This window comes from Hemibagrus wyckioides, linkage group LG25 (genome assembly GCF_019097595.1).
Source record: "Hemibagrus wyckioides isolate EC202008001 linkage group LG25, SWU_Hwy_1.0, whole genome shotgun sequence".
NCBI classification, from domain to species: domain Eukaryota; kingdom Metazoa; phylum Chordata; class Actinopteri; order Siluriformes; family Bagridae; genus Hemibagrus; species Hemibagrus wyckioides.
In genome coordinates, this window is record NC_080734.1 from 10,163,216 (window position 1) to 10,229,535 (window position 66,320).

The 66,320-nt window shown below is 38.3% G+C and overlaps 3 protein-coding genes across 4 annotated transcripts; all 3 read left to right on the forward strand.

Annotated features, from left to right (window-relative positions):
* Positions 1–6,462: 6,462 nt before the first annotated feature.
* On the forward strand, positions 6,463–11,132 carry hsp90aa1.1 (heat shock protein 90, alpha (cytosolic), class A member 1, tandem duplicate 1). Its single transcript, XM_058379257.1, has 11 exons — positions 6,463–6,692; positions 7,720–7,872; positions 7,997–8,363; positions 8,462–8,595; positions 8,707–9,006; positions 9,112–9,277; positions 9,383–9,573; positions 9,665–9,812; positions 9,979–10,247; positions 10,345–10,678; positions 10,791–11,132. The coding sequence occupies exons 2-11, from the start codon at positions 7,720–7,722 to the stop codon at positions 10,898–10,900; spliced, it is 2,172 nt and encodes a 723-aa protein (XP_058235240.1). The 5' UTR covers positions 6,463–6,692; the 3' UTR covers positions 10,901–11,132.
* A 213-nt stretch (positions 11,133–11,345) lies between these two features.
* hsp90aa1.2 (heat shock protein 90, alpha (cytosolic), class A member 1, tandem duplicate 2) lies at positions 11,346–17,038 on the forward strand. Its single transcript, XM_058379256.1, has 11 exons — positions 11,346–11,531; positions 12,715–12,864; positions 13,054–13,420; positions 13,625–13,758; positions 13,886–14,203; positions 14,330–14,495; positions 14,636–14,826; positions 15,255–15,402; positions 15,496–15,764; positions 15,857–16,190; positions 16,297–17,038. The coding sequence occupies exons 2-11, from the start codon at positions 12,715–12,717 to the stop codon at positions 16,404–16,406; spliced, it is 2,187 nt and encodes a 728-aa protein (XP_058235239.1). The 5' UTR covers positions 11,346–11,531; the 3' UTR covers positions 16,407–17,038.
* A 2,200-nt stretch (positions 17,039–19,238) lies between these two features.
* Positions 19,239–48,065, forward strand: ppp2r5cb (protein phosphatase 2, regulatory subunit B', gamma b). Of its 2 annotated transcripts, XM_058378887.1 has the most exons (16): positions 19,239–19,418; positions 20,158–20,217; positions 23,277–23,439; positions 34,986–35,185; positions 40,551–40,661; positions 40,830–40,922; positions 41,006–41,136; positions 41,784–41,843; positions 42,024–42,132; positions 42,587–42,640; positions 43,019–43,189; positions 43,639–43,766; positions 44,198–44,299; positions 44,373–44,445; positions 45,159–45,275; positions 45,518–48,065. In XM_058378887.1, exons 1-16 carry the CDS (start codon positions 19,383–19,385, stop codon positions 45,650–45,652), a joined length of 1,743 nt encoding a protein of 580 aa, XP_058234870.1. In that variant the 5' UTR covers positions 19,239–19,382; the 3' UTR covers positions 45,653–48,065. The 2 variants fall into 2 exon arrangements, with proteins under 2 accessions (XP_058234870.1, XP_058234871.1); XM_058378888.1 differs by lacking the exons at positions 19,239–19,418; positions 20,158–20,217; positions 23,277–23,439 and adding an exon at positions 32,501–32,732.
* Positions 48,066–66,320: the final 18,255 nt, after the last annotated feature.

The window sequence follows — 66,320 nt, forward strand, 5'->3', positions numbered from 1 at the left end:
CTATCTATCTATCTATCTATCTATATATGAGAGAGAGAGAACTAGCAAATTTACATACACAGTGATTTATTTTGTTTATATTATTTCTATTTATTTTATACTATTACTTTATTTTACCCATTTCTTGACGTATACGTTTTTCTATCAGCGTGAATTAGATTAGTAAAGCTACATCTCTCATTTCACCTCAGTAAATAATTAGTATGTATACTGTCGGGTGCTACAAAAAAAGTGCTGGATTCAAGCTGTTGGGAAATTTATGGACTTACTTTGCCCTCTGTCATGAAGAAAGAAGAAACGAAATGCAGAGATTTTGTATTCGCTACTCTGTTTTATTTAAGATAGCCAAGAAAGTGGCCAAGAGACTCCGAACCTACAACACAAAGTCTATGATGCGAATGCTACGTGCACATAGGTCTTAAATCTGGCCTTTGTCTTGTTTTTCCAGTTTTCAGGTTTGTTTTTTAGAGATCTTCTGAAGCCAGAGATCAATTTTCTCAAGTGAAATGCAATTTACTTCAACTGCTATCGAATGGAAAATAGTACAATTAGTGTTGCTGTAGTTAAGGCTTAAATTATAACATTTTGTTTAAGTTTTTTTTTTTTTGACATAATTTTTTTTCAATTACTTCTGTCATAGACAACTGCTCCAGACCACCAGAGGGCACCCTTAACTAATGTTTCAACGTCTTCTGTTGTTTGCTCTATATCCTCCTTTGATTATTGCACATCTGATTTGTATTATCCAATTTTTTACCTTACTTAAGTTCTGTGTTTCTTTCCTTTGTTTGCTGGAGCTTTACGTTTATGTACATGGATGGGTTCATGTTTGTTACAAGCTTTTGTCATGTCTTTGCTTTGTTTTCATACTTAAGTATTAAAATATACACCAACCAGGCATAACTTTATGACCACCTGCCTAATATTGTGTCCCTCCCCCTTTTGCTGCCAAAACTCCACTAGATCCCTGAAGGTGTGCTGTGGTATCTGGCACCAAGATGTTAGCAGTCCTCCAAAGTTACGAAGTGGGGCCTCCATGGTTCAGACTTTGTTTGGTTTGTCCAACACATCCCACAGATGCTCAGCTGGATTGAGATCTGGGGGATTTGGAGGCCAAATCAACACCTCAAACTCATTGTTGTGCTCATCAAACCATTCCTGAACCATTTTTGCTTTGCGGCACGGCTGCTGAGGCCACAGCCATCAGGGAGTACTGTTTCCATGAAAGGGTGTACATGGTCTATGACAATGCTTAGGCAGGACCCAAGGTTACCCAGCATTGCCCAAAACATGACACTGCCTCTGCCTTCTAGCACATCAACTTTGAAGATAAAATGTTCACTTGCTGCCTAATATATCCCACCAACTAACAGATGAGAAGATGATCAGTGTTATTCACTTCACCTCTCAGTGCTTAACTTCAGGCAACTTGTCTAATCAGGAGTTTATCTAAATTCTTAGCGAACAGAAGTGACAGAAAAATGAGACTTAATACTAACAGTAATCCATCTGCTGCCACATACAGTATGTAGAGTATTTATATATGGCAGTTTATGTCAGCTAGGTCTGTTCTATTTTCAGAGTTACTAATATACTAGCTTTCATTTGAGAGATTATAAATTAAGTTAATGTCAGCAAACTGTCCAGAAAAGTTGTTTCATAGTTGATGGTTTGCCAGGATATTAGAAGCGAGGGCTAGAATTTACTATAAACAGCTTGACAATGAAACTATTAGGGCTGTGCAATCCATTATATCATTGGTTCTTATCAATAGTGTAATAAGAATGATATAGAGCAAACTGTAAAAGGCAACCTCATTCATGATTTAACTGCTTCCCCGGGCTTTTGTCGTGTTTCTGACATAGCAAAAACAAAAAGATGCTAAATTAAATGCACTTAGCATTAACAACTAACAAATACTGATATACCTGTATGTTTTAAATGTTCAGGCGTTTTGAAAAGTATGATCTGCAGTAACACCTGCTGTTATATCCTTTCATTCTGCACCAGTGTAGTCTCACCTGTTCCTGACTGGGTCTGTATGTCTGATCAGCAACACCTGCTGAGTGAACTGACACTGGGCAAGCTGCTTGAGTGAAGCGGTCAAGAAGAGATGTACAGTCAGAGTGGCATCCATATAAAGAGTAAGGAAATGTAGTGTCTGTTGGAAATAATGGGATTTCATCCAATTGTGATATCAATCCAAACACCCTGAGGTTCTGCCTCCCATGGTGTAAAGTTGGAAATTCGTTGCAGCAATTTCCCTATTCATCATAGATCATTATCCTTACATTCAGTTTTCCCATGTATGTGACAAAGGTATGAAAATCATAGTTCATAAAAATGTTTTACATACGCGTGTTAACTTAAGATCATAAGTTTATATACCTCTTGCAAAATCTGAGGGATCATAAATATTGCATATTGTTTTTTTTTCTATTTTGTACTACCATGAGTAAACTATTTCACATGACAGATGACTACGTATAGCCCACAAGACAATATAATAACCAAATTTACGCAAATGACTATTTTTGTACCAATCATCCTGTCAAAAAGTTTACACCCCCATGTTTCCACCTTTTGTAATAGTTCAAGGACAAGTCCCTTGGTTGTCCTATGGGTCTTAAAATCGTATAGCTGCTGCTTGAAAGAGGTTAAATATGCCAAAGATGCTAAAAAAAAAAACAAATAATGTGCAGAATCTGCAGGATGTTTCTGACGAACAGTGGGTAGACTGTTAAAGTCTAAACTAAAAGTCTAAAAGTCACTGATCATCAAGGTTCTACACACAGTATTAAGATTGAAGGGTAGGTAAACAACCTTTGTGTCAATTTAATTATTATTTTCTCTATTGGACTATAGGTAAACAGATGTTTAGTGGAATAGCTTGTTAACCACCAGCATCATTTTCCCAGAAGGTTCAAACATCCACAGTGGAGATCCCAGTGTTTCCTGGTCCTGGAGTATTTCAGTATTTTCTGTGTGATTCAACTCATCAGCTAGTTTAGTAAAGCTGAAACTGGGTTGAACTGATTAAGGGCAGGGATGATGCTAACCTATAGGACTAAATTCACTGTCTACTGCCTTTTAGACATACTTTATGTATATGCTGAATCAAATATGGAGAGAATGTGCCTTGTATTCGCTCTGACCAATTAAATAAATAAATAAATAAATAAATTCTGAAGCTACTTTCCACTAGTCTGAGCTATTAATGTAAGAAAGAAAAGGCAATTAAATGACCAGATATTTATGTAGTATATTATTGCTGCTTCTTTTTCCCAAGCTTACTCTTAAGGAGTATTGCTGCCATCTACTGTGCACATTTGTATTTTGCACGGATGATAAATCCAACAGGTTTCTCCAGACTGTCCATAAAGCTAAGGGTTTCCCGAGATGGACAACATGAACATACCCTTAACGGTTCTGGATTGTAGTCTTCTGTTTATTTTATCTGTGTAATGCTTCAAAAACATAACAGAGGCTATACAGCAAAAAGGATTCACAATTAACACAAAAGGCAATTTAACAAAAGCAAGGCATTAAATGAAGAAAAATTATGACAGATGAAAAACATCTGCATTTTCACCTTGCTTAAACATTGACCAACATGATTTCTGAAATCTAAAATGTTGACTAATATACATGTAAAAGAAAAACGTTTATATTAGGTGCCAGTATATTTTGTTCGTAAAAGAGAGCAAAAGTTGATCAGATTAGTGTTACTGTGTTTATATATTGGAAAGCCCTTTTAAGGCTGTCCTGATTAACAAAAGCCTTTAAAATAATATAATTTAACCCTAACCCTATTTTGTTACAGTACTACATCATATTCATATATGCAGCATGTATAAAATATTAGCTATCAAAAAAAATCAAGCATCCCATGCTGTTAAGGTAAACTGTCTTAATTCACCAGATGAATTCATATCTATATACACACTGATCAGGTATAACATTATGAGCATTATGAACATTATCAGCACTGATTATCTCCTCATCATGGCACCTGTTAGTGGGTGGGATATATTAGGCAGCAAGTGAACATTTTGTCCTCAAAGTTGATGTGTTAGAAGCAGGAAAAATGGACAAGCATAAGGATTTGAGCGAGTTTGACAAGGGACAAATTGTGATGGCTAGATGACTGGATCAGAGCATCTCCAAAACTGCAGCTCTTGTGGGGTGTTCCCGGTCTGCAGTGGTCAGTATCTATCAAAAGTGGTCCAAGGAAGGAACAGTGGTGAACCGGTGACAGGGTCATGAGCGGCCAAGGCTCACTGATGTACGTGGGGAGTGAAGGCTGGTCTGTATGGCCCAATCCAATAGATGAGCTACTGTTGCTGAAATTGCTGAAAAAGTTAATGCTGCTTCTGATAGAAAGGTGTCAGAATACACAGTGCATGATGGGTCAGGGCTGTTTTGGTAGCAAAAAAGGGGACCAACACAATATTAGGCAGGTGGTCATAATGTTATTCCTGTTCGGTGTACAGTGAAGGTTTTGACTGTATATTTTCCATGTTCTCTTTTACACTTACATAAATTAACACACACATAAACGCTGAATTTCCATATCATGTGTATGTCTCTCAAGCCAATATCAGTTTTTAGACATTCGCCCAGCAAACGTCTTTAATTGCTTTAAAGAGTAATGGAGAACGTATGGATCTATCTAGAAAGGATCTATCTAGCAATAGCAATTTCTGGATATTATTTTCGTTCACTCCTCCTTCCTCCTCCAGCTTCCACGTGCCTGCTGGTCAGCGCATGCGCTGTTTTTCCGCAGTTGACACAGTAAACTTTCCTGTCTAATAAATGTAATATTATTACTGGTTCTTTATATTTATCTGTAAGCCATACTAAACAACGATTTTGTACAACAAAAAATATCACATGTACAGTCAATGTAAAAAATCTTGAGTTTTTCCTCTCACGTGCGCCTCCGTTTCCTTCGAGTATTCATTAAAAAACAGAGACACCATTCCCAGTTAAACATAATAAAGAGACACACTGTATACTGCTTCAGTCACTGAGCTTGAAGCCGGTGCACAGGTCATTAGATAACAGAAGATACACCTCAGAATAGTGGAGGATCTTCACCGAGATTTCCAGAAACGCCGCTTCAGCTTCCGTTCTGGAAAAGCCTGTATCTGGTTTACATAATTAGAGCGAACTGTCCTCCGGCTAAGTCATTCTGCGCATGCGTGAACTAGAAACCTCCTCCACTGAACAAGCCGGTATCGAAGGTTCCCCGTTGTTCTGGAACCTTAAGCAATAACGTGTAGCGTGAATAATTGTTTAATAACAGCCGTTATAACAGTCTTATGTTCCTCTTACACTGAAGCAAATTTACAAATATGACCTTTTAAAACAATCCACTGGGGAAACATATCAGTAGTAGTGACATTTAATGTTGTAAAGACCCAAGTTCCCATCACACTTACATTATAACAGCTATAAACATGCAGTTATAACAGCTATAATCATTAGCTATAAACATTCAGCTATAATCATTAGCTATAAACATTCAGATATAACAGCTATAATTATTAGCTATAAACATTAAACATTGGGGATAACCCCTTCCTGTTCCAACATGACTGCACACCAGTGCACAAAGCAAGGTCTATAAAGACATGGATGAGTGAGTTTGATGTGGAGGAACTTGCCTGGCCTGCACAGAGTCCTGACCTCAAACCGACAAAACACCTTTAAAATGAATTAGAACGGAGACTGCGAGCCAGGTTTTCCCGTCCAACATCGGTGCCTGACCTCACAAATACGCTTCTAGGAATGGTCAAAAATAAACCCAAAAGCTAACCCATAAACACACTCCTAAACCTTGTGGAAAGCCTTCCCAGAAGAGCTGAAGCTGTTATAGCTGCAAAGGGTGGGCCAACTCCATAATGAATTCATGTGTATGTAATGGCAGACGTCCCAAAACTTTTGGCAATATAGTGTATATTGTCAATTATAGTGTACCTTATAAAATCACTTAATAAACAAATACATATCTGTTATTCATTATATTATGTGATGTCGATAGATTTGGGGTTTTCAAAATAACTGAGATCCATTTAATTGTAGATGAACATCATTTTGCATTTCACTAACACACCATTTCAAAAAGCTTTCTGTTGTATCTTGTCTAGAGGAAAAAAGAATGAAAATCCATTCTTCTAAAATGTTTTCTCATTGTTGGCCGAATGAATAAAGATAGTAAAAAGATTTTTTCTAAGTTGTCACTGATAACAAGATTGACATAGCAATTTAGCCAATAATGTGGTCACTCTATGGTTGTGAAGTAAGCTCTGCCTACAGCTGTGACTCTAACAGGTCCATGTGCCACCAACTGTCATGAAAGTGCTTGCTGTGACTGACAGACACCCCCTGCAACTGCTTGACCCTAAATGGACACATGGTGTATGGGCAGAGACCTCCCTCAAACCTAAACGCTTCAGTGCCTTCCCTATCTACTACGAGAGTATTCCTTCTGGAACTTTCGGGATGGGAGTTTCGAGAAACTTTTCCGTCAAGTATAAAAAGACCGAAGCAGGCCTACGGACTGGCAGATAGCACTCAAGAGAGAGAGCGCACAACAGACAAGACACTAGAAGATACACTACGAGCCGAGTGTACCTCCATACACAAGAAGATTCATATACCAATTCATATAGAAGACATTTACAAAGGTAAGTAGCTAAAGCAAGCTAAACTGCAGACTTTGGCTTGGGTTTTGAAGTTACAGTAGACATTATCTAATTATTACACTAATGAGCTATAGACCATTTATGGATTTATCGTAATAAATAAAAATGTATCATGAAATCCATTTAAATTATGTTCTTACAATAGTTAGAATTGAACTTATAATTTATTAATTTATAACTTGTAATTTTTAAGATCAAACATTATACTTGATATTTAGGATTTAAAATTTTTTATTAATAGTACTGAAAAAACTATAGACTTTGGCATTAATACAATGCTCTCTATTTTTCAATGCAATGGTAAGGCAATGTTTCTAACCTGTTATTAGAAATTTTTAATAATTAAAGGTCAGTCAGAGAGCACATGGCCAGACCATATGGCAAGATGGCTGCCTGGCAGCTGCAGCCAGTACTGAAAGTCCACAAACTATAAAATGTGGATAAGACAAAAGAGATGGTAATTCACCATAATTGACACGAATGGTAATTCACATCATTTATAACTTTATCAGTGTGTAAGGAACTTTAGGCACTTATCTCCTATTCACAGGTGTAACATGCTAGTTGGTGTCAGATTTCTAGAAGAAATATAACAGCTGCTGCTTTAGGTCTCATTAGCCTGTTCTTTCAACTTCTTTAAATAGAAATTTAAATCCGAGTTTTTGTTACTGAAAGAAGAAAGTCTTTCCTTAAACTATATTTTTATGAATAAAAAAAGATTTTTTAAAATTCCATATGAAAAGAACAAAGACTTGCAACTGATATTGCAAAACATCATTAAAAAAATACATTACATTATCTATAATATTTATATTACTGTCATTTGAAATATTATAACATAATATAATTTATTATTATTATTATAATTTAAAAAAAGTGAAAGCTTATGTCAAAAATACAAATACTTTAAAACAATAACTGAATTACACAAATGATTAATAGATTATTAATGGTTATTTATATTGTATATAATTTCATTATTATAATTTTTTTCCATGTATTAACATAGATGCCTGAGAACGCTGCCCAGCCCGTGATGGAGGAAGATGTGGAGACTTTTGCCTTTCAGGCAGAAATTGCTCAGCTGATGTCTCTGATCATTAACACCTTCTATTCTAACAAGGAAATCTTCCTCAGGGAACTTATCTCTAACTCCTCTGATGTAAGTCTAACACTCGTACCAAATTTCAGGAGAGGTGGTAGATGAAACAGATCAAATTTAGTGGGGACACTTGTCTGATTGTCTGAAGTGATTACAATTCTATTGGTTTGTGCTTTATTTACAGGCTTTGGACAAGATCAGATATGAGAGCTTGACAGATCCAAGCAAACTTGATTCCTGCAAGGATCTGAAGATTGAAATCATTCCTGACCTGAAGGAGCGTACACTGACCATCATTGACACTGGCATCGGTATGACCAAGGCTGATCTCATCAACAACTTGGGAACAATCGCCAAGTCTGGAACCAAGGCATTCATGGAGGCTCTGCAGGCTGGAGCTGACATCTCTATGATTGGTCAGTTTGGTGTGGGTTTCTACTCAGCCTACCTGGTAGCTGAGAAAGTCACTGTTATCACCAAACACAATGATGATGAGCAGTATGTCTGGGAGTCAGCAGCAGGGGGTTCCTTTACAGTGAAGCCTGATAATGGTATGGCTTCATAAAATATCACACACAGTATATACATCAACTCTGCAATGTGAAAACAGTCCATTAATTTATATGCGATTTTTTAAAAACATTTATAGGCGAGTCTCTCGGCCGTGGCACTAAGGTGATTCTTCATCTGAAGGAGGACCAGTCAGAATACACTGAGGAGAAACGAATCAAGGAAGTTGTTAAGAAGCACTCTCAGTTCATTGGCTACCCAATCACTCTCTTCGTAAGTGCTTCTACATACTATAATGCTGTTGTAGAAAAGTTTTGTTACTCTTCTTGTGACCATCCTTTCACATTTTACATGGATTTGATCGTTCTAATCATCCTTTGGTAGATTGAGAAGCAGAGAGAAAAGGAAGTTGATCTTGAAGAAGGAGAGAAGGAGGAGGAGGTTCCAGTTGGCGATGACAAAGATAAGCCAAAGATCGAGGATGTAGGATCTGATGAGGATGAAGACAGCAAAGATGGCAAAAACAAAAGGAAGAAGAAGGTCAAGGAAAAGTACATTGATGCTCAAGAGCTGAACAAGACCAAGCCCATCTGGACCCGTAACCCTGATGATATCACCAACGAGGAATATGGAGAGTTCTACAAAAGCCTTACTAATGACTGGGAAGATCACCTTGCAGTCAAGGTGATATAAGTTAACATAAATAAATAACAAGGAATATAATTGGGTATATTCTTTATATTGACTGTTTATAGTGACCATTCGACCAATTCTTGTTTTGTTATATAGCACTTCTCAGTAGAGGGCCAACTGGAGTTCCGTGCTTTACTGTTTGTGCCAAGAAGAGCAGCTTTTGACCTTTTCGAGAACAAGAAGAAGAGAAACAACATCAAGCTCTATGTGCGCAGAGTCTTCATTATGGATAACTGCGAAGAGCTAATGCCTGAATATCTTAGTAAGTGTGCCAAAGTATCATATTTCATTATGTCACAATCAGCACTAAATAAAACTTTGAGGTGGGAGCATGGCCCATTTAATGACTTCTCTCTTTTTAAATTAGATTTTATGAAGGGTGTGGTGGACTCTGAAGATCTGCCACTAAACATTTCAAGAGAGATGCTACAACAGAGCAAGATCCTCAAAGTCATCCGAAAGAACCTGGTCAAGAAGTGTCTTGAGCTTTTCACCGAAATCTCTGAGGACAAAGACAACTACAAGAAGTTCTACGAGCAGTTCTCTAAAAATATCAAGGTAGATTTACATTACATTTATGATTGCAAGAGATTTTCTTAACACATATGACACGTTTTACAAAATTACGACATTTTCTGTTCTATTTCAGCTCGGTATCCATGAAGATTCCCAGAACCGAAAAAAGCTCTCAGAGCTTCTGCGCTACTATACGTCCAACTCTGCAGATGAAATGGTGTCTCTCAAGGATTATGTCTCTCGCATGAAGGACAACCAGAAGCACATCTACTACATCACTGGTTAGTATCATACGCTGATGTATATAGTATATACGCTGTTATATATATATATATATATATATATATATATATATATATATATATATAGTATATATAGCATATATAGTACATAAACACTCCATCAGAAATATAACGTATTTAAAACATATTTTCCCACTTCCCTAAGGTGAGACAAAAGAACAGGTGGCCAACTCTGCCTTTGTGGAGCGCCTACGCAAAGCTGGCTTGGAGGTGATCTACATGATTGAGCCCATTGATGAGTACTGTGTTCAGCAGCTAAAGGAATATGATGGCAAAACCCTGGTGTCAGTGACCAAGGAGGGTCTGGAGCTGCCTGAGGATGAAGAGGAAAAGAAGAAGCAGGAAGAGCTTAAAACCAAATTTGAGAACCTTTGCAAAATCATGAAGGACATATTAGACAAAAAGATTGAAAAGGTAAAAAAAAAAAAAACATGATGCGATTTCATAACATTCCATTATAGTGTTCATTATACAGCTTTTCTCATGATGGATCTTTTCCCCTCCTAACAAGGTTGTCGTATCCAACCGCCTGGTCGCCTCGCCCTGCTGCATTGTGACCAGTACATATGGCTGGACGGCCAACATGGAGAGGATCATGAAGTCTCAGGCTCTGAGAGACAACTCCACCATGGGCTACATGACAGCCAAGAAGCACCTGGAGATCAATCCCCTGCACCCAATTATCGAGACCCTTAGAGAGAAGGCAGAGGCTGACAAGAACGATAAAGCTGTGAAAGACCTCGTGATTCTGCTATTTGAGACTGCCTTGCTGTCTTCAGGATTCACCCTGGAGGACCCACAGACACATGCTAACCGTATCTACAGGATGATCAAACTTGGCCTTGGTGAGTTTATAGCACTTGATTTTTGACGATATCCTTTTTTTTTTTTAAAAAAAAAAAAAAACATTCTACAAAAAGTACATTTTCTAACATGTCTCTTCCTGCTCTTTGAAAGGCATTGATGATGATGATTCGGCTGTGGAGGATATCGTCCAGCCAAGTGAGGAGGACATGCCAGTTCTGGAGGGCGATGATGATACATCCAGAATGGAGGAAGTGGACTAAGGTTTCGTAGCACAAAATGTATTTAGCTGGAAACACATTCTTAGGCTTTGTAACTTAGGGATAATAATGAGTTTGTAACTAGCCTATTTATTCTCTTTTTGTTATTGTAATATTTTGTGCTTGTTTGACTTTGGTCATTGGAAATTTGGATCTTTGTTTTTTTTCCTGCTGTTTTTAACTTTTTAACCACTTTTTTTAAAGATACGTGGAACTGAATATTTCTAAATAAAAGATGTTTTATGAAGGAATAAAGTGGCTGTCTAAAGTGAAATGATTTCTTGAAGAAAGAAAGAAAGAAAGAAAGAAAGAAAGAAAGACAGAAAGAAAGAAAGAAAGAAAGAAAGAAAGAAAGAAAGAAAGAAAAAGAAAGAAAGAAAGAAACCATTAGCTTTCCTAAACGCCTGCTGACTGACAGACCCTGTGAAGTCCCGCCTCGCGCACACAGCGAAGCGCGGCGGAAAGCTTCGAGATGTTTCCCGAGCAGGCCCGTTTTTCTCGAACACTCTCTGGAAGCGCTGTATATAAAGGCGCCTCGCGCTCTCCCTCCATCACACACGCGCGCGTCCATAGCGGGAGGCTGTTGTTATAAACTCTTCGGCTATTTCATATTAAGATACTCCCAACAGTCAAGGTAAGGCTTTAACCTTAGTGAGAAAAATACACATATTAACACGGTTTGTATCGTATCTTGCTGTGTGTGTATATATATATATATATATATATATATATATATATATATATATATATATATATATATATATATATATATATATATATACATACACACACACACACACACTAATGGGCTCAGTACGGCATTTTTAATCCCATATCCAACTATTAGCATATACGGTTACAGCTGTATTGCTGAGGCAATGTGGTTTATGACATGTAAATTTAGCATTAGCTTTCCTACTTCGCTAGCCAGATGATTTGCTTAGCTTGAGAGAATATCCTTGGGATATGAATGAATATAGCTGACTTTTATCTACGACAGGAATGTGAACCAGACCCTGAGAGCAGTGTTACTGTGGGCAAGTTGCATTTTAATGGAGAGAGAGAGAGAGAGAGAGAGAGAGAGAGAACAAACTGGTTGTAATATATCGTGTATTTACGTTTCAGAAGTGGATTTGATGTCGGCATCTCCAAAGGGAAGATAACTTTAAGGAAGACAATAAGCTCGAGCGCTTTGACAGGCTACACATTGCACCCGATTGTGTGGATTAAGGTGTTTTATCGTGCAATATAGTCGGCTGAAGTTAAATAGCCGTGCTGTTATACAGCTACTTTTTTGGGGGCTGATGGAGTGTGGTCCTTGTTGAGATCCTGGGTCACCATGTGCTCGGTGCAGCTCATAGGGTTGTTGGTGGATGACGTGAGTCAGTGGAGCTTTCTAGAAGGCTGCAGTTAATCGCGGTATCCGGTTGGTGGCGCATGCGCACCGGTGCATTGCTCAATCATGTAGACTATCCCATGCATTGGAAAAGCAAACACAACACATCGAAATTGAAACATTAACTCGAAGTTAGACGAATAAAAACCAGCTGACAGGTTCAAGCACGTGCCCCCGAGCCTTGTGATTAAGTAAATGAAGATTTATGGAAGTACAGAGACTTAACTTCATCTGTACCCTACATTCGGTCACAAGATGGCTTTACACTTTAGAAAATAATATGTTGTGTTAAAATCTTAATGGACGCATCATGGCACAAAAGTGCAGAAAGGTTTTCCCTCCCTGATGGACAAGTTGCAGAAATGCTGAGTTTTGGGTTCAGTAATGTATTGCATCTCAGTTGTCATCCTGTCTCATACAGATGCCAGAAGCACATGACCAGCCGATGGAGGAGGAGGCAGAGACCTTTGCCTTCCAGGCAGAAATTGCCCAGCTGATGTCTCTGATCATCAACACCTTCTACTCAAACAAAGAAATCTTCCTCAGGGAGCTCATCTCTAACTCCTCAGATGTAAGTAATGTCACCTTATTATAAGATGTATGAATATAATAAGTTACGTAGAAGCTGAGATGTAGATATGGGAGAAACGTTACATTTACCGTTATTAATGGTAATGTTGACACCAGATGTAATACTCGTTATTTTGTAGGAAACTGATTTCTCATTGCGTCTTTTATTTTTCAATTATTATTAATTTAGGCGTTGGACAAAATTAGATACGAAAGTCTGACTGACCCAACTAAGCTAGAGTCTGGAAAAGACCTGAAGATTGAAATAATTCCCAACAAAGCGGATCGCACACTGACCATCATTGACACTGGCATCGGTATGACCAAGGCTGATCTCATCAACAACTTGGGAACAATCGCCAAGTCTGGAACCAAGGCATTCATGGAGGCTCTGCAGGCTGGAGCTGACATCTCTATGATTGGTCAGTTTGGTGTGGGTTTCTACTCGGCGTACCTGGTAGCTGAGAAAGTCACGGTTATCACCAAACACAATGATGATGAGCAGTATGCCTGGGAGTCATCTGCTGGGGGCTCATTCACAGTGAAGGTGGATAGCTGTAAGTATTTAACAGTGTCTCATAATTATATACAGTTTATATTAAGTATTTGTCTTATAACTGAGCTGAAAAACAGTGATAGGGTGTTATTTCTCAAAACTTGAGGATTTAAGGGAAAATTAATATTTTGCATTTTTATTGTAGTAATAATATTATAAATCTTATTTTTTTAAATATCACTAACTTAATTTTCATTTTTCTTAGCTGAACCAATTAAGCGTGGCACAAAGGTTATTCTGCATTTGAAGGAGGATCAGACAGAATACATTGAGGAGAGGCGTATTAAGGAGATTGTGAAAAAGCACTCACAGTTCATTGGCTATCCCATCACATTATATGTAAGCAGCTGGTGAATTAAAAAAAAATTATTCGGAAATGTAATTTTATTGCCTTTCTTGTATTTTGACTTTTGACTCTACTCTACTAGTTTTGTGCGCAATCCTTACTTATTTTCATTTTGTGAAGGTGGAGAAAGAACGTGACAAGGAGGTGAGTGATGATGAAGCTGAGGAGGAAAAAGAGAAGGAAAAAAGTGAGGAGGAAGGAGAGAAAGACGAGGATAAGCCAGAGATTGAGGATGTTGGCTCAGACGACGAGGACCATGACAAGAGCACAGATAAGAAGAAGAAGAAGAAGAAAATCAAGGAGAAGTACATTGACCAGGAAGAGCTCAATAAGACCAAGCCTTTGTGGACCCGCAACCCTGATGACATCACTAATGAGGAGTATGGAGAGTTCTACAAGAGCCTGACAAATGATTGGGAGGATCACCTTGCTGTTAAAGTGAGTCTAGAAAACAGATCTTTACCCTAAGAGGAGTACGATGGTCATCAGACACAAGGTTCTTTCTTAAATGAATAACTGTTCATACAAAGGAACACCACTAACTTCTGCTTGCTCTTCTTGTAGCATTTCTCAGTGGAAGGCCAGCTGGAGTTCCGTGCCCTGCTCTTTGTACCCCGCAGAGCTCCCTTTGACCTTTTTGAGAACAAGAAAAAGAAGAACAACATTAAGCTTTATGTGCGCAGAGTCTTTATCATGGACAACTGTGATGAACTCATTCCAGAATATCTCAGTAAGTGAATCAGTAATCTAACAAGTTGTACAAACATTCTATTAAATGCCCCTTACAAAAAAGGGATATGTTACAAAAGTAGGAATAGATGCACTTTTTGTTTAACTTTATTTATTTATTTTTAACTTTGTGTCTTTCAGACTTCATCAAGGGTGTGGTGGACTCTGAGGACTTACCTCTGAACATCTCCAGAGAGATGCTGCAACAAAGTAAGATCCTCAAAGTCATCCGAAAGAACCTGGTCAAGAAGTGCCTTGAGCTCTTCACTGAACTTGCTGAAGACAAGGACAACTACAAGAAGTATTATGAACAGTTCTCCAAGAATATCAAGGTATGTTGCTGGGTTAATCAGTTGGATTTCTTTTCTTATATGATTACAAAATGTGAAACAACGAATGTGTTGAATTCAAAATATTGTTTTCGACTATGGGAAATACTTGCTATTGCATCATTGGGGCCCATACTAAAAATTCAATATGAAACCATCAACATATGAAGTTTTTCATTAGGTGTGATAGAAAGAGATTCTGAACCGTGCTGGTATTCTTTACAACTGTAACTGGAGAAGGCTACCATATGCCCCACTCATTGCATGTCATCTGATTGCCATCTGTTTCCTGGTTTGAGCCTGTAAACCTGCCCAAAGCTGATTAGTGTTCATGCACTCTTCTAATACACTGTGCAAAGTGCTTGTGGCATTTCTGAAACATCTTATTGTAATTTAAAATCTTTAATGTTTGTGTAACTTCTATCCAACAGCTTGGTATCCATGAGGACTCCCAGAATAGGAAAAAACTATCTGAGCTGCTACGCTACTACACTTCTGCCTCCGGGGATGAGATGGTGTCCCTTAAAGATTATGTCACCCGCATGAAGGACACGCAGAAGCATATCTACTACATTACTGGTAAGGACTTTTGTTGGCAACACTATAAAGAAAATTTAGCATGCTGGATTGTTTAGAGCTTTATTTAAAAGCTTGGTATAAAATTTGTTGCAGGTGAGACCAAAGAACAAGTGGCCAACTCTGCTTTCGTGGAACGGCTGCGCAAAGCTGGTCTGGAGGTGATCTACATGATTGAACCCATTGATGAATACTGTGTGCAGCAACTGAAAGAATTTGAGGGCAAGAACCTGGTGTCAGTGACCAAGGAGGGTCTGGAGCTGCCTGAGGATGAAGAGGAGAAGAAGAAGCAGGAGGAGAAGAAAGCACAGTTTGAGAACCTGTGCAAGATCATGAAGGACATCCTTGAAAAGAAGGTTGAGAAGGTAAGACAAAAAATTGCAAAAATAATTCATATTTATTTTTAGAACTAAAATAGTAGACCTCTCTTAATGCACTCTAATTTTTGCTCTTCCAGGTTACTGTATCCAACCGCCTGGTTGCCTCGCCCTGCTGCATTGTGACCAGTACATATGGTTGGACAGCCAACATGGAAAGGATCATGAAGGCCCAGGCTCTGAGGGACAACTCCACCATGGGCTACATGGCTGCCAAGAAGCACCTAGAGATCAATCCTGATCACCCAATTATTGAAACCCTGCGGCAAAAAGCAGAAGCTGACAAGAATGACAAGTCAGTAAAGGATCTGGTAATCTTGCTGTTCGAGACTGCACTGCTCTCATCGGGTTTCACCCTTGATGATCCTCAGACACACTCAAACCGCATCTACAGAATGATCAAGCTGGGCTTGGGTAAGAGTACAGCACATGTCATAAACACCAGTTCCAGAGAACATGACCTAACCAGCATTTAATGGAAAGGTAGTATATAAAGGTTTTGTTTTCTATCTATTTTTAGGCATTGATGAGGATGACCTGTCAACTGAAGAGCCTAGCTCTGCTCCCACTGAGGACATGCCCCCCTTGGAAGAGGATGACGACACATCCCGCATGGAGGAGGTTGATTAAACCTGCTGTATGTTTGCATCGTTTCATAGATCTGTAAATAGTACAGGTTGTAAATGAGTGGGCTTGAGATGTACCTGGGTGGCTGCAGATGTGTAAGGAGTGACTGCCACCAGGAATACAACTGCATGTGTAAAACGATGCATGTATTTATCTAAACATAAAGATAAAGATTTCCAGATACACTTGTTCTGTCACTGTTCTCAATGTTAAACTTTAGGACTGTGCTAGACATACCCTGTGTCTGGAAACCTAGATCAGCGTATGTAGAATGAGCCTAGTGATGGTTACATGCAAAACTAATACCTGGAAAACAAAGCTATGTTGGACGCTGCATCGAAGTTGTGCAGCTGTACCTGGCTAGGTGCCTGGGTGCTAATTGAGCCCACTTGGTATTGATTCTGGTTCTGGTTATTGATGTTCTTGCCCTTTCAGGAGTTCACAGATCAGGCTTGCTGATCAAGTGCACCTGTTCCCTTTTTTCCAGTTTTGCTTTTTTGTATTTTGTGTTATATATGCATTTGTTTGTCTTTATTTACATTTCACAAAACTTTATTTTGACAAGTGGAATAAATACAACTGTCTCAACTACTGTAAGTTAATAAGATTCCAAAAATAAATTTCAATTAAACTCATTAGTGACCGACTCTTGATTCACGTGAAATCATGGAGAGTTGTTTTTAACTGATGGAATAATTTAATACATTAAAATGATGTGAAGTGAAATGAAGTGCAGCTCACCATCACGACGGTCCTTTTCCATTAATAGACAGGGTAGAGTGAGGATTTAGTCTTGTGAGCCATGCTAGAGGTGCGCTCTGGGCAGAGCATCTGAGGCTGAGACTGGAGGGGGCTGACTCATGCTGCCTAACAGATGGGCTACATTCAGTTCATTGTATATAACCAAGTCTACTGATGTGGTATGTGGACGTGATTACAGAACAGAATGAGGGATGTAGGTATAAAACTACACTGCTAAAACTAATAAACAGCTGAGTGTATGTCCCGTGTCTAAAGAATAGACAGCACAGCCATGTCAGGGCTCCAATCACTTACTCAGTTCTTGTTTTAAGCAGCAGATGGCACCAGAACACACAATTTTATTTTTTTTCTATCATAGAAACATTTTATGCACATCCTCATTGCAGACAGAGGGCCTTTTGTAAAACAAATCTCATGAGCCTGTCTACACTGTATTTTGTTTTAGTTCATGAACATCGTTATTAACTTGTGAGCATTACTCACATGGGCACAATATTTTGCATACGTACTGGTGCTGTAAATCTTTTTTCTTCCAAAAAATAAAAAAGAGAATGCGTTAGGCTAAAGTAGACGACGTACTTATGTTTTCATTTTGGAGTAAATCCATTCATTCAAGTAACCAGTGAAAATTCTATGAACAAAATAACACCAGTGTCGCTGCATTGAAAATATCATGGACCCCAATCACTGTCCAAAAATAGTTATGTTGAAGAAAATACTGTAAATCATATAGCTTCACCAGCTTCAGTAATTGATAAATGTGCGTCAAGCCATTTAAAATTTCAACTACAATTATAAAATTGCTAGCAACCAAAACATGGTAGGCTATATAGCCAAAAGTTTTGGGACACCCGTCCAAATCATTGAATTCAGGTGCTGTTCTTCAGGGGTTGTGCTTGATGTCTTAGTTCCAGTGAAAGGAACTCTTAATGCTTCAGCATACCAAGACATTTTGGACAATTTCATGCTCCCAACTTTGATGAATTAGAGCAGAGACCGTCCCGTCCAACATCAGTGCCTGACCTCACAAATGCACTTCTAGAGGAATGGTAAAAATTCCCATAAACACACTCCTGAACCTTGTGGAAAGCCTTCCCAGAAGAGTTGAAACTGTTATAGCTGCAAACGATTGGGCCAACTCCATATTACATTCAAGTGCATGTAAAGGCAGATGTCCCAGTTTTGGCTTGGCTCACAGTCTCCACTCTAATTTATCCCAAAGGACTTCTATCAGGTTGAGGTGCAGGCCGGTCAAGTTCCTCCACACCAAACTCGCTTATCCATGTCCATATGGACTCGGGTACAGTCATGTTGGAACAGGAAGGGACCATCCCCAAACTGTTCCCACAAAGTCGGGAGCATGAAATTGTCTGAAAAGTCTAAAAATCATTCTGTTATTCTTCTATTGGCTAATTAGGGGTACATTTCCAATTGGGATAAATAAAGAATCTATCTATCTATCTATCTATCTATCTATCTATCTATCTATCTATCAATGGTGTGCATAATCAGGCATGAGTGTACATAAGACATGGAGGTAATGTGACAGTGAATTCAATTTACTTTTATATTATTTACTTTGATATTTTACTCCTTTTTGTAATCAGTTTTAATCATAGCCCAGAGATTTTCAGTATTCTGTTGTATTCTGGTAAGGTCTGTGGTGGATCCAGTGGGGAACACACACACACACACACACACACACACTCTTAGGAGCAGGTCACCAGTCTACCTACTGGCATGTTTCAGGTGATGGAGAGAAGCAGAGAACCAGACAGAAAGCCACGCAGAACCAAAGAACCTGGAGCTGGGTCTGTTGTGTAATAGAGATATGAAACCGGGACGTTGCAGATGCACTGGAAGTGAATTTGTGTTTTTCAGTCTCAGTAGAGAAAATGAGAAAGATCGTTTCATGATGCAGGTACAGAAAAAAATGTACAATTCCTCTTTAAGCAAAAAGTTTCGAAACGCAAGGACTATCATCAAGGCAATCAAAAACTTGTAAGTCACAGGGAACAAAGCCATTGTCTCTCGTGCTCATGAAATAGTGTATTATTTGTAAGTGTGTGTGTGTGTGTGTGTGTGAGAGTGTGACAGCGGCGCACTGACAGTCTGAGGTGAGCGCGAGCCGCCTATCAGAGGAGATATGAGGGGGAAAGTGTGTGTGTAGCTCCAGTCGGGGAGTGGGCTCTGAGTCTGAGGCTTTGGGTTGGACATATGAGTGCGATGCCGAACAAAACAAAAAAAGACAAGGTAATACGCATTTCTCCTCACATGTTTCATGCTCGTTCCCAAGCGAGCTATCTTCTCATAAACATATCTTAGATGAGCTTGGGAAAAAACAAACAAAAAACACAAAGGCTCGCGCACTAGTAACTAAGCTTCCTCTTCTTAATTCGATGGAGTATGCTAATACTGGCTAAGCTAGACAACGCTAGCGAGATTTTTTTTATTTTAAATTAGCCTTCCGTTTACGTACTTTGACAAAATATATTAACTTATTTCGTTCAATGTGCACATGTCTGAGTTTGTTCCAAATGTTTAAACACACAGCAATTAATATTTGCCCACGGTATTCCTGAAGCCAATTAGGGTGGGTAGCTAGTTAGCTTGCGCTAAGACGGTTACATTTCTTTCAACTGGCTGTTAGCTAGTGATGCTTAGCTAGGTAACATGTTTTTCTGCATGATAACTCTTATATCTACGTAAGAAATCCCCGTTTAGTGTCTGTACGGCTTCAAATGCTGCTAACTACACACACACTATGATTCAGGACCCAATCTTAGCATTCATAACGTTAGTTGTAAGTTTCCGGCTAGCCAGCTAAGTTAGCTAACCGCTTGACAGTCGTTAGCGCTGGCTCTCTGAAACAAAATGTTCGTCAGCTCTTAACTTTCCACTTAATGTGTATATGTTCATATATATTCTGGTTAGGTTGTTGAATGAAATAGCAGCCCAACTTAATTTCTCATTTCTGTTCTTTATTAATTAGGAATCACCGAAGTCTGGAAAAGTCAGCAAATCTGCAGGACAAGAAAATTCAGATCATGAGGTAAACGCTATAGCTAGTGAATGTCCAGTGCTTCATAGAAAAGAAATACGGCAAACCTTATATACACGTGACTGTTATGACCATGAAAAAACAGGGGAAACCCAACAGTGCCTTCTGATAAATACAGCCTTTGGTTAGAGGGCTGTTTCATATCCAAAATATTGTTAAAAGAAATGCTTTGACCAGTTTCCTGAAGCTTCACTATGCTGCAGTGTCTCCTGAACTGGTGCTGTTTCTGCACCATACACTATGTTGCCAAATGTTTTGGGACACCTCTCCAAATCATTGAATTCAGGGGTTGGGCTCGGCCCCTTTGTTCCAGTGAAAGGACCTCTTAATGCTTCAGCATACCAAGACATTTTGGACAATTTCATGCTCCCATCTTGAACAGATGACCCCTTCCTGTTCCAACATGACTGTACACAATTGCCCAAAGCAAGGTCCATAAAGACATGGATGAGCGAGTTTGGTGTGGAGGAACTTGACCACCCTGCACAGAGTGCTGACCTCAACCCGATAGAACACCTTCGGGATGAATTAAAGCGGAGACTGTGAGCCAGGTCAAAACTGGGACATCTGCCTTTACATACATGTGAATTTAATACAGAGTTGGTCCGCCATTTGCAGCTATAACAGCTTCAAGGTTTAGGAGTGTGTTTAGGGGAATTTTTTAACCATCCCTCTAAAAGCGCATTTCTGAGGTCAGGCACTGATGTTGGATGAGGAGGTCTGGCTCACAGTCTCCGCTCTAATTCATCCCAAAGGTGTTCTGTCAGGTTGAGGTCAGGACCAGTCAAGTTCCTCCACACTAAACTCGCTCATCCATGTCTTTATGGACCTTGCTTTGTGCACTGGTGCGCAGTCATGTTGGAACAGGAAGGGGTCATCCCCAAACTGTTCCCACAAAGTTGGGAGCATGAAATTGTCCAAAATGTCTTGGTATACTGAAGCATTAAGAGTTCTGTTCACTGGAACCAAGAGGCCAAGCCCAACCCCTGAAAAACAACACGTGAATTCAGTGATTTGGAGGGGTGTCCCAAAACCTTTGGCAATATAGTGTATTTGAAACTGCCTTGCATTAAAAAGGTTCTAAATTGGTTTGGTTGGTTTCACAATGTCAAATCACAGACAGATGTAATTAAAAACTATTACAGACAGATGTAATAGTTCCACTAGAATCATGGTACTGCACATAAAATCCTACTGAATTAAAAATGGATGTTTCACATGTTTTTGTACCTGTATTTTTACCTGTATGTTTTTGTAATGTAGTGTTGTGGGGACATCAATATGGTCGTATGTCTAGAACAAAATACTTCTGTCACTTTTTTATGTGTCATTATTACATCCAAGAAAAGGATTCACATTTTATCTGATCATTCATAAAATATCTTATTTGTCCAATTAAATGCTCTTTATCACCTATACATCATCTGTAGGGCAGATACATTAGGGCATGCTCTACATTAGGAGCTCGTTAGCAGCAAACATCGTTCACCAGGGTGTATGGATTTTCCCACACACTGCTCCCTTTTTGAGGAAAAAAAAGCGTGTTTATTTCACAGTGGCTAGAATTTGAGCAAGTGGTTGCGAGGCAAGCAATTTTCAACGTCACTCTGACTTCTGTGTTTTTTAAACATCTTTTCGAAAGTAAATACGTCAACATACAGAATCATATGCCAGACAGACAAGAGGAGGAGTACAAACTCGGTAAATGTAGGACAACAGACTATATAATAACTTGCGCTCTAACTACAGTAAACACTAAGCTGCACAGCAAACCTTTTGCACAGTAATGTATGATCTTGTAAACCAGGGGTGTCCAGTCTCATCCAGAAAAAGCAGAAGCCACACCTCATAGTATTTTGAAAGCCAAGGTCAACTGTTTAAGTGTTTTGAACCAGGTGTGGCTCCTGCTTGAAGGAAGGAAGGAAAACCTGCACCCACACCGGCCCTTTACGGATAAGATTGGACAGCCCTGATGTAAACTGTTAATAGTCTTGAGAAGCAGTTGGAACATGTTAAGTGATCTGTGTGTGAATTCTTGAGTAAAGTGACTCTGAAGTGGGTACAGTATGTAAGGTGGCAGATTGAACTGAAACAAGGTGGCCAAGGGTGGATCTGGTTAGGAAGCCTGTGGGAAGTAGCTGTCCTTGAAACAGGACTTAGCCCAGATCTTCATTAGACTTCTTCCTGTGAATAGTCGGAGGGGTGTAAACAGGGATCCAATCTGATCGCTAAGTTTAAATTTGCTATCAGTAGTAATAGGTGACCCAGTGATGTCATGCAAGACTTCATCGCCTGCTTCTGTCTGAGAAGGATAAGTCTCCGTAGCAGACAGTGATTCTACAGGTCAGATTGCTCTCAGTTAAGTACTTGTAGAAACAAGTTGATGTTATGCTTCTTCAGCACTGATGAGGTTTTGAGGGAGCATGTGAAGTTATCAGTGATTTGCACTTCCAGGAACATGTCATTGAGGATGTGGCTGACTATTTCTGCTGTCACAACAGTGACAGAGCTACTTAGCAGTGTGAGCTTTATCGCTTTTAGTCTTGTTGTCCTTCATCTGATTTTTTTAAGCACAGACATTGGTGAAAAGTTGAATATCATTAAGTTCTTATATGCTGGAATACAGTCACAAGGTTGTTTACTGAAATAAGTCATTTTGGAAAGTTAAATACTGGAATTGATGAATCAAGTGGGGATGTTTTCATATTTTTGCAAATGCGATCATGGTTTCAGAGAATTTTTCCCACAGACGTAGGTGTCTTATGATGTATGCAGTCAATTTAATTCTTAGGTTTCTCCACTTGTTCTGTGAAATGAGGAAATTAGGTTAGCTGGATGCGAGTGAGAGATGATCTCTTTCTAACATGTCCGGATGATTTGATATTTTTCTGACACACCATTTACTTTAGTTATCAGAATTCAAATCAGTTTGGCATCTAAACCCATTTTAAATATAAAAAAAGCTTATTACGGTTTCTTAAAATTCCAGAAGGTGAGTTAGATGTATAAATTTTAAATCATTTATAAATCACCTTCTCTCCTACCTCCAGGGATCCAACAGGAAGGGCAGCAATAGTGTGCCGCCCACCACACAGCTGCTGAAGGGGAAACAGTCTGGATCTCAAGCCCCTGTCAAAAAGGAGAAGAGGCAAAGCTCCTCTCGCTTTAGCCTCAGTAATAACCGGGAGCTCCAGAAACTGCCCGCTTTCAAAGGTATGTGTGTGTATCTGTTAATGTAAAATATGGCTGTATGACCATAAAATACTTTAATAATGTTTGAGAAAACATTGCCTTGAATATCTAAACAGTTTACATTTAATTTCTCTGTTAACTTTGTTGCATTTCAGTTATATAAAAGCCATAAAATCTTATGCTTTCAATCCTTTACCACAGATTTAGGCTCTCTCAAATGTGTTCAGTTACAGATCTATCACTTCAGTTTGTCAGTGTTTTCAATTTATCAAAATGCTTTCTATCAGAACACTAAACTAAACAGGAGCTGCCTTAATTCTGCTTCCAATGTAAATAAACCCCTTTATTGTGTTGAACTAAAAGCTAGCGCACATTCATTTACTTACATTCATTTTTGAGATTTATTTATGTATCGTGTGTGTGTTTTTATATATATATATATATTAGGGATGCCACAATACTCAGTATAATATAGAACCGTTCGGTACGACCTCCACGGTTCAATACGCATATGCGAACCACGGTTTTTTCTTTAAAACAATAATAATTTAAAAAAAAAAAAAATAAATAAAATAATTATTTTTGGTATTTTTTTTCCCTTTGTGCGCTCTATTACTCTCTGTACCTCCTGTGTGTGTTTGTCTGCACAGTATGTCTACGTGCTGAGACAGACACGCCTCCCCGCGAGTAAATATCCAATCAGTGAGTGCTAAAGTTAGGGGCGGTGACCATGCTTGTGATGCTGGTGTCAGGTTTCACTCTAACCCTGGAGAGCGGTGAAGTGAGGCAGAAACACGAGGAAGCAACGCCGTGATTCAGATCTGTGGTGTGGGGACATTTGTTGTTGACCATGATGCCAATGAAACAAAAACGCTAAACAAAAAATGACTGTGTTTAAGCAGTGTTTCGCACGAGTTACCCACTGACATGGAAATACTTCCAACATGACCACACATCTACAGCTCCATCACCCCGCGATATCACTGTGTGGAAGCGGGAGCCTTTTTTCCTGACTTTTTTCTACGAAAAAACGCGCAAAAAAATTGAAAACACTTTGGTTAAAGCACAAAGCCTTGCTCTAATAACAGATAGCTGGAGCTCGGGGGTAACAGAGTTCTCAGTGACTGGTCATTACAGAGCGGATTGGGAAATAAAGAGCGCCGTCCTCCAAACCCGTCTCCTGTAATAAAGTCATACAAGCGCTAATTTTTATATCTCACTATTTTCAGTATACTTACAAAGTATAACACAATGATAGTATCATTGTGTTAGTTGATTTTTGCATTTAAGTAAAATAAAGAGAATTGCAACTAAAACCAGTTTTTTTCTTCTCAACATCTCAATTGTTCCTGTCACCTAAACAAAGAATAATGGAAAAAAATTAATTTGCCAAGCCATCCGAACCGAACCGAAAACTGTGGGTAAAAGCCGCGGTACGTATTGAACCGTGGGTTAACTGTATTGTTGCATCCCTATATTCAGCATCAAGTGAACATTTTGTCCTCAAAGTTGATGTTAGAAGCAGGAAAAATGGGCAAGTGTAAGGATTTAAGCATGTATGGGCAAAATTTTGATAGATGACTGGATCAGAGAATCTCCAAAACTGCAGCTCTGGTGGGGTGTTCCTGGTCTGCAGTGGTCAGTATCTATCAAAAGTGGTCCAAGGAAGGAACAGTGGTGAACCGGTGACAGGGTCATGGGCGGTCAAGGCTCATTGATGTACGTGGGGAGTGAAGGCTGGCCCATGTGAGCCGATCCAACAGACGAGCTACTTTTGCTCAAATTGTTGAAGTTAATGCTGGTTCTGATAGAAAGATGTCAGAATACACAGTGCATTATGGGTCAGGGCTGTTTTGGCAGCAAAAGGGGACAAATGCAATATTATACACGTAGTCATTATATTTTGTGTGGTGTGTCATATATATATATATATATATATATATATATATATATATATATATATATATATATATATATATATATATATATATATATATATATATTTGTATGTGTGTAATATATATATATATATATATATATGTGTGTATATATATATATGTGTGTATATACAGTATATGTGATATATACATACTATATTGCCAAATGTATTCGCTCACCCATCCAAATAATCAGAATCAGGTGTTCCAATCACTTCCATGGCCACAGGTGTATAAAATCAAGCACCTAGGCATGCAGACTGTTTTTACAAACATTTGTGAAAGAATGGGTCGCTCTCAGGAGCTCAGTGAATTCCAGCGTGGAACTGTGATAGGATGCCACCTGTGCAACAAATCCAGTCGTGAAATTTCCTCGCTCCTAAATATTCCACAGTCAACTGTCAGCTGTATTATAAGAACGTGGAAGTGTTTGGGAACGACAGCAACTCAGCCACGAAGTGGTAGGCCACGTAAACTGACGGAGCGGGGTCAGCGGATGCTGAGGCGCATAGTGCGAAGAGGTCGCCAACTTTCTGCAGAGTCAATCACTACAGACCTCCAAACTTCATGTGGCCTTCAGATGAGCTCAAGAACAGTGCGCAGAGAGCTTCATGGAATGGGTTTCCATGGCCGAGCAGCTGCATCCAAGCCATACATCACCAAGTGCAGTGCAAAGCGTCGGATGCAGTGGTGTAAAGCACGCCGCCACTGGACTCTAGAGCAGTGGAGACGCGTTCTCTGGAGTGACGAATTGCGCTTCTCTATCTGGCAATCTGATGGAGTCTGGGTTTGGCGGTTGCCAGGAGAACGGTACTTGTCTGACTGCATTGTGCCAAGTGTAAAGTTTGGTGGAGGGGGGATTATGGTGTGGGGTTGTTTTTCAGGAGCTGGGCTTGGCCCCTTAGTTCCAGTGAAAGGAACTCTGAATGCTTCAGCATACCAAGACATTTTGGACAATTCCATGCTCCCAACTTTGTGGGAACAGTTTGGAGCTGGCCCCTTCCTCTTCCAACATGACTGTGCACCAGGGCACAAAGCAAGGTCCATAAAGACATGGATGACAGAGTCTGGTGTGGAGGAACTTGACTGGCCTGCACAGAGTCCTGACCTCAACCTGATAGAACACCTTTGGGATGAATTAGAGCGGAGACTGAGAGCCAGGCCTTCTCGTCCAACATCAGTGTGTGACCTCACAAATGTGCTTCTGGAACAATGGTCAAAAATTCCCATAAACACACTCTTAAACCTTGTGGACAGCCTTCCCAGAAGAGTTGAAGCTGTTATAGCTGCAAAGGGTGGACCGACGTCATATTGAACCCTATGGATTAGGAATGGGATGTCACTTAAGTTCATATGCGAGTCAAGGCAGGTAAGCGAATACTTTTGGCAATATAGTGTATATATACATGTGTGTGTGTATATGTGTGTATGTGTATATATATGTATATATGTGTATATATATATTAGTATGTGTGTATATATATGTATATATGTATATATGTGTATATGTATATATTAGTATGTGTGTATATATATATATATATATATATATATATATATATATATATATATATATATATATATATATATATATGTATGTATGTGTGTGTGTTTGTGTGTAATACTAATACTACTACTACTGAAAGCATGGTAACATTTGCGATCAAGAACAGGGGCATAACTTCTGTTATGACTTTTCTTAACTTATTTAACTCGCTGCTAACTAGTTAACCTAATTGAGTTGTATTTGTGCTCCAAATGGGGAAACAAATGTTCTGTGCCCTTCAAGGGTAGACTACTCATAAATTCAGTAGCTAGCATGCTGGGCAATTAAAAACTCCAGTGAAATGTTTTGGTTGCATGAGAACCTAATTGATTAATCCAAAATATGGCAGCTAATGTAATGTAATAATGTTTACTGGGCTAGTTAATTATGTAGCGCATGATGTTTGTGACCTTAAGAAAAAAAGGTTATGAGATGCGGTCTGTCTATTTAGCGTCATTGTGCTTAACTGGATGTTGCATTAGCTTAGCGTTATGACAGTGCAGTATGGGTGTTTCCGATTCTGAAATAAATCTTTCTGTCAGACAGATCACACCTCACACTGTGTGTTGACAGTGGATTGCATAACATGGTTTAGAAGCAAAATATTTTTAAACGTATTACACATGCCAAATGAAATCCTTTTTTTGTGCTAAGGACTAGGGTTTTTTTTGCTTTTCGTTTTCTAGTTGTTGAACCTGTTCATCTGCTGGGCAATTAGGAGTTAAAAAAAAAAAAAGTTGTTACCACAGACCTAAAATCTGCATGTACATTGTGCTTCTGCTGGTTTGTCCACTTCTGTTGTCACACACCTCTGTAAAATTCACTGACTGTTAGCCTAGTAGTAACAGTAATAGCCATTAGTATATGGCAAAAAATGAGCAAGCCGTAGTGACAAGGTTTTGTTTTGTGAAACATTTATGCAACACCTGACACCAAAGACATAAAAAACTATTAAAAAGACAAAACAATTTTTTCCTAATTTGAGCTTTATAGATTAGATTAAGAGAGATTTCTTCCAGTTTGTCATTTGCATCTGCTTGTGTCCATTACTACCTGGCAACTTACAACGATACACCAAACAGCCATGACATTAAAATCACCTGCTTTTTAATGTGTAGCTCCTCCTTGTGCCATGGAAATAGTCTGTCGAAGCATGGACTCTACAAGACCTTTGAAGGTGTGCTGTGGTATCTGGCACTAAGACATTAGCAGTCCTGTATGTTGTGAAGTGTGGCTTCTGTGTATTAGACTTGTTTGTCCAGCACATCCCACAGATGCTCGAATGTTATTAGTTCTGGGGAATTTGGAGGTTCAAGCCAACAAATAAACCGTCATGATCCTCAAACCATTCCTGAATAGTTTTTGCAGTTGGGCAGGGCACATTATTTTGCTCAAAGATGCCACTGCCACTAGGGATGGGGTGTTGCTATGATGGGGTACACTTCATCAATGTTTAGGCAGGTGGTGTCAAAGTAACATCCACATGAATATCAGCACCCAAGAATACCCAGTAGAACATTATCCAGAACATCACACTGCCTTCACTACATTACCTTCTTCCCCCTAGTGATTGCTGGTACCATCTCCTCTCCAGGTAAGCGACGCACACGCCATCCACATGTTCGTCTAGCTGTTCCAATTTGGCCCTTTCGCTTGCCGACTTGCCGTATCAACTTTAAGAACTGACTGTTCCTTCCTTCCCTTCTGTTATTATGAGAAAGATAATCAGTGTTATTGATTTCATCTCTCAGTGGTTTTAATGTTATGGCTGATATGCATATCTCTTACAATTTATGCAGTTTAACTGCTTTTCAATCACATTTGTGATCATGCCAGGGATAAGTTGGAAGATTTGCTGGCAAACAGGGATGTTATAATGTTGGAGAAACCATTAGATCATCTGCTGTTTTTAAGACCCTTGCAAAAATTATTTGATCATTTTATAAGCAGCAACCTACTCTACATACTTCCAGTATTTAAGGCATGCTTGTTTGCTGGTGGGTAAAGAACTGTCCTGATTACAGCTGAAGTTCTTACTGAAAGTCACATTTTGCATGCTTTGTAATTGCTCTATATCTATATTTGGTCCTCTGGCAGATAAATATGATTGGAACAGCATCTTAAAGTAGCAGAGTTTCTGTGCGGGTTTACAGCAGAACGGTGACTACTCAAGTGCTCAGTACACATGTCTTCAGGGTTTTTTCCTAGGTTTTCAGAGGGCTTAGAGATCAGGGTTTGAAATTATTCAAAGGATTTTTCTTCATGTTGCTTTTGACCATTATCCTTAGCATTTTTGAGATAGATAGCTGGCAACACTTATTGTACTTGTAGCCAAAAGTCTGCTCGTTTCACTAAGTAACATTTGAGATTTAATGTAAATATATATGCATCACCTTTAAATAATGTTTCCACTAAATTATATAAATCCATTAATAAGTATTAAATAATTCACTAATTATGGCGAAATATGATATAACATTTCAAAACCATTAAATATGCAAATTTTGCAACTGGCATTACATAACAGTCTAGATGAGGACTTGCATCACTGTCTGTGACTGATACTCACACTACTGCAGAACAGGAAGAAAACTATTTCTGTCGGGGACAATGGTGAGAAATGCTGCACACCCCACAATTGTGTGGAAAAACTGCTACCTAAGGCTGTGTTCACACTTATCTTTTTATTTATTTATTTATTTTTTTAAGCGGTCAGTGCCTGCTTTACATAATATTTCTAGGGAGAAGACCGTGCTTTTGAAAACGCCATGAGCTGCTTTTTGGATACTCAGAACTGCATTTTGGAACATTTTGTTTAATCGAGGTATCTATTTTTTGCTGGTTAACCTAATTCAGTACATGAATACGGAAATGTCATTATGATCTCTTAATGCTGCAATTTCTATGTATGTATGTTTGTAAATTAGCTATGTTGGCAATTTCTTAATTTATAAAATAGACTATATCTCTCCTAAAAAAAAAAATATATATATATATATATATATATATATATATATATATATATATATATATATATATATATATATATATTCCTTGTTTATTTATATATATATATATATATATATATATATATATATATATATATATATATATATATATATATATATATATATATATTCCTTGTTGAGGCTTACCTTATCAGTTTTGACTTGCTCACCCAAGTCTATGGTTGTAACTACTATCTCAGTTTACTGGAAAAGAGAAATATCCAGTCAGTTTCGTTAACTATCTGTTTTGTTTTGTTTTCCAGCATATAGAAATCTCACCACTTCCCTTGAATCGTTTGTGTACCTCAGCAGCTCATTTGGTTGAATTGTGGTCAGACAACAGGTGTAGATGATAAACAAAAAGTCAGATACAGTCATGTTAGCAGCTTGCTTTGCCTGATTTTGACTGTAGTGTTGTGTTGTTTCTTTTGTCCTTGGGTTGATTTTTTGAATAATTCTGCTTTCAGATCCTTCTCATAGTCTTAGTCTGACGCTGTCTGCACACTACTGTTTCCTTTCCTAAAGCTGTTACATGTTTTCCAGTGGCAGGGGTGGCTCAACAGTTAAGGCTCTGGGTTCAAGCCGTTGGGTTGAAGCCCCATTACCGGCAAGTTGCCACTGCTGCTCCAGGAGTGCTCTGTTATGGCTGACTGTTCCCTCTGTCCAACATCCTAACAAGCTGGCATATTCAAACAAAATGATTTCACTTTGCTGTAAAGTATACATGACAAATAAAGGCTTCTGCTGCTTTCTTGGAAATTGTGAAAAACCTTTTACCTATCTGTAATTATGTCAGCCAGGTATGCTGCACACCCACAGAATTGCTCAAAATGGCTTGTCCTTTAACTAGCATGATTGCGGAAAGGATAAAGCTAGCAGTACTGGGTGCTCATGAATGTTTGGCATATTTGCATGACAAATGCTGGGTATCGTACTGAGCGAACATAGCAATGTTCATACAATTTGAATGAGAGTTTATTTTTAGTTTTGCTGAATGTCTTTCTTTTACTTTACTTTCTCACTGATACAGCTGCTGAACAACAATTATTGAACAACAAGCTAAATTCTCCTGTGCCTCATTGGTGACGATTATTTACACTATACAAAATCTTTTTTTTTTGCTAAACTTACTGAAAGAAAATGACTGATACAGATTATAGCTAAAGGAGAATTCTAGCATGCAATTTGTGAACATTGATTACTGCCTAATTTGGGTAAAAAAAAAAATTGGCCTGAAGAACAAAACATTCAAGGCTTTAAGTCACAGGTTTCTGAGAGCAGTTCATGACTGTAGTGAGGTGCCTCGATTAACAAAAGCTCTTTTAGACTAAACCACAGCATGACAGGGCTTTTATCAGAGGGCTTTTTACCGGTACACAATCTCCGATTATGATTACCCTGGGTTGCATCTTCCTTCTTTTTTGCAGCATTATGATCGGGTCATGTGCTTTGATGCAGATCAGTGCCTTTTATATTTTTTTACTTCATTTTGCTTGTTCAGATTGAACTAGCACATAATCAAACAAATCAAACCCTTACATGGTTATAACTATACATACCTGTAATGATTGTATACAGAAGGCCATTTTTTGTGAATAAGTGTTTAATCAGTTTAGTATAAAGTATTAAAAAACAGTTTTGGTCATACAGTGTAATGTTCTCTGTTGTAGAGATGTACGGTTAAATTTTTTAAATAATTTATTTACCATTTTTAGTTTTGCTTATCTTTCTAATATTTAAATTCTGATATTATAGACTGTCGTCTCTCAGGTATATCAGCTATAAACCCCTGTTCCTTAGCTCTAAGCTAAATTTGTCCTTTCCCTCAGCGATGACAATTGGGCGTGTTCCTATTGTACCAGATCATCTGTGTCTGTTCAGTTAAAGCCTTGCTGAAGCGAGTGAGCTGCTGATCTGCGGTTTCCTGTCAGCAGTTTTCTTCTTCTGTGTGGTTGCTTGTTTATCGTACATATGAGAAAAATGTGTCAAGGTTGCACCCTGGCAGAATTCTTAAGTCATTCTTTTCCTTTCACAGTCAACAGTAAAAGTGTTGGGGCTAATTTTGGCTGAAGAGGAGACGCATATGGAAGTGTCTTCTCTCTAGTCATGGCTGACTCTGGCGTATAAAACTATCTTGCAGAGCTAAACCTGAACTGTGACAGGATTAAAAGTGTACTATAATAGGCAGTGTTGCCTGAGTCATCATGTTCCAGCAGTAATGGCATGAATGAACTGAGTAATAGACGTGTGATGAAGCTTTGATAGCACCAGTGATTAATCGTTGTTTTTGTCATTCATGGTTTGCTTGTGTGTTTTACATTTGCCTCTGGTGTGTGGGTTTATTGTAGCTGTTAAGTGTTGTGGTGCAATAAGCACAAATGTTTTGGTAGCTGGAGAACATGTGCCGAAATTCATCTGTATTTTCCTTTGAAAACTGGATGTCTTCCCCTTATAGACAGTATCCCGCCCTCCTTTAAACATAGCAGCCAATCGCAAGCCTTCTCAGCTTGCAGTCGTGATGTCCGGTCATGTGATTCCGGCCAGCCAATGGCGGGTGGCTCTTTGTAGATGACATCACTAGCAAGCTGTTTCCCTCCAGCTTGCAGTGGAGCTTCATTTTCTGCTGAGAGAGCTGGTGCTGAAATGGAGGCTAGCTCAAATCGCTGTAGGTGATCCGCCTTCTCCCTCCTACCCTCCATAACTCCCCTCCCTCTTGGACGGACAGATAGGTGTTGACATGCTCTAAGGAGGGGAGCAAGATGGTTTTGGACACACCGAGCTCAAATGGGCCTTTTCAGCCACTGGCCCTCACGTATTTCAGAGGTGAGCCGTTCCGCTTCATTGTCTGTGGATGGGGGTAGGGATGAGGCTCTGAAGAATGCAGTGTCTGTGTTTGCTGTAGTTTATTTTTTTTAAAAAAAAGGAGAAGGTTTTTTTTTGTTTAAGTATCTCTAAAAAGGTTTGATTAGATTTTAATAGGTAGTTTGCCTTCTCCCATTTTCATGCTGTTTTTGTTTCTTTAAGAATGTGCTAGCAGTCTGCTGAATGTTGCAAATAAATAGATGAACACTCAGTTGTAATGTAGTATAAAGTGTGAGCAGGGAGGTAGTACGTAAAGGCGGGGGGGATCGGAGCAGTTTTACTGTCTTCTGCCTCTCCCATCCCCCACTGAGACTGTTGATGTCAAAGGAAGTGAGGTCACAGCTTGGGGAAGTGTGCGTTGATGTGGGGCTGGAGCTGTAAACCTATAGGATTTTGTGTAGACTCTGCTGATGTGTTATGATGGAGGAAAGAGGAAAGTGCTTCTTTCCTGTGTCAACACCACCTGTAAATCACCATGCATTCATCTCGAAATTTCCTGTTCCTTTACTGTTTGGAGTTTCTGTTTTTTTTTTGAGGTCACTCATGCCTTTACCTTTCTTGTTATTTTTTGTCCTGCTCAAACCTTGATAACTGCGGTTTCAGGATATCTTTGTTTAGAGATAAAACCACCTGTGTTGATCTTATGTCATATGGAAGGGTGTTCGCATTTATTTTACCTGATCGTGAACACCTGTCACTTCAGTTCGATGCTTAATTATTTTCCCTCCTTTTTTTTTTTAATTGTAAATGAATCCTGGTAGAACTATGAGCTCTGTCGCATTTGTTCGAGGGATTCAATTCTTCTGGTAGTTTGGTATGTAGCCCACACCCTGCAGTAGTTTGTAACTAGACCCCTTCATCAGTCCTGCAATCCTGCACATACATTAGCAGAAAAACATGCAAAAACAAGCCCAGCTGCTGTACGGAGGTGAGGTGAGCAGTCAGGCATGTTAACCAGTTAGAAGTGTTGTTTTTATTAAGCCTGTAATCCCTAAAGTAGTCCTCTCATACTTAAAAGAATAGATCAGACACATAACTACATTCCAAAATTCATTCAAATCAATAGCCCTGGTTTATTTATTTATTGATGTTTGTTTTATTTATCGAGTATGCATAATGTTACATCGTGGCTTCACAAAGTTGAATACAGCATTGTGAGTAATGAACATTTAACTGCGATGACAAAAGTTAAGAAGGTCGGCCATCACAAAGGCTATTTGTTTTATTCAGTAAATCTAATTCTAGTGCTTTGGCTTCAGGTTCCAGTCCAGGAGTTCTTGGACTGCAGTATTTCAGCAGAAAGGAAGGCCACTGCTTATTAATCTTGATTTAAAGCCAGACGCTACATCAAGCGACCATGGTATATTTATGGTGGTGTAAAGTAGCTTTTATGAGTCCGCTTCACCTTGCTAGCTCATCCACATGATTCAGGTTCTCAGTGTGTGAATTCATCAGTCTGGATGGCCATGAAATGTTGAGTCCAGTGGGAATTTGGGAGTATAAAAACAGAGAATATACATCCAGTACTATCATTTGAGTTAAAGATTGTTTAATTTACAGATTTTAAGCCTGGTTTCTTTCAGTTAGTTAATAGAACCACTATTTTCCTTATGGTGTCATGGTGTATGATCGGGCATTTACCTTACCAACGACTTAAATATTGATTTAAATACATTTTCATCCATGTCACATGCATGTCCTCATGTGACTAACCAAAAACGTCTCTCTCTCTCGATTCCCCTTAAATCATACTACAGCAGTCTCTGCTTCTATACGCAGGAAATGCAGACTGTATGTAAATCTGGTTTTGTCCGTGTAATACCCGTTACATTTCCTGATTTCTGCCTCAGGGGAGCTTTTCTCGTGATGAGCTCCAGGGTTGGAGTGGGGATAAACCGTACTGCAGCTTCGGTGAAATCCTTTTGTTTGAGTGTTTTACTTTACAGAGATAAGTCAGGAACGTATGATGATCTGTGTGAATTTTAATCAACAGCCATTTGCTACCAACAAACAAAAACGTGGGTTATTGAAACTAGTACCTAACCCTTAACGCCTTCTCTCTGCTATCCACTACTATTGTAAACATGTTGCACAGAAGAACATGGCAAACTATAACTAAATGAAACATTTTGGATAAGCAGTGCTGCACATTACAGCTTTTTCCCCCCCTAAACATTTAAAACTAATCTGTACCTTTCTGCACTGTTGGTGTAGATGTGCCCCCAGCGGAGCAGGAGAATCTGTTTGTACAGAAGCTGCGCCAGTGCTGTGTGCTTTTTGACTTTGTATCCGACCCACTGAGCGACCTGAAATGGAAGGAGGTGAAACGGGCGGCGCTCAGTGAGATGGTGGAATACATCACGCACAACAGGAATGTCATCACTGAGCCCATCTACCCGGAGGTGGTGCACATGGTGAGTTTATTACCATCATTTACATCTTTGATCAATACCAGGATAGAACCAGAATTAAAAGGATATTTTTTTAAATCAATATAGAAGTAAAACATTTATTTTGTTAACATAGTGACATTATATACATTAACATTGTTCCAATTCAGAGATGACTGAACAAAAACATCACGTTCTGGATTCCCTGAGTCTTTCCTGCATCGCTATCCAACAGTATGAATTTTATCGCAGAGTAAATAGAATATAGTATTACAAGCGCTCAGTAAATCAGTTTGTGTGTAATTCCAGCAGCTACCTGGGCTTCCCTAGCTATCTGCTTCAACATGTAGAATTCAGTCTACTTTACATTTTTTTTAGTACTTTAAAAACTACTCTGGAATGTGGAAATAACCTGCATCACAAAGCCTTCAGCTCTTGTTGTACATGGTGGTCACTGCATGATTAACTACCGACACGCACATTATTTTTTACTTGTGAAGCAAATAAGGATGTAGCACTTCAAATAAACAGCAAGCACATTGGAGCTTTCCAAACCAGTGGGCTATTTTAATGAATTTATCATTTGTCCCATGCAAAAGTTACAGTCTGGTCATGATTAGACTTGATTCATGATACTGGATTACGGTTCGTGGTTCAATCTGGATGTGCAATACAAAGCAGTGTGTTTGCATAAACTTAAAAATATGAACCTGTTTAATATTGTAAATGAAATGCATAAATTCTACCACAGGTTTGATTAAATAAACAAAGTCTCTAACCTTGGGGAATGATGACTGGAACATAAAACAGCTCCATAGCAACGTCTGCGCTAGAATGCATGGCTTCCATGGCCTCATTCTCACGCACTGTAGCTCGCAGTTGAGCTGGGCTGGTGATACTCGAAAGCTACTGAAGCACTCTTTTTAACTGGTTGTGTGGTTTATGTGGTTATGTAACTGTGTAACCTGTAGTTCATGTAATTTTTTTGTGATCTATCGCTTGGGGCTTTTTATGTGTATATAATATAGGTTGTGCAGATTTGGGACCTCTGGTGTTCAAACAGTGCAGTTGCGTTAGATGCGTAAACAATACAATGCTGATATACACGATGTGAATCACACATTCCCACATTGCACATGGTCAGATTTTTGTGTCACTGTGTATATTACACTCCTAGCTTTCCGTTAATATAAGTGTAATAAACATCATTTTACAGGTCAGATAATGGGACATGTTCTTTCACAGATGAATGCTGTGATTGTTATTGGTAGAAATACTTGAAGAAAGCAGAGAAGCCAACAAAAAAGTACATAACTATTAAGCCATAGAAAATGTGAAATAGAAACAGGTGTGAGTTTAGAACAATTCAGGATTAATAGTCAGTTATGTGTTAATATATAGCTGTACTAGCATAGTATGGTTGTATGGCTATCTTGTTTGTTGATCATTAGATAGAAGTACAGAGATGTTTTATTATTACAAGTTCCTGTGTTTGGATTTCCCTGGTGAGATGTAACATGAACAGACAGACAATAAACTTCCTTTTCAGATAATTACTACCTCTTGGTGTGGATCCACTTAGCAGGAAATTACTCCTAGTTATGATCACCATTTAACACAAATTATTATTTATTCATTTATCCACACTATCCGTTTTATCCAGGCCTAAGGAGCAGTGCATTTTCATAGAAAATCCATATACTGGCTTATAGTGTGATGAAATTCAGAGTAACTCGGACATGTGTATAACTTCTCAGACTGTAGGAAGAGTTCAGGATTAAACTTGGGATCCTGGAGCTGTAAAGTAACAATGTTACCTGCTTGCGGATTTATTATATATTTTGTTAATCTGTTGACATACATGAAGGGGCCATATAAGTTTAGAATGTTAGCTTTAACAGTAACCTGCTTCCTCCAAGTCGGTCATATTCCCCATAAAATGCATTCTTCAAATCTGCATGAAGAGTGAGGAATTGAGGGTGCACATAGTCTTTAAAAGCTAGAGGCTGTGTGAGAAACAACCTAGCTGTAGTCTGTGTGTTCTATTTAAATCTTCATCTACATTATACATCTATTTGTCCTTTCAAGAAAAGCAAAAGACTAGAACCGGTGTAAAAGTATGCTTGCTCTTTATGATATCCTTTTTCCAAGAGGGCTTATTTACTCTTATTGTCATCATGAAGTTTTTAAACAAGCCCTGGGACAACATAGTACATCTTAAAATAATAAGATCCTATTTGAAGTATTTTTTGGTCAGGGATTGTTAGTTCAGCTGGATTGCATCGGTTGACCTAGCCACAGCTCTCTGGTGCCAGCATTAGCAGTTTCTGTGCTGAATAACATCCCTTTGATATTTATCAAACACTGGCTTACATGTTAAGCAGGAAACCACTTTTTATCGAAGTGCAAATTGAATCATTCTTCTTCTTCTGCTCCTATTTAATCCGTGTAGCATAAAAACACTGTAAAGCTCCCAATATCAGCATGATAATATGCTCATACACTAGAGTTCCCTTATCCTATCCCCTTCAGAACACGGACACTTTGAAGTTCTTTGCTTTTATCATCAAAGTATAAAGATGAGTCCGAACCCTGAAGAGTGCAAATCTTATGTTTATCGTCTTTGTGGGTAGACTGTGTTGCCATTGTCGGTCCCGACAGTAATTAGGGCTCAGTTTAATGGAGAAGCTATTTATTAAGCACAAGGTCATGTGGCATGTTTGTCCACCATGTGTGTAATTTCATAGTAAAGTGATAATGCTGTAGGCTAGCATTCGTAATGACAAGGCTGGAAAACATCAGGTGCTTAGGCTTTCAAGAAAACCACTTTTCTCCTGACAGAAAGCTAGATAATGTAAGTGCAAGTGTCTTTTGCAAGAAATTACTTTCAGAATAACATGCAAAAATATTCTGTTTATCTTTACAGAATCCTAGTGCAGGCTCTAAATTAGGGGTGGGCGATATGACAAAAATATCATGATTCTCAAAAGCATTTTCTGAGATATGGGTAATGTTTGCTCATTAACTAAATAAGGTAGTGTTTCTTTTAAAACAAATATATAAATGATATGTTCTTGTTTATTATCAAGCAAGTTTAGAACATATATTTATTTTTGTTTATATAAAGAGTAATGTATAAAAATGTATTAACAAGTGTAATAACATTTAACAGTGAGTAAGAGAGAATTGCTTCTACCTACTTTATTTTAAAAACAACTAACAATTTTAAACACAATAATGATACCATATTACATTATTATATTGTCCAACCCTATTTTAATCTGTACATTTAACGTTTATTCCATACTTAACTCTGTACAGATTTCTGTATTTTAAATCAGAAACATAGATGGACTTTAAGTACTTGCTATTTTTGGCCATTTGATTGAGCTGGCCATATATTTTAGAGCAGTTTGATAGCAGGTTAAAAACTGTGTAAGTAAAGTTATTTGAATACAGTTCTAGGATTAATCTATTTCATAGCCTTGTACATACATGGCACAACAAATCATTACGGTGTGCATATACTGTATGTTGGTTATTAATGACCATCATCAAAAATGAAGAATATGTGCATTCTTGAAAATTCTGACCACAATGTTGCACTGAGCAATCCAGCTAAACCAAGCAGTTTAACAGTTAGAATATGAAAGAGAGAATAAGCAGGCATACGTGAGATGATCAAACAGGCTACAAAACTGTGATTAAACTGAAAACTAGTGCTACACAATGCTCACTTCAGCAGTTCCCATAAAGTAAAGAGTAGCATTGTTCACTTCTGCCTGAACCTTTGCAATGTTTTGGTTCTCAGAACTCAGAAAGCCGTGTTGTAAAGGTCATGTATAGTTTCTGTGGTTGAGGGCTTGACGCTGATGACACAAGCCTTACAAAATGCACAAAATGTAGGCCTTGTGTTCCAGTTATACGCCATAATTTCTGGGGTAATATTTCACAGGGGAAGATGGGGAACTTGCATCCTTGTTTTCTCATACATTTTGTATGACCAGCTTAGTCCTTTATAATTGTACAGACTTTAGATATGGACACGTTCAGACCTATTTCTGATTTTAACCGAGATGAGAATAACAGATGCACCTATGACATCAATTGATTCTACAATGCAGATGTTTGGTCAGTTGTAGAGGCATGCTAGAATAAGAGAGTGGTTCAGTCCTTGCTGAGTAAATTAAAGGTTTATATGGTGGACCTTGTGGTCATGAAGTAAAAACTGTTTTACACAGTGGGTGCTGAGAGAGATCAACTAATATAGGCAAAGTTTTATGTGCCTATACATTAAACTATACACAGCTCTACTTGTGCTAAACATGGAACTATTCTTCTCTGCAGAATTGTGGAAGTTAGGGCTGTTCCGGTCGACTGTTTTGCGAATCAATTATTTGACTCTTCCCCTTTGATTAATAATTGAGTAGTCAATATACGTTGTCTTAAAACCCACTTGTACAGACAATTAACAATTGCTTTTTCCTATATAAAATCCTGTATATAAATAATATATAAATCTAAATAATATAAATTTATTTATTTTTAGAATGTAGACTCACTGAGAATGTATAGTCTGTACATATGCTCATTTGTTATTATCTAATCAGCCAATTATGTGGCTACAGTACATAAATCATGCATACATGTGCTTCAGTGATGGTATGTGTGTATGTTGGTGCCAGATGGGCTGGTTTAAGTATTTCTTTTATTAACTGATGCAAACAACAGTCTCTAGTGTTTACTCAGCATAGTGTAGTCAAGTCAGTAAAAACAATACATCCAGTGAGCACAGGACCATGTCCAGCTGCACTTCTGTCAGTCAAAAATAGCAAGCTGAGGCTGCAAAGGGCACTGGAATTTTTTTCACCAGCAGTATGAATCCATTGACCAAATCTGCTTTTTTGTCAGCAGTTCAGGCAGGTGGAGGTGATGTAATGGTGTGGGGAATGTTTTCTTGCATCCCTTCTTGGTTACAATTTATCCATCTTCTGATATTTACCTCCGGTATGATGATGCACCAGGTCACAATGCCAGTCATCTCACAGTAGTTTCATGAACGTGACTCATTTCATTGTTGTTCAGTGGCCGTCCCTGATGAACTTCCCTGGTGTTAGTCTCGGTTTAAAACAACTGAAACACAAATATTTTCACTAGTTTGGAATAGTTAAAATCATACCTTAAAATGTAAGCTTTAATTATGCAATGTTAAAATGTTTGGATTTTTTTATAGTAATAACTTCTTGTTGGAGTATCCAAAATAGTTACCCCTGTAAAAGTACCTTTAACTAAAAGAAACACTTAAGTGTTGATGGTCTAGTGTTTTATGTATCTATATTCCAACTAGTTTAACTGTGTTCTAAATAAATTGTTAATATTTTCTCTTCAGTTTGCAATCAACATGTTCAGGACATTACCACCCTCATCGAACCCGACAGGGGCAGAATTTGACCCTGAGGAGGATGAGCCCACGTTAGAGGCTGCTTGGCCACACCTGCAGGTACTCTCTCTCACAGACGCACCCACGTATGCGCATGCTTGGCCATACATGTGACATTAAATACATGCAACACCAATCCCACACTATATGACTCTTATTATTATTATTATTATTATTATTATTATTATTATTATAACAATTATTGTTTTTTTTTCTCTTTATCCTCAGCTCGTCTATGAATTCTTCCTTCGGTTTTTAGAGTCTCCAGACTTCCAACCAAACATAGCCAAAAAGTACATTGACCAGAGATTTGTCATGCAGGTATGGACCTACATCGAATGTTTTCAGTGAGAGTTATTGCAGACTTTAATGTAATTTGTCTATAATTATGGCTTTATTTTCAGCTCTTAGAACTCTTTGACAGTGAAGACCCTCGAGAAAGAGACTTTCTAAAAACCACTCTGCATCGCATTTATGGCAAATTTCTAGGCCTCAGGGCCTACATCAGGAAGCAAATTAATAACATATTTTATAGGTGAGTATTGTACATGTACACTGACCAGGCATAATAATATGACCACCCGCCTAATACTGTGTTGGTCCCCTTTTTGCTGCCAAAACAGCCCTGACCCATCCTGCACTGTGTATCCTGACATCTTTCTATCAGAACCAGCATTAACTTCTTCAGCAGTTTGAGCAACAGTAGCTCGTCTGTTGGATCGGACCACACGGTCCAGCCTTTGCTCCCCATGTGCATCAGTGAGCCTTGGCCGCCCATGACCCTATCACCGGTTCACCACTGTTCCTTCCTTGGACCACTTTTGATAGATACTGACCACTGCAGACCGGGAACACCCCACAAGAGCTGCAGTTTTGGAGATGCTCTGATCCAGTCATCTAGCCATCACAATCTGTCCCTTGTCAAACTCGCTCAAATCCTTACGCTTGTCCATTTTTCCTGCTTCTAACACATCAACTTTGAGGACAAAATGTTCACCTGCTGCCTAATATATCCCACCCACTAACAGGTGCCATGATGAGGAGATAATCAGTGTTATTCACTTCACCTCTCAGTGCTCATAATGTTATGCCTGATCGGTGTATATACATGTATTAAAGCACTCAGTGTTTTGTAGTTATTATATCTGATAATGCTACTAAATATCTAAAATTTGATTTCAGGTTCATTTATGAAACGGAGCATCATAATGGAATAGCAGAGTTACTTGAAATATTAGGAAGGTACGTGTCTACAGTAAAATCTTTTCAGGAAGGATTCAATGAGAGATTTTGTCTGGCAGTCTAGCCTTCCTTCAGGCTTATTTTCTGCTTATTACTGCTTTTTGCTATTTTTGTGACTTTGAAAAAGGGTACAAAAATGGTCTATTATACTGGCTGATTTAATGTGTCTCTTTATTTCAGCATAATCAACGGGTTTGCTTTACCACTGAAAGAAGAGCACAAGATATTCTTGTTGAAAGTTTTGTTGCCTTTGCATAAAGTCAAGTCTCTCAGTGTTTACCACCCACAGGTATGAACTGTGTGTCATCATTTTGCCTATGCTTTTATTTCTTTTTCCTCCTCATATTTTCAGTTTTTTCAGTGTGATGGAATATTAAAATTGTAAATGTCAGTGCTTTGTATGAAATATGCACTGATTAGAGGAAGTGCTTGTTAGAAATAGTATTTTTAGGGTTATAATATTATCGCACACTATAAAGCCTCCTCCTGAGTAAAACTCAAGGGTAGTAACCATGTAATAGCTTTTTATTTTTTATTGTGCTTTTTTTTTTACTTGGATCACATTTAAGAGTAATAATGAGTAGAATTCTGTAGCATCCACATCAGTAATACATTTTGAGCAAATACTGACACAAGTGGCGGTAAAGACACATGGTTTTGCATTAGGATTGGATAATATACAACCACTCTAACTATGCTTTTATAAGCACTAAATGTGTGCTCTTTGTGCTTTGTTTTTGTAGCTGGCATATTGTGTTGTACAGTTTTTGGAGAAGGACAGCACTCTCACTGAGCCGGTATGTTCAACCTTTTTTTTTCTGGCACTTGATAAATAACCAGAAAGCATGACTTGTTTGTAGACCTACAGACAACAGGCATATATTTATAGAATGCTCAGATTTGACATGACACTTTTTATGCCATATGATTTTTTTTTATGTTTGTGCTAACTCATTTGTTTTCCGATTGCTGAAAGGTTATCTTACCTGGCATTAGATACTATAACTTCAATATATGCCTAATGGTCTTTTTGTTATATGCAAACAGGAGTTTAGGTAAATGGTCCTCTTAGTGCTGCCAGTTTGATAAACTTCCTGCTAGGTGGCGGTGTTTTTTGTTTGTCTGATGTTCTGCACATTTCTTAAATAGACATCTTGGGACTTAATTTTTAACAGGTGGTAATGGCTCTTCTGAAGTACTGGCCCAAGACCCACAGCCCAAAGGAGGTGATGTTCCTCAATGAGCTTGAAGAGATCCTGGATGTAATTGAGCCTTCTGAGTTTGTCAAAGTCATGGAGCCTCTCTTCAGGCAGTTGGCGAAGTGTGTCTCCAGCCCACACTTTCAGGTCAGTCTGCAACAATTTCAAAACCTTTGAATAAAGGAAGATTACTGTAGAAAAACAGCTACAAATTGAATTGATTTTTATGTTTCATTTATTTAATTATTGAGCCATTAAGGAGATATTTGTAAGTTGTCCAAGTTAAGGAAAAAAAGACTGCTCACTGAAGATGCGGATTGTTTAAACGTGCTAAATATGTGGTCATACAATGTATCTGCCATGACCAGTATTCTAGTTCTGACAGTAATTCATTTGGTTTCATCAGATTTATTAGAACGCATCACGGGTTTATTTCTTTTTCTAATGTGTGTTTTAATATGAACTTGTCCGTAGAATCTACAATGACGTTAGACCTTTAGATTTGGTGTATTTTTTAAATTGCTAAGGTAATAAGATTAGGACCACCACACTGCATATTTGAGGTTTCTCCTCTCTGACTTGCTGTGTTACAATAGGTTGCAGAGCGGGCCCTGTATTACTGGAACAACGAGTACATCATGAGTCTGATCAGTGACAATGCAGCCAGAATCCTGCCCATCATGTTTCCGTCTCTTTACCGCAACTCCAAAACCCACTGGAACAAGTGAGTCACATTCTGTTACAGGGGACCTTTTCTGGTTTCTTTCAATGAAATTCCCGGTTGAGTTATGTAAGTAGTTTCAAAGTAAAAACATGAGGTGGAAAATACATCTGCTTTCAACCCTCTTTAGATAAAAAAAAAAAAAAAAAAAAAAATCTAAAAATAACAAAATTGTATTTATATAAGGTTCTTTGTGTCTTGTTGGAATTTTTACTTCATTTAAAAATATGTTAAACAAATTTAATTTCACTAAATACACACTGGCTTAGCTTCTTTTTCTAATCATTCACTTTTTCACAGTGTTTATATATCTATATCTGTGTGTGTGTTTAAAAAATGTGTTGTATTCTATGTAGTTGCATTCAGTTTTCTTTTGCCATTGTATTTTGGAAGTTTGGACAGACATTAAATCCACTTGTTTTCCCTTCCTCCAGGACAATCCATGGTTTGATCTACAATGCTTTGAAGCTATTTATGGAGATGAATCAGAAACTCTTCGATGACTGCACACAGCAGTTCAGAGCAGAGAAAAACAAGTATGAAAGAGCCCATTAACTTTTCTGATACGGTTTTTCACTCATTTGCTCAAAAACGTCTTTCCTCTTCTAGAGAAAAGCTAAAGTGGAAAGAACGTGAGGAAGCCTGGATAAAGATAGAAAACCTTGCCAAGTCAAACCCCCAGGTAGTGACATCTCTTTATTTTCCTTATATGTAAAGACAAAATACTTAGCAGTAAATGACCGTTGGTTGATGCACTTTCTCACAGAGGTACTAAGAACAGCTCAGTGTTTCTCCTCCAGTGTTAGAAAGGCTTCTTTGCAACTCCAGAGTTATAATGCAGTCTGTTTTTACACAAAATTGGTACAAATTTCTGATGCTTCGTAACGCATTGCTTAATTAAAATAAACAAGCACTAGGAATTATTTGCTTTAGTTGCTTTAAGAGTATTTACCTCTCAGTTTGCACAAGTTTCAGCCTCTTATGCTTTCTTAGGCTTAATATTAATTGGGGTATTGTCTTTAACATGGTTATCATAACCCTTATCCTGCAATTCTAGCAGTTTGCATTAATATGTAACAAAAGCATGATCTTAATATAACTACATTTTTTTCCAGTTAAGTAAAGTTATGTAAACACAGTGGGTGGTTCACACCATGACCTAAACTAGTAACTGAGCTGTGGGCTTATTTCATTGTGTCTGATGCAAACATGAAACACACAGTGTGCAAATCCCACACTAATGAGAGATCATGAAAAATCAGGCCTCATAGTATAGTAAAACATCTAGAGGATTTGGCTGTTATTTTGCTACCACATCAGCATTAACTTCAGGAGTGTTGTTGGTGTGTTCCTGTTTGTGTTGATTTACTTTATTTATTGATTTATTTTTTGCAGTTCCTGTTGTATCTTGACACAACCAGCTTGAGTAGCCCAATGGAGATTGAAACAGACGGCGTAGGAATGGATGATGTCGCAGCACTCAAGAAGACAGTAGAAGAAGAAGCTACACAGGTAAATACCACGACTCATTGAGAATATTTTGTAATTATTAATAATTGCCACTGCCTGCTGTCATGCTTTTAGTCAAACTGTGGTTGTCATTTTGCCTGCATGAAAGTCCAGCACCATCACTCAGTGTACTCTAGATTTAGCAAATAATATTCTATTAAGTATTTATGTTGCACGTAACATAGCCTAGACAGATGACCCATTTCTTTGATCTTACAACCAACCTTCTTGTGTTTGCGCTGTAGATTCAGAGGGAGCAAAGGAAAGAGCGGCCACTAATGCGTCGCAAATCAGAGCTTCCTCACGACATGTCCACAGTAAAGGCCCTGGAAACCCACCGGCGTGCAGAGGACATGATAACCAGCCGTGATGGCCACTAAAGGTGCAGAGCAGCTCAGAGGCAAAGGCCGAGAACAGCGCGCCCAGTGCACAGCAGTAGAGGCAGCAGCAGCACACGATGGCCTGGTGTGACCCGGAAATCTGGACACACACTTAGCTCTGCTCCCATAAAGAGCCACAGTGACCCTCCCTCGGCCAGTGCCCCTACGCTGGAGTTTTTATTTTAGACCTTCTCAGGTGTACTATTTTGTTTTTGTTTTTGTTTTTTTGTTTTTTTGTTGTTGTTGGGTTTTTTTTGTGTGGTCTTTTTTCCACAGATCTCTCCCCTTCTTGTCACATGCATCTGCACTGATTTCCCCCTCCCCATCACTTACCATTAATTGTCATGAAAAGTGTAGGTGCTAGGGCGAAAACCATGAACGGGTCATTTTCAGCACAGAAGCACTTGCAGTTTGACTGCTGACCATTGTTTTAATTGAGCAAAAGCCTCTTGACCCACATGAAGATGGGAGAGTGCAGATATTGGGTGAAAATGTGTATACAGCTCTAACCTTTGTTTTTTCCTCAATGCTAGGACATAGCTGCTATTGCCTCCAGCTTTGTGCCTCAGACTGGTAGTTCATGTCCGTTTGTGTGATTGTTTGTTTCTTGTGATATCTGGTCCAGCAATGGGGACTGTCAGCCAAGTGTCACTGTTTGGCAAATGGAGCAGATTTATCGTATATATATTTTAATTTTAAAATAAGCTTGCCAGACTTTTGGAAGCTCCTAACCTTGATGAATATCTAAAGGAAAATATTCCTCTGTAGAAATTAGGTCTTGTGCCAATTTATTTTGTTGTAATATATTTTTAGATGCTATTCAGTACACCTGGCTATAAGTTCACCCAGACTGTGTGGATGTTCAAACAATGGGAAATGATTCGCTTCCATATTTTATTGACTGTGATGGCTGTTTCAGAGCTACAGAGTTACTTGTGGAGGAACAGCCTGATGCTGCCCTCATGGTGAGAACTTCAACCTAGGACTTAATTCCAGACAGTAAAATATGTATATTTTTTAGCATTATCCAGTATGCTCGGTTCGAGACTTTAAGCGTTCTCTTAACGTCCATTTAAAGTTTTCTTTAATGGAGTCGGAACAAGCTGTGCATGCTTGTTTACTTCCTATCCACTGACTGTCAGTTCATGGATATGTTGAAGTACCAGTTTGTTAAAACAAAAAGTGAGACAAAGCCTTTATTTACATTGAGTGCCTTTTAGCTGATAGACAACTTTGCTGAAATGCTGTAAGATAAGCATATATAAGGCCACAAAGTTTTCTAATTTAGAACCAATTTTCTGTTACAAAATATCTCCAGATTAGAAGATGGAGATGATGATGGTCCTATCCAATGACCTTTATTAAAACATGCACTATGGGTGAAATTAGACCACTTAACCAGTGGCTGGAGGAGTCACCATACGAGTCTGTTGGCATAACCTAATGAACTGTAGAGATCAGGCCACATTTACCTTGTATGGTCCATATTGTGTCCAACAGAGGACAAAAGGCTTTGGCGTGTTTTATTTGTCTTTCTATTTTTTACTACGTCTCTCTTGTTATTTGGGTTTGTTAGGTTAAAGACCTGGTCCATTGTTTGAACTTCCATTCGATGCTGAGCAGAGGCTCATAACATTCTGGGGGTCTTGTATGTCTTTGGGAATTGTTCAAAATGATTAAAAGTATTTTTGTTTGTTATTTTTTGCTTGCATTAGCTTGTTCGATTTGAATGTGCAAGTTTGTAAATAGGACTACAGTGATCAGTCTTTTTAATTGTCAAAGAATAGCAATCACCAATAATTTGTTCCACACTTCTGGTATGTTCAAATGTTTCTGAAGGCCAATGCATTTCATTTCTTTTTTCACCATCCATATACTAGTGCTCTACAAGAGGTAAGTAGTGCATTAGAGCACTACTACAGTATGTGTCATTTTCTTTCTCTGCAAACCGGAGCTTGTTTTCAGCATTAAATGGCTTTAAATGAACTTCTCTGGAGGCTTTTTCTCTTGATGAAACCGAACCATTGCAAAGTGTCCTTTTAGTATGCACCCCTGCTCAATGGCTTCATTTAATATTGTACATATTATGTACTATTATTTTATCTTCTATCTATTATTAAATGGTAGATCTCTTACTTTGTACAAATTCTCATGTACAGATGAAAACGTTATTAGCAACTACATACAGTTGATAAAGTGGCACAAACATCTGTACATGTTGCTATTTGCATTAGAAATGTTTAGAGGTTAAAGGCTATTTTTATCAATTTGTAATTCAGAACTTTTTATTTCAGAATTCTGTCACCTGTGATGCAATCTGTCATACATTTAGCCTTCGTGTGTGCTCTTTAACCATTCTCAACTGGTGTACATCTATAGTAAATAAAGAAAATTGGTGAGTTTTATATTTTCATGCAGAGAGCAAATGCAATTGTTTATACTTGTCATTGTTCTGTGTGTGTATGTGAGGACTATTAGGACACACAGCAGGTGCCTTTGCCCCCCCCCTTAACACAGGGCTTGTGTGAATGCAGGTTTTCGTTCTAATTAAGCAGGAGTCATGCTTGATTCCGCCTGTTTAAACAGTCTAGACTTTCTAGTAGACTGAAAGATATGGCTTCGGCTTGGTTGGAATAAAACCCTGCACGTGCATTATCCAGAAGAGGCCAAGCTCTCGCTCTGGATAAGGGTGTCTGCCAAATGCCAGAAATGTAAATGTAAGCTATGACACCCTTGTCTTAACATGTACATAGATCGCGGTGTGAATTGAGAATAACTTTTGATGTCGGGAGAAAACTGTGTGTTCAATGTATTGCCAGAGATCCACTATGATAAATGATTTATCATGCCTTCACATCGATATGGTGGAGCCATTAGGTTTTCAGCATGATATCTCAAGGACGAGTAGCTGAATATTTGTGTGATTTATAGCGGATTATCATAACCACTGGATGAACCGATTTTGGAATTGACCCAACCAAGGTCAAGGTTGTAGCAAGGACCAGACTTGTTGATGTTGGTACGGCTTTATACTTGTAGATATGATGTAAAGAAGGTACAAAGAGAAAAAGAAATGTAGAGTATTAAAAATAAGGATGGAGAAATAACGACTAAGCAACAAATGACTAAGCTTATGTGAGTCATAGGAGGTGCAAAGCCGTATTCTCGCGATGTGGTGAAAGATTTCTTGGCTTGGCCGAAAATAAAAAAAAGAAAAGAAAAAGAAATTGGTCTCTATGTTTAAGAAATATTCTGTGTGCACTGAACATACATGCAAGATCTGTTTAAACCAAAGATGCAGGCCCATGAAATCTACTGAGGCCCAAAATGAGACCTACGCAGTTATAACACAATAATTATTGATTGTATAATTACAAGGTGCTGCCGTATCAGCTTTTCAAAAATGGAGCCCATGTTTAATTCCAAGATTTGATCCATTCCATCACTCAACCATAGAGAGCAGACTGAGCCAATGTGAACCCTAAAGGAGATGAGTCACCTGGATTGTTTTTGTTGTTGAGTTAATAAAATTCCCTCTTGCACTTTATGGCCCATGACCCAGTGGTTAAAAGCCTGTCAAGTTGATTGAAAGCACCTTCATTCAAGGTAAAGTATAACTCTTCAATTTACTTACAAGAAAGATTCACAAAGGAAAACATCTGCCTCAAATTACACACTGATTTTGGTAACCGCTTGTAAATTACTGCCTCTTTCACCAAATAACATGAGGAAATATTAACTAAAGGCTAACTAACAACTTCCTAATCTATACTAAAGCTACAAACTACGAGTGCATGTCAGGCAGATTACAATTCAGAGAAGCATTGAGTCTCACTCTTGCGATCATTTCAGTAAGATTAAACTACTTGAATGCTTTTAAAATGCAAGTCAAATGTATTAGAAGAAAGGACAACTCAAGTAACTTTTAGATACTTAAAAAGCAGACTTGAGTGCAGTACTAATGAACTTCCCACCTCTGTGAAACTTGATTATCGTGGCAGTGACCGTAGGAACCCCAATAAGCCCAAGCAGCAGGTCTATACCAGGTGAATGTGCTTGAGTAGCCAGCCGTCAAAGCTGTGACCTTAATCCTTCTGTAAAGCTGTCGAGTGACTTAGAGTTTAATCCACCAACTGTCTGTTTCCAGTGGACCTAATACTAATTAATAATAATAATATTTAAGATTACAGTGTGATTGTCAGAATTGAGCTGGTACACACACCTGATCAGATAGAGTTGTTAAAAGATTGTGCAAACAAAGGACTATCTATAACACTAATACACTCAAAGATAGACTGAGAGGCAAACATTTAACCACAACCAAAAAAAGTACACAAGCTCCAAGAACCTCAGCAAATGGGAACACACCTGTACATCATGTACATTAACATTCACTTAAATCATTTAAGATCCTCTGTTGCATCGAATAGCATCAATTACAAGCACTGTTGATCTTAAATGCTTATGTTACATGTTTTAGTCTCTCAGAATATTCTGACTGCATTTACTTCTCTATACTGGTGCAATTAGACATGGATGCACTTCATCACATTATTATTTGTCTTTACCCGATTCCTATACTATATCTATTATACTTACTTGTATACTATCACTAAAGGGCTAAATAACAACACGACAGATTATAAAATGTTCTGCATGATATGTTCTGCCCTATGCTGCCATCCAGTGGTCTTCATCATTCTATAGGACGAGCCAAATATGTCTTATTTTTCACAACATCCTATATAAACTGCCTATGCATGTAACTGCTTTGCTTATTTAATCCATAAATTATTACATTGGAGATGTTCTGAAAAAAAAAAAAAAATGAATATAATGCCTTTTGTGAAAGTATTTGTGTTTAGTTATGAGGGCTTCTTAGTTGTATCAGGAAAATAAGCAAGAGTGTTGGTGAGGGAGTGAGCGAGCATAAGAGCCGACTGTTTGAGCTTCTGTTCTCACCTGGGTAAAAATTTTCAACTCAGATAACTATTATTACTCGCAAAATGGATGTATAGGATTTAGAATCCCTTTCATTTAGGTTTAGCAGACATCCTTATCCAGATTTACTTTACAATTTATCTCATTTTATATACAGCTGAACAACTGAATGTTAAGAGCCTTGCTCAGGGGCCCGGCAGTGGCAGCTTGGTGGACCTGGGATTCAGAGCCTTTGAACAGTTCATTCATGTGTTAAGTTTTGCTTGAACGTAAGTGTGGAGCTGCAAAAGCATATTATCATTCATATCATATTCATATATTCATATCATATTTGCATTATATACATATGTTTAAATTAGAAAAACAAACAAACCACCAAAAGATCTACATGTCAATGGGGATTGCACTGTAGTGCTATACAGTAGCAAGATCTCAGTGTACAGGCTTGTTTGTACTCATAATCAAATATACTTAGTCTGCCCCTGCATTACAGTGACTTATCCTGAGAACGCTGGGGGTGAGGCAGGAATATTCCCTGAATAGGATGCGAGTCAATCACAGGGCACCATGCACACACACATTCACACACTCATTCTCTCATAGAGGCAATTTAGAGAAGCCCAATCCAGCAACCGGCATGGAAACCGGAGAACCCGCTGCAACCGAAGCCAGTTCACATGTATTGTGTGGAATGATTAAAGTTTGGCCTGAAATCTTATCCTCAGCTAAATAAATTCTCAGGATTGGCTTTATGGAGCAAAGGAAAAACACTGCAGTCATTTTGAAGTAATTGCTGAGGATATACACTGCCACTCAAAAGGTTTTCGACCACGATGTATTAGCATTTCTAATTAAAGTTCAAAAAAATGATAAGTTAAATACTCCAGAATTGGACAAAGATGTAAGGTCTAAATAAACAAAGAAATGTTTGAGACTTTTCATTTTTATTGTGAAAAGAAGATCTATCTGGAAAAGGCTGGTCTGAATCGCTCCATGACAGAGCAATGGTTTTTTTTTTCTTTTACAATTGACTCAAATGCTCTCTAAAATCAACTACTAATCAAAATCAACTCAAAGACAAGTAACTTTCTGTCTTAGATTAACTAGTTTTATCAAAATGTGCTTTTCATAAAGCACTCAATTAGAGTCTTATTGGAATCTGTAAAAAAAAAAGACATCTATCTTATTAAATACAGTCATTTCTGTGTCGTGTTTCTAATAAGATTACCATAAACCAAGTATAAGATTATAATACAAAATAGACGTTTACTTGTCTTTTCTTTTTGTTTATACTTATTTCAAGCTTGTTTCTAATTCTAGAACGAAGCAAAAATGTCACCACACTTTGCCACCATCATGAGATCATTAAAAGTTTGAAATGTATAAAAGCATCTAACATAGCTGAATCTTCCTATATTTCATTTATATTTGTAGTAATAGAAATAAAAACAATACATTTCTTAAATGCAAAACCTTTGTGTACGTACAAGACTAAGACGTTCCTAGGATCTAGGACAAGTTGTTATCTTTCCAGTCCTAATCTATACTATATACAATCAATTCACATAAATGCATAAATCTGATTATGAACTACATTCAACACGACACTGAAAACAGCCTTTCCCTAAAAGGAGGGTATAAGGTTCTTCAAAGGGAATTTCTACCAAATTATATAATCATTATGGTGTGACTCAAAACCAAATAACCTGCACTGTGTTCTGTATTTAGTGTTTAAGGCTGCATTTGCACTTGTTTCACTGAGAACTGTTGTTTTCTATTTGCACTTTGCGTAGTCCAGTGCTGATCCCAGAGACACAATAATTCACTCTATTATATGTACATATGGATATGAACTTAATCCTTACATGACCCCAAGTCGATTACCCTTCAGGGAAATCAAGTTTCTATCCAGTTAGGAAACATGTAGAATTATGAATCAGTTCTGGTTCTGCTTTGGTGCAAATTAAAGTGACAACAGATTCACTGGAAAGGCAACAGCAAGACAACCTCCATAAACGGGAATGGTTCTGAAGTCGTTGGCTATAGACAGTTTCTCACTCCTTATCCTTCCTGACTGATTAGTCTCTAGTTTTGTGTTTTGTTAGGGTCCTTGTGCACTACCTGAAACCCAATCAGGTTTCACAAGTAGTCCAGCTCCTCCAGAATAGCTCTTTCCAGGAACTTTGGTGTGTCTCCCAGCACAGTTGCAAGAGCGTGGAGGAGATACCGGGAGGTGGGCCGTTACATGATCACATTACTGAGTAATGATTGCATAAGCCATGATTTCATTACTCTGTGGTTACGGTGTTGGACTACTAAACAGAAGGTTGTAAGTTCAATTCCCAAGCTGCCGCTGCTAGGCCCTTGTGCACGTCCCATAATTCCCAGTTGGTCAGTATAAATGAGAGAAATGTGGATAAGGGCGTCTGCCAAATGCCATAAATGTAAATGTAAACTAGGAGAGCTGAACAGGGCAATAACCCAGCAGCAGGACTGGTATCTGCTTCTTTGTGTGAGGAGGAACACTGCAGGTGTGCTACAAAATGACCTCTAGAAGGCTGCTGGTGTGCATGTTTCTGACCAAACTGTCATAAGCAGATGCCATGAGAGTGGCATGTGGGGCCGACGTCCTCTAGTGGGACCTGTGCTCACAGCCCAGCACCAGAAAACACCAGAATTGACCATTCTGCCATTGGCGCCCTGTTCTCTTCACAGATGAGAGCAAGTTTTTGCTGAGCACATGTAAGAGACGTGATAGAGTCTGGAGATGCTGTGGGGAACATTATGCTGCCTGCCAGTTTGGCGGTGGGTCAGTGCTGCCTACCGGTTTGGCGGTGGGTCAGTGATAATCTCAGGAGGAATATCCTTGGAGGGTCGCAAAGACCTCCACATGCTGTTAGGTACCTGGATGAAATCATCAGAGCTAATGTTAGATCTTGTGGGTCCTGGGATCCTCCCGGTGCATAATGACCACCCTCATGTGGCCAGAGTGTGTAGGCAGTTTCTGGATGATGAAGGCAGTAATGATATTGACTGGCTCTCATATTCCCAGACCTGAATTCAACTGAGAACCTCAGTGATGTTATGTATCAAAGCATCTGATGCCACCAAGTAGCACTACAGACAGGTACAGTCCAGGAGCTCACTGATGCCCTGATCCAGGTCTGGGAGGAAGTCCCAAGATCCAATGTGTGACTTAAGTGAGATGATGATACAAATTGACAGGAAATTGACAGTAGATTTCCTGTTCAGTTGATGTGTCACAAACGTCTACCTCACTTATTAGACATGGATTAAACTGAAAAAAAAAAAAACATGGATGCAAGATCTATTGTAAAATGATGTCAAATATCTTAAAAATACACTGATTTGGGTGTGTGGTGTCTAAGTGGTTAGTACATTTGCCTCGCACCTCCGGGATTAGGGATTTGATTCCCTCCCCTTATAGAGTTTGCATGTTCTCCCTGTGCTTTGTGAGTTTCCTCCGGGTACTCTGGTTTCCTCCCTGAGTCCAAACACATGCAATGTAGGCTGATTGATAGGCTAAGTTGTGACAATTTAGCATGTGAATGGTAAGTGTGTGTGTGTGTGATTGTGCCTTGAAATGGGTTGGCACTCTGTCCAGGTTGGTGTCCCCCACCTTGTGTCATGAGTCCCCTGGAATAGGCTCCAATCTCACCATAACCCTGTGTAGAATAACTGGTACAGAAAATGGATGGATGGATGGATATACATATTTTTACACTCATTCTCACTAACTTTTAATACCCACTTTATCATAGTCATGGTAGATCCAAAGTATTTCCAAGGAACACCTAAACCAGGCCTGAGCCAGGAATAAAATCTGGATAGACAGCAATTAAACCCACTAGTATTTATTTGAGAGGAAACCAGAGAACCAGGAAGAAACCTCTGAGGCTATGAAGAGAATGCCACAGAAAATCCACAGACAGTAACCCAAGCTCAGCATCAAACCAGCTACCCTGGAGCTGTAAGGCAGACACTTTACCAGCATGCCATCACGCTACCGTAGACAGAATTGTCTAATATATTTCATTATGAGATTACAATAAAATGAATTACACCTATGTCTAGACATTTTCAAGTTTGGAAATGTCTTGTTCTAAAAGGCAAATAATTTTTCTTCGTTCTAAATATAAACGTTTAAAACACGCACAATTATCTGCCAAAAGAACAAGCTTTCAAGCTTGCATTCTCACCCGATGCTCACCTACTTTTTTAGAAAATCTGTTAGCAGACTCATGATAAATCCTGGATCAAGCTCTTTTCAATATAATTTCAATATAATAATTTTCTTCATATGCATGGAACGAATTAAGATGAGAGAGAATAACATTCCACACAAGCAAGTTGTTTTTCTTAAAAAAAAACAGTTCATTTGCATAAGCACATTAATGCCACCTTTAGACTCCTTTTAAGCATTTTTCCTCAATAAATTACATTACACATAATTATGTACAAGATAGACACATGCTATTTGTGATGAAATATGGATGTCACGTAGAAAGAGCGAGAGCAAGAGAGCGAGAGAGAGTGAGAGAGAGAGAGTGAGAGAACAAGGTCATATGAGTTTAAGTGTGTATCTTTTGTATAGTCTTCCATTCTCTTTTATCTTTTTCATCCTGTGATTGTCTTTTCTCTTTCTCTTTTTTAACCAATCCCCTCATGTTCCATGTCTTACTTATGCTTGTTAAATACACATGCAAACAGCTAAAATGTATTTTCATCATGTTATTTACACATTTGTGTACATTTTTTTGTTTGCATCTGGTTCAGTGCTATTGCAACCAAAGCCTCATGCCCTCTGGATCCAAAAAACACCAGAAAAGGATGGTGTCAGCTCTTATTTCCATGGTAACAAGCTTCAGAACTTTTAAGCTTCAACCTCACTATGAACACGTCCAATCATTTTGAAGCAAAAACAAAATCCACCAACACATATCAGCTGTTTGGTTCTCTCTCTCTCTCTCTCTCTCTCTTTCTGCCTGTGTGTTACTGAGTTCCACCCCCACCATTCTGTGACTCAGCTTCTTGCACTTCACATCCGGATGAAACAGAAAGGGTAGGGAGAAGTGGAGGGAGGGTTTCCACTCCCCCGAGAGGGAAAGGCAGAGTAGGAGAATGGAGAGGAGATGAGCAGAAGAGAGAGCAAAGGGATTCTGAGTCACACTGGCCCTGGGGAAGACAAGGCTTCACCAGCATGGCCACATCCGTACCCCATCCTCCTTTTTCATCTCTCCCCATCTCTTCACACACACCAGTCTCATGAGGTCTGGACCTACACAGCTACCAGCAGCTGCTCTTCTACCAGACCATGTGCCTCACATCCAGTTCAGTTCATGCTGGCCTACTTTCTGCTTGTTGCTTATGTAATAAGGCTCCTAGATTTGGTTATTTGGGCCTGACACTGACGCAGTTCTTCTGAGGTGAATGCAGCGAGGGAAGGAGGAGGGAGAGAAAAAAAAAGAAGAAAGCAAGTGACTTTTCTGAAAGAGCAAGCCAACAAGCTGCTGCCACAATATTCTCTCATCGACTCGCAAAACGTTGCACAGATATTTTATGCTTGATGTCAGACATTTTTGATCATTTCTGCATTTCTATCTAAATTATAAATCTCTCTGTTATTTATTTTGTGTACTTTGTTCTCATTAATCACTATAATGTCACAATAACGATCAACGCACATTATTTCTGCTCATAACCATGATCTTCTGGACGTATTAAGCAGATGAATAAGATGAATATGAAATGGCACCTATGCTTACAATAACCATAGAACGAGGCTGCAAAGTTATTCTTAACCAGAAAACCCGCAGGACACAACAGCTAGCAGACTGGACTCCCACACACCACCCTGTTTCTTTCCTCATGACAAGCCTACAATTCAGGCCACAATTGTCAGTTCCAGTTATGTAAAATAATGTTAATACAAACAATTAATGCAAAAATAAATTTCAACATTGTATAATGCTTGCTTGAAAGTGTTTTCAGCCATTAAGTTGCACCGCAAGTTCCTGGTACAGACGAATGCAATTTATCTATATTTTATAGAAGTCCTTTTTGCATATACACAATTTCTAGGTACAGGGAGTATGGTCTTTAAAGTAATAAAAACAAAGTAAATTTATAAACAAATTGTATTTAGAGAATAACGACCAGTTATCGTTATAATTTCTATGCTTGTGTGGTTATTAATGATACAACATTTGGTTTTGTCATATGGTTATTTTGCATAATAGGTAATTCTGGTAAATTCTTTATAATCCAGCTATCCCTCCATCTGGATATATCATTGTTGATAGAAATTTACTTACATTTTAACTAGGATATGAGGATGTGACCGGTTGCATTCTCAAATCAAGATCTCATTTGATCAAGATCAACTGGTTTGTTGTGTTTTACTGTTCAACTTTAATCCCAGTAGCACATTTTCAATTATAAAAGCAGTTTCATAGACAGATAAACCAGCAGTTGAGGTCAGGAATGGCTAACTGCAGGCAAGCTAGAAGAGATAAGAATACTGAAGCTCCTTCAGTTTCTCCTTCACTAATCCAATCATGAGGAGAGGTTGGAGCACTCAAGTTAGGCCAAGTGAAAAGAAACGGAGGACACAGATACTCTGTACATTCAGGCTCTGTACATACAAGTACTTGTAGAATTACTTGCTAATATTTTTGGGGACCAAGAGGACCTAATTGGTTTGGGAGATGCTGAGTGCATAATCGTCCTTATTTTGATTAATGTTCTTCTGTCAGAGTAGGAAGAGAAATGATTAACAACCAGCACAATTAGCTGAATGTCATGTCAGGGACATCATTAGTACACAATCTTCATTTTCTATCTTTCTCTCTCTCTCTCTCTCTCTCTTTACATATACTGACAATCAAATTCTATCTTTAACAGGGCAACAGATGCTTGTTGTAGGACAGTTGAATTTAAAGCCCAGCAAGTATTAAAGGCTGATCTGCAGGTTTGTGCATGAGTATGTATGAATAACAGATCTAAATGATATTCCATGTTCTTCTATTCATACATTTGGATTGAAGTCATTTCTTATCAGAAGCAGGTGATATGTCTACAGGTCCCAGCTTAACCACAGTCTGGGGTATGTATTTTGTGTGATGTCATGAATCACATGTGAAACAGCTACTGAAGTATGCTTGCAGTTGATGCTTGTGTCATATTACTGGTGTTCTCAGCACATGAAGCATAGCCAAACTGACCACAGTTTTGCAGCTGGTACCCAGGCTTTCCTGGACTAAATGTCTTATTAAAATCTCTGCACAGAAAGTTATTGCTCTGTTGCAAGGCCTTTGTCCCCAGGCACAATAGAAATAGTAGAAAGGAGAAAAGCAAGTCTCCAAAGCAAGCTACACAATTCATTAACATAAAGCTTAATTAACTATTTTATATTTTAACGATGTTATGCTTACCCATCAGATTTAGGACTGATGACCATAGTCTTACAGGTTTGACCCCAAATGTCACCGACTGAAATGTGTCCTTGTCTCAGGAAAGGGAACCTTAAAAGTGGAGAACATTGGAGAACATCCTGGAGAACATTTCTAACTCTAAAAAGAGTCCTGTTGGTAATGGTGCCCAATTAGGAAGACATAATTACAATGGTGACCTTCCTTACAGACCGAAAAACAGGGTGATGTCACAGAGGCGCTGGGAGTCTGTGGCCCTTGGTGTAAGGTCAGAACACATCAAGCTGGGATTGTCAGTAAATTGTCAAGAATGGCTAATTGAGGATTGTGACCTAGCAGTCCAGAAAATACTTCTGAACAAAAGAACCCTTAGGCACAATGGCATTGTGGGCACCTCTCTGTTTTTACAGGCTTTCTAAACAAAAGGTTTGGAACACCCCTCCAAATCACTGAATTCAGGGGTTATTTTTCAGGGGTTGGGCTTGACCCCTTAGTTTCAGTGAAAGGAACTCTTTTTTTTTGTTTTGAAAGGAACTCTTAATGCTTTAGCTTCTTTAGGATGCTTCTTTGGGATGAATTAGAGCGGACACTCTAAGCCAATCCAAAACTGGGACACCTGCCTTTACATGCACATGAATTTAATGTCGGGTTGATGTCAGGACTTCCTCCACACCAAACTCACTCATCCATGTCTTTATGGACCTTGCTTTGTGCACTGGTGTGCAGTCATATTGGAATAGGAAGGGGCCATCGCCAAACTGTTCCCACAAAGTTGGGAGCATGAAATTTTCCAAAATGCCTCGTATGCTGAAGCATTAAGAGTTCCTTTCACTGGAACTAAGGGACCAAGCCCAACCCCTAAAAACAACACCTGAATTCAGTGATTTCGAGGGGTGTCCCAAAGCTTTTGGCAATACAGTGTACACCCTACATACTTGTTGATGGTCTCCCATTCCTCTGGGGTTCCATAAAGACACCCATTATGAGCCTATATTGAGTAAGGTGCAGCCATGGATGACTACCATGAGGACTGTCTTCCTCTAAACTAAGGGTGGTCCTTGGGATTGTGGACATTATCAACATGGCCTATACATGTACAGGATACTTAGCCTCTACCATGACATGCCATTTTATGTGGAGTATTTATACTTCATGGGTGTTACTGAGTTATGACACTCCCGGTATTGTTTGCTGTTGTTACTTAGACATCACCATGCAGCTTCTCAGGGGTCTACAAGGTTAGCATCACCACTGTCAGTTGTGTGAGTGTGGTGATAATCTCTAATCACCAGGGTATTTTGACAGTAGCTACTAGTACTAGTGTTTGACAGTAGCTACTAACTAGTGTTGACTTGGCAAGAAGGTTCTAGATAAAAGATGAACCAATTACCAATACTCACATTAAGCTTATTGTTATTTTAATAAAATGAAAGTAACAATAAAAATATCAAAATAAGGTTTAAGGAGTGTAAGAATACTTCACCATGAGGAAGTGATGGATTATCCTTAGCTGAGAGTAAGAAGAACAGCCACTGATTGAACCACCAGAGGCACGGGGTCATATCCAGGGCATGCCAGGTAAGCTCATTTTGTTCATGAATGGCATTACTGAAAACCCTTTTAGTACAGTGAGAACAAACATATGAAAAATAATGTGACCTCAATAATGTGATGAATGATGAAGAATAATGAGACCTCACATATGAAGAATAATGTGACCTGAAAAAGACTCAAGTAACTAAGTATATACATATTAAACTTTTTTTCCTAAATAAAGTAGGCAACACCTTTGATACAAGCCTACTTGTTCAAAAAATCATTATAGGTCTGCTCATGCTCTTTGCCTTTAGAAACCGCTAATGTCTTGGGATTTTCACAAAGTCCCTAGAGTTTACACAGAATGATGCAAAAACCAAACCAAAACAAAATGAAAATAAATCCAGCTATTCTGTTGGTAGAAATGCCTTGTTGATGAGAGGGGTCAGAGGAGAATGGACAGGCTAGTTTGAGCTGACAACTCTAATAGACACTACAACCATGGTAAGCAGAAAAGCATCTAAGAATGCATGACCTGTGCACACTGTATATATAAACCAGTGGTTTTTAAAATATCGGACACACAGGTATCTGTTACTGAAGTATATATCTGTGTGTATTCGATCTTCTGTAGGTGCGGCCTCCGCTTTAATTCTCAGTCTGCCATGTTGTGCTATAAAAGAGTTCTTTACTATAAGATAATACATTTCTTAGAATTACTGAAATGAATTTATAGAAATATGACTACATTTTAGCGTTTTGATATAATTTATACATCCTTTAAAATGCACATGAAAGTGACATGCTTATTTATGACTAGTTAACAGACTAGCTGTGAGAAACCGCCCTGATTTCAAGACATTATTTGAGGAGTTCTGCATCCATGACACACTAAAGTATCTAAATTATTTATTAGCGTGCTTGATAAAGTGCTCAATAAAAATAGACTACGTAAAATAGTAGCATAAACACATGGCTAAATATAATGATAGTACTGGCTTTTATAACTTCAAACGTGTTCATTTGGATTTGAAATGAAAATAGCTTATAAACCTATAGTATGTCGCCTGCTTAATTTAAATCCCTGATAAGGCTTATTAGGCTAGACAATGCATAATGTAATAATAGATGCAAATCATGAAAGAAATCCTTTTGTGAGTTAAAATCAGTGGACACAGATTGCTTATAATCTGACTGAATAATCAGCTTTGTGACCAAAGATGGCTGACAAACAACTTCAGCTTGGAGCAGAAATTATGGACCGAAAGCTATAAAGCCGAAACCTTGTGGTAATTATTGTTATTTATCCTTATCTCAAAAAAAAAAAAATCAGACATAAGAAAATAGTAGCAGGCTTAGCTGCAATGTCCTTTAAACTGCGCAAATTCACCCAAAATAAGACCACGATGACCACAAATAACAATTCAGATAAACCAAAAGGAAGGAATAGATGTGGCTATTTCTGAGAAATTAAAAAATGAAAGAATATAAAAGCAAGTACCACTAACCAGACTCACTGCCACCCACTGCTTTCACAAAGGCACTCAGTGCCATCCACGGTGGCACAAATAGATTGATCTCATAGCAACATGGTCCCCATGGCAACATGAGATGCAGATGTCAGACCAGAGTGGTCCAGAAGGGATTAGACGCCTGTTGGGCAGTCTCTCTCTCTCTCTCTCTCTCTCTCTCTCTCTCACTCTCTCTCTTCCCCTCAGCCTTTGTCGCCAAAGAATCCACCTTTACCTTCTGCAAGCCGGAGGCCACAGCCTTTTCATAGAACAAGGTAAAGAATACAATAGAGTTTATTTGTTGAACAAAATGGAAGGCAATGCCATGGATTTGAAACATGAAAATACATTTCCATTGGTTTTAACATAATTTATATTGTCACTTTCTCAACAGAGTGCAAACTTGTCCCAGAAATATGAAATAGGTAGTGTTGCAAAGAGTTTTTTTTTTTTAGTTGTTATTTGAAACTTGCTTTTGTACAGGCATTATGATAGATTTCAATATGCTTGAATGAGAGCACTGTTTGATCTGACTACTTACTTAGTGCCAGAGTGGAGAGATTCCAAAGTACAATCTTAAGGACCTCATGGCACTGCAGGGGCTTAAATCTCCATCCTGTTAATGGGCCTAATTTTTTCAAACATAATGTCCCATCACATTAACAAAACATACAACAATACAAGTTTTGTGGGGAGAATTTGTGCCACTGTATTAAATCCATATGCAAAAACGTGTATGATTTTTACAGTCACTCAAGAACGGATGAAACAAGTGCCACGCAGTCTGATCAAGCTGATCAGTAACATGGTAATGCTGTTTAACCTAAAAGCATGCACCTAGCATTAGCAGTTTCCTAACTAGCTTTAGACTTTTGAATTTGCTCAGCCATACATTACTTGCTGCTAATGTGCTCATGTGTCTCAGGTAAGTATACATCTTCCAGATCCTGCACATGTATTTTTTGTGTAGCATGTTTATTCATGCTGCAGTTAGTTAGAACTCCACATCCAAAGAAAACGATACTCAGCATGGAACGGGGATTAGTCATTGAAAACCACTTACTTTAGTAATTCATTTTTCTTTATTCTTTAAGACATATTGTTCAGCCTGACATCTCTATAGACTGAAACAATATGTGTTGTTGTTTGAACACTTTGATTTCTGCTAATGCCTTTAGTACACTTTCGACTCCACTGCAATCTTCAGTGGTAGCTAACATCAGCCAGCGAGACAGCTACTTTTATGTGAAAGTTTAAGCTTTACAATGTACAGTGTGTGCACAATTATACTTTGAAATTGATTTGAAATGAATGATTCTATTATTGCATTAATGACAGCACCTATAAGGCTGATGTGCAACACCACATTGTCTTTAAGGAATGAAACTGATCATTATAAAGGGGTGAGATGAACAAAATCAGGCTGGCAGGAAAGAATGAAGTGTCTTTAATTTATTGCTGTAAAAGTAGCCAAAATGTAGTGAAGGAAAAAAAAACAGAAGGATTCGATCAAAAGAAGCTTAAACAAGAAAAGGGTGACCCTGTTTAATTACACTTGTACAACAGTAATTTAGTTTGATTTGGAAGAAACCCTGAAAATGAAATACTTGTTTGCTAATTAACACATAAGTCTAGTTTGGTAGCTAACAGAATTCCCTACCAAAAGCCACGCCTCCTCTAAACCAATCCTAGTGCATTCCCATTTCCAATCTGTCATAAAGATGGTGATAATACAGCGGACTGGATATAAAGTGCCTATAAAACAAAAGAGGAGCTCATGTTGCTAAATCCTGTTTGCCCTCAAGCCTTCTTCATTACTAAGCCTCTTTTGTCCATAGAGATCTGCCAGCTCTAATTACCATTCAGTTAAAAACTTGAGATGAGACTGTGGGGCAGTGAATAACGAGTGTGTATTTATGCTTAATTTGTTTCCCATGTAAAAGTATAAGATATGGAATGGAATGGGGTCTAAAAATAAGGTTTATTTCTCCAATAGTATCCATTATGAACAACGTACTGGTTAAGACCTGTAACTGTAGGCATTGTCTGAAAAAAAAAAAAAATATATATATATATATATATCATTTTTTTTTTACAGATGTTTTGTACAGGATGATGCTGTATTTCCCTGTTTTGATATTTTTTCAAAGAACACAGTGTGACCTGATTGCAATAATTAATCCTGAAACATGTCCAGATTTCTCTCATTTCATCTTGTCTGTTCAATAATGTGACAATATTGATTATATCATGTTGGTTGTCATCTTTTGCTAGTATGCATAAATATGCCCAACATCAGGCAGATACCGATACCATTATTGCTATTGATGTGTCACTAGTTTTAACACAGTGGTTATCTTGTGGTTTAATATGATGCCTGCAAGTTGAGAAAGAAAGTGATGCATTCCAGAGAACTGTAGAGACATAAAGAATTCTTTGTTCGCTGTCTGTCATGTAGGAGATCACAGCGGAAGGAGATTATATGAATTATTATGATAAAAGGTCATCTGACTAAAATGAAATGTCATCGCTCCACAAACGCAGTAGTCTTTAAGCCCAGTTCCAGTTCTGCGTAAGGTTTTGTCATTTGACTGTGTGTGTGTGACTGATTTTCAGTTTATTTTTGTATACAGGGTATGTGGGTGATCGATATCACAGATAAACTCTTTGAACTCTGTAGTCATTTACTACCGACTTCAAAGACGAGAAAAAAAGTGTTTCACAATCTCATTACAAATATACACCAAGGACAATTTATTTGCCCACGGTAGTACTACAGTGTCTGCAGAGAGCCTGCAATGCAATTACAAAATTCCTACTGCAATCAGTAGAATTATTAAAAAAACATGTTGTAAGTGCTGAACAATTAGCCAGTGACCCAGATTCAAACATTTGTATAAATTTCTTCATAAAAAATAAAGCTGACATTGTGAAGTGACCTCTAGTTCTACCTAAGGATTTTAAAGGATTAAAAATTCACAGTTTGGATCACAACTTAAATACCGTTTTTTGTGGACAATAAGCCCTCTATAGAAAACTGCAAATTGGTCAACAATTTAAGAGCAGAAGACAGGAGCAGATGACATGGCTTAATGTTTTAAGGATGTGTGTTCCAGAGCTGTGATGAGCTCTGTTCCTGAAGTTCCAGATTTGCTTCACATGATCTTGTTATGGTTTCACAGAAGACATGATAAAACACAAACTGAATAAATACCTGGTGCTGAATGAATTCTTTAAGAAATTGTTTCCAGCTGAACTTATATAAACATTGTGGGTGTTTGGGCTGAACTAAGTGGTGATTTCGCCATGGCCCTTTCCACATTTTTAGTACATAATGACCGGTATCAATGTGTGAAGTGTCTGTTCCTAGAAAGAGGATTTTCTTATTCACCAAGGTCATGCAGTGTCTTTCAGAAAGCATACTACTTTTGCATAGGAAATATAAACATAGGAGACCACTGAATTCGTTTTTTCTAGTTAGTGTATTATTATATCTCTTCAGCTTTGATTATGTATTGTGAACCCAAAGACAGACACAAAAGCTAGTGAGCAATGTATATTCCTGGACAATGATACTTATTACATTTAGCACATAGAATATGCAAATAAATACAGAAATAAGCTGTATTTCAGGGTCCAACATTATCAGATTTATATTTAATGAAAGCTTTAAAAGCAATGCCTGTCTCCATCTGTACTGTATCTGTTTTGTGCCCTAAATGTCTGTATCTGTATTTGTATGTGGATTGAAACCAGAAGTATCATTGCCTAAACCCCTAAACCTAAAAATTGTATATACACACACACACACACACACACACTCTCTCTCTCTCTCTCTCTCATATATACAGCATATATATATATATAACTCATAAATACAGGTAAGAAGTGTTATGTTGTTTACTTCTGATGCTGTGCACAGTCATGTTTATTTGACTCAGTAAATGGACTCCCTCAAACTCAGACAATCTCAAGCTGGTTTGAGTCAAACACAGTATAAAATCTCCTGCTTGTTTGACTTTTCTGTTGTGTTTGAAGTGATCCCAATCCCAGGCAATCTTCCTGGAAAGCTTTCTTTTTGTTTTTCTTCATGACCCCAATACCGCACTGTCACTTTAAGATTTAATTTCCACTTTAAATTTAATTTCTGCTGGAGTTATGGACCTCATTAAAGTTAAGTGCAATGTCAATGTCCTTACTGTAATGTTAAATATTGTTGAAGTATTCATTTTCTTCCTGAAACCCCCACAACCCCCTTCCCCAAGAGTACTTACCCCTGGTTTCCTATTACCCTCTCCCTGCATGCTTTTCTGTCCTGTCCTGTCCTGTCCTGTCAGCAGTAGGCGCATCATGCATGTACTGTATGTTGTACCATGGGTCCCGCTGAAATTTCGTCTTACTGTGTACTTTATAGTTAAGAGCCCAACAGAACACCTCCAAATCGAATCAGGGTTTTATATTTGAAACACATTACCTGTTCAATCCGAATAGTATATTTGTATTCAATTATATCTCCGATATAAACTTTATGTAGTCCATGCCCTTAATGTAAGTGTAGAATGTGTCTAGATTGATATAATAATTTATAACACAGTGTTCAAATAGTGCTACAGCCAATCCAAGAGTAAATTTGGCTGTGGCATTTGTGCTGTGAATCTGACCTTTGTCCTATGTCTCAGGGGATTTTTTTTTTTCAGTATTGTGCAATTTAAGGAAGATAATGGCTTCATAAGAAAGATAAAGATGTCACTGATCATATGTTAATACAAATTCAGGAACAGGCCTGAGAACCTTGAAATAGAATTCTGAAGCAGGGATCATCCCATTCTTGGATAGATATGCTCATATGATAATAAATATGACATTTTTGCTCATTTAGATCTGTGATATTGTGCATTCATTTGCTATGTCATGTCAAGTTTTATAAAAACTGTCTGACCTACAAAGTAAATACAAGCCTTATATAAGCCTTGAAATATCTCTATTTTTTTATGCACATATTGGTCTCTTAATCTTTATTACTGTTGGATTGTGAATCTGTAGCAAGGTGGGAGGATTCACCCCAGATAGGATGGCAAGGCGACATGCACACACAAATACACACCTGGGGCAATTTAGTGAAGCCAATCCACCTACCTGCATGCTTTTAGATGGTGGGAGGACACCGTAGAACCGAAGGCAATCCCATGTGAGCACTAGGAGAACCTGTCTGTCTGTCTGCACTACATG

Excerpts from the sequence above, each read along its gene's own strand:
- hsp90aa1.1 (XM_058379257.1), top strand. The coding sequence starts at position 7,720 with ATGCCTGAGAACGCTGCCCAGCCCGTGATGGAGGAAGATGTGGAGACT. Across the intron at positions 7,873-7,996 it reads TTATCTCTAACTCCTCTGAT|GCTTTGGACAAGATCAGATA; the intron begins GTAAGTCTAACA and ends CTTTATTTACAG. Across the intron at positions 10,679-10,790 it reads GATGATCAAACTTGGCCTTG|GCATTGATGATGATGATTCG; the intron begins GTGAGTTTATAG and ends GCTCTTTGAAAG.
- hsp90aa1.2 (XM_058379256.1), top strand. The coding sequence starts at position 12,715 with ATGCCAGAAGCACATGACCAGCCGATGGAGGAGGAGGCAGAGACCTTT. Across the intron at positions 14,496-14,635 it reads ACTCATTCCAGAATATCTCA|ACTTCATCAAGGGTGTGGTG; the intron begins GTAAGTGAATCA and ends TGTGTCTTTCAG. Across the intron at positions 14,827-15,254 it reads AGTTCTCCAAGAATATCAAG|CTTGGTATCCATGAGGACTC; the intron begins GTATGTTGCTGG and ends TCTATCCAACAG.
- ppp2r5cb (XM_058378887.1), top strand. The coding sequence starts at position 19,383 with ATGAGTGCGATGCCGAACAAAACAAAAAAAGACAAG. Across the intron at positions 40,662-40,829 it reads CTGCTTGGCCACACCTGCAG|CTCGTCTATGAATTCTTCCT; the intron begins GTACTCTCTCTC and ends CTTTATCCTCAG. Across the intron at positions 41,844-42,023 it reads TTACTTGAAATATTAGGAAG|CATAATCAACGGGTTTGCTT; the intron begins GTACGTGTCTAC and ends TCTTTATTTCAG.